The sequence below is a fragment of the Lygodium microphyllum genome, chromosome 13, assembly GCF_053477565.2.
Source record: "Lygodium microphyllum isolate KBCC chromosome 13, Lygodium_microphyllum_v1.1.10, whole genome shotgun sequence".
Taxonomy (NCBI): domain Eukaryota; kingdom Viridiplantae; phylum Streptophyta; class Polypodiopsida; order Schizaeales; family Lygodiaceae; genus Lygodium; species Lygodium microphyllum.
Genome location: NC_141147.1, coordinates 145,078,117 through 145,150,205, shown reverse-complemented (window position 1 = coordinate 145,150,205; position 72,089 = coordinate 145,078,117). Strand labels below are relative to the sequence as shown.

Sequence of the window (72,089 nt, the reverse complement as noted above, 5' to 3'; positions counted from 1 at the left end):
TGCAAAAATGGTGGGCCAAACAATAATGGAGCAAAAAGAAAAAGTGTGCAAGGTAGGAGGTTAGACAAGATGATCTAATTTATCTAATTTGAGTTGAATTTCAGAGAGAATAGGGTAGATTTACATAAACAAGAGTAAAAATCACACAAGAGAATACCCGAAAATACAAAAAATTAATAATGGACAAACCTTGCATTGGAATGACAAGTAGTAAAAATGAAAAATGTAAAGGGAAAGTGTAGCTTAGGGCTACCACATTAGAAGACTATTTCAAAGTGAAAAAGATACATCCCCATAGAAATATGTCAGATTTATAGAGAATTCGTAAAAAACTAATGACTCATGAATGGTGGCATGGAACTAAGGGTCATAAAAAGGAAAAGTGGACAAGTTTAAGTAAAAAACAAAGATTCAAGATTAGATTTCAATTTCAGTGAACGTAGGGTAGATTCACATGGAAAAACTACAAAACAAAGAATCAAGAGAAATGGACAAGGAATGGCCCCAGGGACAGGGTGAAAATGGGAAGATTGGATGGGGAAGGGATCCATCAAGAAAAAATCGGGACATGGTATACTTGAATGATCAAATAGGGATGTTTACATAAGGGTATGCAAAACAGACACACAAGGATGTGTCCCTATACTTAAGACCTTAATAAATCAGGTTGATCAATTAATAGGGGCCTTACACTTGACTGCAACCCATATCCCTGTGTCCTGACACTTAAAACATGACCAACTCTTGTAAACAAAGGGCAGGGTTAGAAAAAAATTGTTTGATTTGCAGATAGTTGAGGTGAACCGTCACTAACATGTGAAGGGTCATAATCATCGGGGCAGGAGGTACCAAGGCTCACTATATCACACTCATCTAGCATGTTGACCATGCAGTAGTACCCAAGAGGTAACATTGTGGATAAGTAGCTGGTTAAGTTGTTGATAGCAAAGTATACAGTAGTCAATCTCAATAGTCACTCATTTTGAAATGATAGATCGGGCACTCACCCCATGACTCACGTTATTCAAGGGATAATAATTGAAACCTATATCTCACACCTAGTTTAGAAATTGACAAGAGAAATGGTTTAGAGGGAGTATGCCAGCGTGTATAATTGATGGTGCATCGGTACATCTCAACCAATCTAGCACAGGTGCAAGAAGGAAGGCCAAGGAGCCTTATCGTGCAATGCACCATCAACATACTAAGGTGTATAGTGATGTTGGTGGAGGCTCGTCCCTTGTGTGCATAGGGAAACAAAAACATACGTGACTCTAATTGTCGTAATATCCTTTAAACCTCATCTCTCAAAATTTAATTGAAGAGAACACCAGTCACACTCCATCTCCTCTTTGTCTCACACCCATTGATTGAATCCTTACTTCCACTTGTGCGAAGGTTGTATGCCTTGTGCGCAATTGATGATGCAATAAAATATTTTGCCTTGTGTTGACATCTGATATGAGAAGGAAGGCTAGAGATACTTATAGTGCCATGCATAGGAACAATTGGTGCTTTGTGCATTGAGAGGCCGATCTTGTGCATGCAACGCTTCATTCAAACATCTCACCTCTCATTCGAATATAAAGGATAAGGACTCGTCACTCACCCTACCCTTTATCTTATGCTTTGTTGATAAATACAAAAGGTAGCCCTTACTAATATCCCCATCCTGTTAGGATGAAAGCTCATATCACTCAAAGGATTGCCGATAAAGTTCGGCTTCGTCTGGTTAATGATGTTAACTTGTATTGGTTAATGAAGAGGCATACCTAGAGAGGTAGCCAACAGGTCTAGTACTTGGATTGCATATTGGAAATGTCGTCCATTATAAGACTCATAAGCATTGAGGAAGTTGCAGGATACATCACACCAAGGAAGGAGCTTTGGAGCTACATCCTTGGAAGAGTTCTACTAGTGATTTATCTATCCAGGATTATAGATGTTGCCACCTTTTCCATAGCCAATTTTCCATCCAAGGGTGTTTGCTACCTTTGCTTGGAACAAGGCCTATTATGATAGGGATTTTCTTTATTTTCTCCCATAACACTAGTTTTTTTTCTATTATTATTATTTTTTCTTCTTCCTTCTCGTGAGGGTGTTTCCATATTTTCTTGAAGAATAGATTAGCATGGTGGTAGTGACCAAAGTCCTTTTCTCCTATAACCGATATAGATTTATGTAATTTTTTCTTTCCTTTTTTTTCTCAAAAGAAGAATGGTAGGAGTACCATGTATCAAAACCATCCTCACTACCTCTGCTGCATTGGACAAAAAGAGAGCAAACGAGGGGTGGGAGGAATCCCCTCAACTGTTTGAGGTTGGTTAGCATTGTCAAAGGTGCAATCTTTTAAATCTTGGTAGGGTCTATTGCTATCCCTTGTGCAAAGACAATATGGCCTACAAGAACTCTAGAAGAGACATCAAAGACGCATTTGTAGGGGTTGAGAGAAATCACATTTGCTCGACATGTGTAAGCACTGCTCCAGGTGTTCCAAATACTCATGGATTAGTCTATAGACATAGAAGGAATCTAGGTATACCTCAATGAAATCTTGTGGATGGTTTTGGAATACTGCCATCATCACTCGTTAGAAGGTAGTAGGACCATTACTACAGAGCCCAAACAAATGGCATCACTTTGTAAGCATAGGTTCCCATTCTGTTATGAAGGCTGTTTTGGATTGATATTCTTTTGTAATTTGGACTTGTTCATATCCGCTAAATCCATCCAAGAGAGAGTAAATCTCATGGCAAGCCATTGTGTCCGACAATTAGTCTATAAAAGGAATAGGGAGGTGGTCCTTCTTAGTCTTGAAATTTAACTTTTGAAAGTCCACACATATTCACATCTTTCCATTCTTCTTGGTTGGGTACTACCATGATGGGAAAAACCCATTCACTATTGGCCACCACTAGATACATAAAATCTGCTTCAAGGAGCTTTAGCAATTCGGCTTTCACTAGGGTAGAGTAAGTTGGATTCATGCTCCTTTATGTACGCCTATTGGCTTGTATATATGATGCTGGCACACCGTGGGGTCAATTCACTTAAGATCTTTGTAGGACCAAGCAAACACATCCAAGTTCTCCTTTAGAAGGTCATGCAAAACCATAAACTCTTCTTATCTTCCTGAAGACTAATATCCAACTTCAGGTGACGTTCAATACCATCAGCATACACATATTCGAAACTTTCCATTCTTGGATTCATGCGCCTTTGTCTTTGCCTCTCATGGGCTTGTTATCAGGTTCTTGGTCTATATGATGTTGGCACATCGTGGGATCAATCCCCTTTAGATTTTATAGGACCAAGAAAACACATCCAAGTTCTCCTTCAAAAGGTCATGCAGAACTGACAACTCTTCTTCTGGAAGACTGATACCCACCTTCAGGTGACCTTTAGTACCATCAACATCCACAAATGTTAATTACTTTTTATCTTCCACTTCATGGATGAAGACCCCACATGGACTGCTTCTTAGTATAGATATGATTCCTGTTGAGATATCGAGCTCCACTCGTGATACGCTAGGGTGACCGTTGTGTATTTATGTCACCGACTTGTCACTTGCAGATGCGGTTGGTACACCGCCCATGAATAATAGCTACATGATAGCTATCCTTATCTACTCTAGTTTGTGGCTCAGTTAGTATGCCACCTTAGTTAGTTGAGTTTGGTTTGAGACCCATATATAGGGTTCTTCTATTTCTTTGTACTTGAGTTCTTTTGGCTTACACAACTAAGAAGAGGAAAACTGTTTTCAGCCTGCACCCTTGTGTGTATTCCCCCATTGTGCAAGCAAGAAAGCTTCAAGTGAGACTCCTTCCTTCTCTCCCACAATCTTGACATGGTATCAGAGCCTTGTTCGTGGTAAGGAGCTCAAGAAAGCAAGCCAAGCTCGCGGTGTTCTGGTAAGAGGAGTAGTGTTGCTTTCATTTTCTGTTTTGGGAGCAGATCTTTGTAGGTAGCATAGCCGGAAAGTGCAGGAGTGCATTGTCTCAGGTTGAGATGCCATTTTGGGGCCTGTTTTGGAGGCGGAAGTTTTCTGCACGCACTTAGGAAAAGGCCCAGTTTTATGCTGTGCAACCACTGTTCTGCAAGTCGGTAAAAAGTTACTGTAGAAATCGCATTGTATGCCTGTGCGCAGAGACATTGGGAGTTACAGAATCATCCATGTTGCCTGTTGATGCAAAATCGTCACTAGGAAGTGACTGTGTGGTCAAATACCACTTTCGTCAGTTTTGCAGATTTGCCCTTGTGAGGCTAAAGCTGTGTTCTTTGCAAGTGACAGAATTTTTTGCAGTGTTCTGTAATGGCGTCTGATTCTCTTTCACAGATTGTCACTGAAAAGCTTGACAAGAACAACTTCCAAGCATGGAAGTTTAGAATGACAAATTTTCTTATGGGAAAAGGATATTGGGAATTTGTTGCAGGAAATGAAGAAGAACCAGTTCTTCCTGATGTTCCCAATCAACAGCAATTGCAGGAATTCAAAACATGGCATGAGAGAGCCAGGAAAGTTATGTATTGGCTGTCTATCAGTATTTCAGACTCTATGATTGTGCATATTCAGGATGCAAGTACGCCAAAGGAGGCATGGGATACTTTGTTAAAAATGTATAGCACAAATACGCAAGCCAGGAAAATGCAGCTCAAGCAAGAGTTGCATAATGTGCAAAGAGAAAGTATGAGCATCAACGACTACCACATGAAGGTGAAGAAGATTGCAGATGCACTTGCTTCCATTGGGTCGCCAGTGGAAGATGATGATTTAGTTTCCGTGACCTTGAATGGTCTAGGAAAGGATTATGCACAGTTTCGAACATCCATTTCCGTCCGTGAAAGATTTCCTGATTTTGAGGAGTTGATTGCTCTTCTAATTTCTGAGGGGCAGAGAAATGGTGGTGCATCTTCTTCAGGAGGAACTTCAAAAGAAGCTGTCTTCTACTCAAATGCTGGAAGAGGTAGAGGCAGAGGTAGAGGAGGCCGATTTGGAGGCCGTGGCAGAAATCAGAATATGCAGCAAACTCAGGAAAACCAGTCCTATGGAGGAGGACGTGGTAACTCTAGAGGTAGGGGGAGCCAAAGAGGTCGTGGTGGATGGCAAAGAGGCCAAAATGCAAACAGTAATGTTGAATGCTACTACTGTGGTAAAATGGGTCATATGGCTAAAGACTGCTATAAAAAGCAGAATGACATCATGAATGGAAAACTGCAACAAGGGAATTATGCATCTTCTAGTAGACAGGGTGATGACAGAAATGAGCACTTGTTTATGGTGCAGCACATGAACAATTCTGTGACAAGTGCAGAAGAAAGCAATGATGTATGGTATGTTGACTTAGGTGCATCAAACCACATGACAGGTCATGCAGAATGGATGGAGGATGCAAGAAAAATGGGAAAACCAGGATTTGTGGAGACTAGTGATGATACTGCACATCCTATTGTGCAGATTGGAAAAATTTCCTTGTCTATGCAGGATGGGAAAAAGAAATACCTGTCCGATGTATTTCATGTCCCGAATATCACCAAGAATCTGGTTTCTATTGGTCAAATGGTTGAGCAGGGCTTGCAGGTCAGATTTAATCCTCATGGATGCTTTGTTGAGGATATGAAAAATAAAGGTCGCTTGATAGCAAAAGGAAAGAAGAAGGGCAGCATGTTTACATTGGATGCAGACATGTCTGAATTAAGTGCAAAAATGTTTGCACATGGAACCGGTGTAGTTGCAGATATTGATATCTGGCATAAACGCATTGGTCATGTTAATGTACAGCGACTTAAATCAATGCAGGCCCAAAATATTGTTGCAGGTTTGCCAAAATTCAAGGTTGCAGAAATGCATAAGGTATGTGAAGCCTATCAGTTTGGAAAACAGGCAAGGAAACCATTTCCTAGACATGTTCAAGAGAGTAAGAAGCCATTGGAATTAATCCACTCTGATGTGTGGACAACTAAAGCTGCATCTCTTGGAGGTTGTCATTATTTTGTCAGTTTTATTGATGACTATAGCAGAAAAGTTTGGGTGTATTTTATGAAAAAAAAAAGTGAAGTTTTTGGGCATTTCAAAACTCTTAAAGCGATGGTTGAAATAGAAACAGGCCTGCAGATAAAATGCCTAAGGTCAGATGGAGGGGGAGAGTACCTCTGAAATGAGTTTGCAAGGTTCCTACAGGAGCATGGCATAAAGCAACAATATTCATGCAGTCATACCCCACAACAAAATGGAATTGCAGAAAGAAAAAACAGGCATATTGGAGAGGTATCTCGTGCCATGCTCAATGAAAAAGACTTGCCAGATTTTTATTGGGCTGAAGCAGTTGCTACAGCAGTCTACATAATGAACAGGACTCCCACTGCAGCAATACATGGAATGACTCCAGAGGAGAGGTATACTGGTAGGAAACCAGATATTTCTCATTTGAAAATTTTTGGTTGCATTGCCTATGTACATGTGTCAGATGAGTTGAGATCCAAGTTGGATCCAAAAGCTGAGAAGTGCATCTTTATTGGTTACTCTCTGCAGCAAAAAGGGTATAGATGCTATAACCCTTCTACTCGTAAGTTTACAGTGAGCAGAGATATTGTTTTTGATGAGATGAGTAGCTGGTATAAACCAGTAAATGTGATTGATGATGTAGATGCACAAAATGGTAATGCTGCACAGAATTCACAGTAGCAGTCACAAAATATTAGTGGACCTGGAGCGTCCTCTAGTAGTGGTTCACATTCTTCGCCATGGACAGGTAGATTGAGATCAGGAGAATCTTCTCAAAGTAATGCAGATAGTGGTATGCAGGTATCACGAAAAGGAAAAGAGAAGGTTGATCAGCCCATGTTTGATGTGAATGCAGGTCACTCTTATGTGGATGGTGAATCCAGTGGCTCAGAACAGAGCATTGATGATGAGTTGGGTATTCCTTCTATTGTTACACCTGGAGTAAGGAAGACCAGGGATGTTTTGAGAGCACCTGGGAGTGAACCTACTTTGCGCAGGTCTACGAGAGCTAGGTATCCTGTGGATAGGCTGAAATATGATGGATTTACATCCATTCACTATGCATATATGGTCAAAGTGATACAGGAACCAGAACCCACTTCTTTTGAGCAAGCCATGGGAAAAGAAAAATGGGAGAAAGCCATGGATGAAGAAATGGATGCCTTGGAAGCAAATGCTACATGGGAATTGGTACCTTTGCCTAAAGGTAAAAATACAATTGGCTGTAAGTGGGTTTATAAGGTGAAGAACAATGTAGATGCTTCTGTGAACAGATACAAGGCAAGATTAGTAGTCAAGGGGTATGCACAAACATATGGAATTGACTATGAAGAAACATTCAGTCCGGTTGCAAGGATGGCAACCGTAAGATCAGTCATTGCTATGGCTGCATCAAAGGGATGGTCTTTACATCAGATGGATGTAAATAATGCCTTCTTGCATGGTGATTTGCAAGAAGAGGTCTATATGGAGCAGCCACCAGGTTATGTGCATGCTGTTCATCCTGAGTTTGTTTACAGGTTGAAGAAAGCCTTGTATGGCTTGAAGCAAGTGTCAAGATTGTGGGAGAGAAGGAAGGAGTCTCGCTTGAAGCTTTCTTGCTTGCACAATGGGGGAAGACACACAAGGGTGGAGGCTGAAAACAGTTTTCCTCTTCTTAGTTGTGTAAGCCAAAAGAACTCAAGTACAAAGAAATAGAAGAACCCTATATATGGGTCTCAAACCAAACTCAACTAACTAAGGTGGCATACTAACTGAGCCACGAACTAGAGTAGATAAGGATAGCTATCATGTAGCTATTATTCATGGGCGGTGTACCAACCGCGTCTGCAACTGACAAGTCGGTGACATAAATATACAACGGTCACCCTGGCGTATCACGAGTGGAGCTCGATATCTCAACACTCCCCCTCGAGCTCAATCCCAATTCCTGCACACCAAGCAGGTCTCTGAACTTGCGCAGCTTCTCTGCGCCCAATGCCTTCGTGAATATATCAGCTACCTGATCCTCTGTGCTGACATAAACTAGATCAATAAGACCTAGTAAAACCCTCTCTCGCACATAGTGATAATGCACCTCAATGTGCTTTGTTCTAGCATGATAGACTGGGTTATTTGCCAAGTGTATACTACTCATGTTGTCACAATAAATGACAACTGGCCCATCTGTAGACTGATGCATATCATAAAGTAGCTTATGCAACCAAGCTACCTCACATGCAGCCATTGCTGCACCCCTGTACTCAGCCTCTGTGCTCGACAAGGCAACTGTAGGCTGTTTCTTGCTGCTCCAAGTGACTGCAGCACTCCCAAAAGAGAATACATATCCACTGGTAGATCGTCTATCAGAAATACTACCAGCCCAATCAGCATCAGTGTATCCATGCAACTGTATCTGAACCCCAGTCTCATAAAATAGTCCATACTGCAATGTGGACTTCACATACCTAAGTATGCGTCTAGCCGCATCCAAATGTGGTTTCCTTGGAGCCTGCATAAACTGACTTACCAATCCAACAGCATAGCTCAAATCTGGCCTGGTAATAGTCATATAAATCAAACTTCCTACTATGCGTCTGTACATAGTAGGGTCTTCTAGAAGCTCACCTGCATCTGTGCTCAGCTTCACATTTTGCTCCAAAGGAACTGAAATAGGCTTACAGCCTGTCATCCCATATTTGGACAGCATGTCCAATCCATACTGCCTCTGCAAGAGCTGTATCCCACTTGGTGATCTAATCACCTCAATGCCCAAGAAATAACGCAGCTCTCCCAAATCCTTCATCTCAAACTTCTGCTTCAATAGCATTTTCACATGAAGGATATCTTCATCACTGTCACCTGTCATAATCAAATCATCAACATAAATGACAAGCAGCATAATACCTTTTTCTGTTTTTCTCACATAAAGTGAGAAATCTGCCTTGGAAATCTGAAAGCCAATAGTGACAAGATACTGTCCTATCTTGTCAGACCATGCTCTAGGTGCTTGCTTCAAGCCATACAAGGCTTTCTTCAACCTGCAAACAAACTCAGGATGAACAGCATGCACATAACCTGGTGGCTGCTCCATATAGACCTCTTCTTGCAAATCACCATGCAAGAAGGCATTCTTTACATCCATCTGATGTAAAGACCATCCCTTTGATGCAGCCATAGCAATGACTACTCTTACGGTTGCCATCCTTGCAACCGGACTGAATGTTTCTTCATAGTCAATGCCATATGTTTGTGCATACCCCTTGACTACTAATCTTGCCTTGTGTCTGTTCACAGAACCATCAGCATTGTGCTTCACCTTATAAACCCACTTACAGCCAATTGCATTCTTACCTTTAGGCAAAGGTACTAACTCCCATGTAGCATTTGCTTCCAAGGCATCCATTTCTTCATCCATGGCTTTCTCCCATTTTTCTTTTCCCATGGCTTGCTCAAAAGATGTGGGTTCTGGTTCCTGTATCACTTTGACCATATATGCATAGTGAATGGCTGTAAATCCATCATATTTCAGCCTATCCACAGGATACCTAGCTCTTGTAGACCTGCGCAAAGTAGGTTCACTCCCAGGTGCTCTCAAAACATCCCTGGTCTTCCTTACTCCAGGTGTAATAATAGAAGGAATACCCAACTCATCATCAATGCTCTGTTCTGAGCCACTGGATTCACCATCCACATAAGAGTGACCTGCATTCACATCAAACATGGGCTGATCAACCTTCTCTTTTCCTTTTCGTGATACCTGCATACCACTATCTGCATTGCTTTGAGAAGATTCTCCTGATCTCAATCTGCCTGTCCATGGCGAAGAATGTGAACCACTACTAGAGGACGCTCCAGGTCCACTAATATTTTGTGACTGCTGCTGTGAATTCTGTGTAGCATTACCATTTTGTGCATCTTCATCATCAATCACATTTACTGGTTTATACCAGCTACTCATCTCATCAAAAACAACATCTCTGCTCACTGTAAACTTACGAGTAGAAGGGTTATAGCATCTATACCCTTTTTGCTGCAGAGAGTAACCAATAAAGATGCACTTCTCAGCTTTTGGATCCAACTTGGATCTCAGCTCATCTGGCACATGTACATAGGCAATGCAACCAAAAATTTTCAAATGAGAAATATCTGGTTTCCTACCAGTATACCTCTCCTCTGGAGTCATTCCATGTATTGCTGCAGTGGGAGTCCTGTTCATTATGTAGACTGCTGTAGCAACTGCTTCAGCCCAATAAAAATCTGGCAAGTCTTTTTCATTGAGCATGGCACGAGATACCTCTCCAATATGCATGTTTTTCCTTTCTGCAATTCCATTTTGTTGTGGGGTATAACTGCATGAATATTGCTGCTTTATGCCATGCTCCTGCAAGAACTTTGCAAACTCATTTGAGAGGTACTCTCCCCCTCCATCTGACCTTAGGCATTTTATCTGCAAGCCTGTTTCTTTTTCAACCATAGCTTTAAGAGTTTTGAAATGCCCAAAAACTTCACTTTTCTTTTTCATAAAATACACCCAAACTTTTCTGCTATAGTCATCAATAAAACTGACAAAATAATGACAGCCTCCAAGAGATGCAGCTTTAGTTGTCCACACATCAGAGTGAATTAATTCCAATGGCTTCTCACTCTCTTGAACATGTCTAGGAAATGGTTTCCTTGCCTGTTTTCCAAACTGACAGGCTTCACATACCTTATGCATTTCTGCAACCTTGAATTTGGGCAATCCTGCAACAATATTTTGGGCCTGCATTGATTTAAGTCGCTGTACATTAACATGACCAATGCGTTTATGCCAGATATCAATATCTGCAACTACACCGATCCCATGTGCAAACATTGCTGCACTCAATTCAGACATGTCTGCATCCAATGTAAACATTCTGCCCTTCTTCTTTCCTTTTGCTATCAAGCGACCTTTATTTTTCATATCCTCAACAAAGCATCCATGAGGATTAAATCTGACCTGCAAGCCCTGTTCAACCATTTGACCAACTGAAACCAGATTCTTGGTGATATTCGGGACATGAAATACATCGGACAGGTATTTCTTTTTCCCACCCTGCATAGACAAGGGAATTTTTCCAATCTGCACAATAGGATGTGCAGTATCATCACCAGTCTCCACAAATCCTGGTTTTTCCATTTTCCTTGCATCCTCCATCCATTCTGCATGACCTGTCATGTGGTTTGATGCACCTGAGTCAACATACCATACATCATTGCTTTCTTCTGCACTTGTCATAGAATTGTTCATGTGCTGCACCATGAACAAATGCTCATTTCTGTCATCACCCTGTCTACTAGAAGATGCATAATTCCCTTGTTGCAGTTTTCCATTCATGATGTCATTCTGCTTTTTATAGCAGTCTTTAGCCATATGACCCATTTTACCACAGTAGTAGCATTCAACATTACTGTTTGCATTTTGGCCTCTTTGCCATCCACCACGACCTCTTTGGCTCCCCCTGCCTCTAGAGTTACCACGTCCTCCTCCATAGGACTGGTTTTCTTGAGTTTGCTGCATATTCTGATTTCTGCCACGGCCTCCAAATCGGCCTCCTCTACCTCTGCCTCTACCTCTTCCAGCATTTGAGTAGAAGACAGCTTCTTTTGAAGTTCCTCCTGAAGAAGATGCACCACCATTTCTCTGTTCCTCAGAAATTAGAAGAGCAATCAACTCCTCAAAATCAGGAAATCTTTCACGAACTGAAATGGATGTCCGAAACTGTGCATAATCCTTTCCTAGACCATTCAAGGTCACGGAAACTAAATCATCATCTTCCACTGGCGACCCAATGGAAGCAAGTGCATCTGCAATCTTCTTCACCTTCATGTGGTAGTCGTTGATGCTCATACTTTCTCTTTGCACATTATGCAACTCTTGCTTGAGCTGCATTTTCCTGGCTTGCGTATTTGTGCTATACATTTTTGACAAAGTATCCCATGCCTCCTTTGGCGTACTTGCATCCTGAATATGCACAATCATAGAGTCTGAAATACTGATAGACAGCCAATACATAACTTTTCTGGCTCTCTCATGCCATGTTTTAAATGCCTGCATTTGTTGTTGATTGGGAACATCAGGAAGAACTGGTTCTTCTTCATTTCCTGCAACAAATTCCCAATATCCTTTTCCCATAAGGAAATTCGTCATTCTAAACTTCCATGCCTGGAAGTTGTTCTTGTCAAGCTTTTCAGTGACAATCTGTGAAAGAGGATCAGACGCCATTACAGAATACTGCAAGAAATTCTGTCACTGCAAAAAAACACAGCTTCACCCTCACAAGGGCAAATCTGCAAAACTGGCAAAAGTGGTATTTGACCACACAGTCACTTCCTAGTGACGATTTTGCATAAACAGGAACCAAGGATGATTCTGAAACTCCCAATGTCTCTGCGCACAAGCATACGATGCAATTTCTACAGTAACTTTTCACCGACCTGTAGAACAGTGGTCGCACAGCATAAAACTGAGCCTTTTCTTGAGTGCGTGCAGAAAACTTCCGTCTGCAAAACAGGCCCCGAAATGGCCTCAAATCAAAAAAACAAGGTCGCCGAGGGCTAAAGGCCTCTCCCGTAGCATATACTGCCCTCTTGCTTCACCGCGAAGGGCGTCTCAACCTGAGACAATGCACTCCTGCAATTTCCGGCTGTGCTACCTGCAGAGATCTGCTCCCAAAACAGGAAATGAAAGCAACACTGCTCCTCTTACCAGACCACCGCGAGCTTGGCTTGCTTTCTTGAGCTCCTTACCACGAACAAGGCTCTGATACCATGTCAAGATTGTGGGAGAGAAGGAAGGAGTCTCGCTTGAAGCTTTCTTGCTTGCACAATGGGGGAAGACACACAAGGGTGGAGGCTGAAAACAGTTTTCCTCTTCTTAGTTGTGTAAGCCAAAAGAACTCAAGTACAAAGAAATAGAAGAACCCTATATATGGGTCTCAAACCAAACTCAACTAACTAAGGTGGCATACTAACTGAGCCACGAACTAGAGTAGATAAGGATAGCTATCATGTAGCTATTATTCATGGGCGGTGTACCAACCGCGTCTGCAACTGACAAGTCGGTGACATAAATATACAACGGTCACCCTGGCGTATCACGAGTGGAGCTCGATATCTCAACAGCAAGCACCTAGAGCATGGTCTGACAAGATAGGACAGTATCTTGTCACTATTGGCTTTCAAATTTCCAAGGCAGATTTCTCACTTTATGTGAGAAAAACAGAGAAAGGTATTATGCTACTTGTTATTTATGTTGATGATTTGATTATGACAGGTGACAGTGATGAAGATATCCTTCATGTGAAAATGCTATTGAAGCAGAAGTTTGAGATGCAGGATTTGGGAGAGCTGCGTTATTTCTTGGGCATTGAGGTGATTAGATCACCAAGTGGGATACAGCTCTTGCAGAGGCAGTATGGATTGGACATGCTGTCCAAATATGGGATGACAGGCTGTAAGCCTATTTCAGTTCCTTTGGAGCAGAATGTGAAGTTGAGCACAGATGCAGGTGGGCTTCTAGAAGACCCTACTATGTACAGACACATAGTAGAAAGTTTGATTTATATGACTATTACCAGGCCAGATTTGAGCTACGCTGTTGGATTGGTAAGTCAGTTTATGCAGGCTCCAAGGAAACCACATTTGGATGCGGCTAGATGCATACTCAGGTATGTGAAGTCCACATTGCAGTATGGACTATTTTATGAGACTGGGGTTCAGATACAGTTGCATGGATACACTGATGCTGATTGGGCTGGTAGTATTTTTGATAGACGATCTACCAGTGGATATGTGTTCTCTTTTGGGAGTGCTGCAGTCACTTGGAGCAGCAAGAAACAACCTACAGTTGCCTTGTCGAGCACAGAGGCTGAGTACAGGGGTGCAGCAATGGCTGCATGTGAGGTAGCTTGGTTGCATAAGCTACTTTATGATATGCATCAGTCTACAGATGGACCAGTTGTCATTTATTGTGACAACATGAGTAGTATACACTTGGCAAATAACCCAGTCTATCATGCTAGAACAAAGCATATTGAGGTGCATTATCACTATGTGCGAGAGAGGGTTTTACTAGGTCTTATTGATCTAGTTTATGTCAGCACAGAGGATCAGGTAGCTGACATATTCACGAAGGCATTGGGCGTAGAGAATCTGCGCAAGTTCAGAGACCTGCTTGGTGTGTAGGAATTGGGATTGAGCTCGAGGGGGAGTGTTGAGATATCGAGCTCCACTCGTGATACGCCAGGGTGACCGTTGTGTATTTATGTCACCGACTTGTCAGTTGCAGATGCGGTTGGTACACCGCCCATGAATAATAGCTACATGATAGCTATCCTTATCTACTCTAGTTCGTGGCTCAGTTAGTATGCCACCTTAGTTAGTTGAGTTTGGTTTGAGACCCATATATAGGGTTCTTCTATTTCTTTGTACTTGAGTTCTTTTGGCTTACACAACTAAGAAGAGAAAAATTGTTTTCAGCCTCCACCCTTGTGTGTATTCCCCCATTGTGCAAGCAAGAAAGCTTCAAGTGAGACTCCTTCCTTCTCTCCCACAATCTTGACAATTCCTTCAAGGGATTGGTCTCCCCTTCAGATGCTCCACTAGAACTGACTTCCTCTTTCAATGAGAAATGAGCTTGCTCCTTGGGATGTTGAAAGGGTATCATGGCTATTTCAGGTTTGGTGGGAGGGTTATTTATCTCTTGACTTGAGGACTCATCTTTTGAGGAGGATGCCTCTAGAAATGCTACATAACAAGACCCTTCAGAGTTCTATTTGGGCTATAGGACTGGTGGTTGTTGGCAATGTGCATCATCATCATCATTTCTTAGGAAGGGTGGATTAGGGCAACACGAGTCACTATGGAAGGAAGGCTTATTCTATTGAATCCATTTCTTATGGATATTTTTCATATGATATGATTCATTTACTAATCCAAAGGGTATCAGAGTCATTCTGTCTAACAACATTGGGTCTTCTACTTTTGTAGCCTCTGGAACATCTTTCTCATTTGTGCTATGATTTGCATAGATTCTTCTATCTTACCTTCATAATCTTCTTCGGCTCTATCATCTTCAGACTCTATCTCTGCCTCTATAGGGGTTATGTAAGAGAAGAACATATTTTGTCTTGTATCCTCTATCTCTACTTATGCGTCTGTCTCTGCTTCTGTCTGCCTTTTGTCTCTCTGCTTCTGTCTGCCTTTTGTCTCTTTGCTTCTGTCTTTGCTATAGCCATGAAACAAGGAGAACACTACATTCATGCTTCTATCTCATTGTTAGAGGTGATTTTAGTGGTCAATTTGGGTTAAAGCGAGAGGTATTCATCCATTGACAAAGACTTTTCTTCTTTCAAGATTTGTCTTATAGTACCTACTCTCAAGGACTATTCCTCTATTTTCTTGGGAAAGATCTGTTTGAGAGTTTCTTCGTCTCTTCTGATGTGCCCTGTTATCTCATTGGAAGAGTCTCTTAAGACTTCAATGGAAGTGGATCCATTATCTTTTTGCAATCCATACAACTTTAGCGTTACTTTTTTAGGCCCTTTGCTTAGGGTTAAGGTTCCTTTGAACCAATCCGTTCATGCTTTTACTTCAAAAAGCCATGGCCTTCCAAGCAATAGAGGCTATGAGGTCCCATAGGAATTTGGTTTTATCACTAGATAGGTTAGTCCATAGTCTCTTCCAACGAGGGTTGTCTTCACATATGGAAGAATCCGCAAAGGCTTAATTGTGCTTTGGTTTGCTAGTTGGATAAGACACTATGGAGGTTGGATATGTTGTAGGCCTACATCCTTCATTGTCAAATATGTCATTATGTTCACTAATGACCCTCCATCAATCAATGTGTTTGCTATAAAGCATCCTTCAATCCACATGCCAATCTCTAGGGTACCAATATCTAAGAATGTGTTAGAGGTCTTTGGGGTCTTATTGGACATGGTTGCTATCGAGGTAGTAATCATTAGGCCTCTTCTTCTTGTCAATATGCTTTTGAATTTCTTTTGATAGCTAGGAGACAATATCAGTAATTGTCAAAATGTTTGGTTTGGTTTAAAGGTGTCTAGGTCTTTGACCAAGTCATATTCTTTAACAAGATCCATAGGCTTCTCTAATTGGCTAGGGGAATGGGGCGACACCCACTTTTATTTTCCCTCTTTCCTCTAGAAGTGGAATCATCTTTACCTCTTCTACTTATGGAGGTACTTCAGTATCCTCTGCCTCTTGGACCTCTAGTCCTGTCTTTGCAATTATCTATGTATCCTTCTGTACTATTGGACGGCTATATACTATACCATTATGTTATATATTGTTCTGTTTCTCCTTGGAAAGGATGAACTTCACCGTTTAGGTGGAGGAAATTTTCTCTTTTGGAATTGTGGGTTCTCTTTTCTTTGTACATGTTATTGCGAAAACTTTCAATACCTTCTTCTTCTCAAATTTACTAGCTTATGAGGTAAGTTTAGGGTGCCATTAGGGGCTAGAGCTTATATCAAAGGTGTGGGAGTCTTATTAGCTTGAAGAGAACCATATTGTCAAAATATATGAGGTTTTATAGTTTGGATAAATTTTTTTTGGATGTTTAGAGCTTTTTGTTGTTTTTGATATTATTTCATATGTATTGGCGCAACATGCAATCTAAGGATTGTATATGTTAGGTTTCATTTCTCATCACGTATAATTGTGTTGGGCACAATATGAGATGCAAGCTTCTATTTTCAAGAGAAAGTGAGAGAAGCAAGGGGAGAGACTAGGGAAATATGTGAAGATATTGTCAATTTCATGCAAGGAGTGACAACTCTTTTGGCCCAAGTACTACAAGATTCCATAGATATTGATATTCCCGATCTTAATATATTGAAGATGCAATATCTTCTATATGGATGTCCTCATCCTCTTATCTGCTTTGGAATATCCTACCAATTTGACAAATTTACCGCCTACACATTGACCTCATAATGGGTCACTTTATATTAATAGACCATACTTTTGGATGCAATGTGTAATCAAGTCTTCAACTTTCTTTCACTTTAGCATTCTTGCTCTCCATTTTCTCATAATTTAGAAGGTAAAAGAAAGTGCATCACAACATCACGACAAGAGGAAGAGTATCTTTCAGGAACAAGAAAGTAATAGACGAGGATAGGTTTGTCCCATCTAGGAAAAACACTTCAAGCTTGATGGACATACATGAGTATAAACCATGGGGATCTCCCAAAGACCTCTAGTATGCAATCCTATAATATTCTAGATAGCAAGTTTGGGGTGGATTGTTTAGTGGTTGGCAATAGCAGATGAGATGTAGGAGGTTACCTAAGTTGATCAACCCCATTACAAAATCTCCTATGTAGAGAATATTCCTATAGAAGATAATTGCCCTATCTAGATATCACCACAAAAATTTCCCTATGTCTGTCATACCTCAGGAACAATTAAAAGTCCATTGTGTATGAATTGGTTCATTGACTGAATTGCACAAATAGATGGTTGAGTTATGTAAGAGTGGAGGGCGATTAGGTTGTAGAGGAAGGTAGCCAAGCTAACTACACCTATGCAACATTACCTTTGTGTGAGCATGTGCTTGAGCACAATCATAGATACAAAGGCATGGTATTTCAATGAGCTTGTGGCAAGACCAAAACTAGGACCATTTATAGGGAATTGTTTATGCTCCTATATTCCCTCTCCCCACCACAATCTCACCCCTTGTTGTAGAGCTTCAAAATTTTGTGGAACATGTTGACCACTAGACAATTATGAGTAACTGGTAAATTATGTTGCATGAATGAACGAATAGCTCATTACAATGTTTAACAATGCCCCATGTGAATTGCCTCTTATTTCACTCAACAATCACGAATAATCGGTGAATTATGTTGTCCGAATGGATGGACATCTTGTTACAATTTTTGAAAATGCCTTGTCTAAAGTACCTTATGCAAGTGAACATATGGACATATTGTTACAATTTTCAAAAACGCCTTGTTTAAAGTACCTTATGTGAAGAGAAGAATTTAGCCACCTTTACTTCCTTTATGCCACTTGGTTCCTCATGAGGTAGGTAGATTTTCCTTTGAATCCACCTCATGGTTTATTATCACATTTGATGTGGCAAGATATATTGAGACCATGAGACATTTCTTGGTCTTAGTGGGTGGCACCTGTGTCATAGCTCAGAATCGAGAAGAGTGGGATCAAACATGGAGACAAAGACACCAAGAGTTTGAGAAGTCATTGGGCAAGGAGTGATAAGATTTGAAAGGCAATAAATCTTTTGTATGGGGTAGTAACCATCTTATTTTATAGTTTCTTTCTTTCACATAAGTGTTTTCTTGTTTCACATGTATACATAACATTCATGCTTTCCAATGATATCTAGTATATGGTGATTCTCTTGAGTACCATGTCTCCATACATCATGGGTTCATGAAGATAAACAAATCAAATAAGGCAGAGCTCCTTCTAGCCTTGGACATGAGTAATGTGTTAGTTCTCTTTGTATCCCTTAATTTGTTGTGTAAGATCTTTCTTATTTGGTTTCTTGGACAATGCTCTCACTTTAATGTATAATTATAAGAGCCCATGTTATCCCAAACATTCATGATGAATTTTATATGTTTTGGAAGTTTGAAATTGCAAACAAAGAGCATCTTGGCTAGGCCCACACTTGAGCACTGAGAGTGGGCCAAGGTGGAGATATCCCTCCAAGACAAGATTCTACAGCATGCCATACATGCTAATATATGAGCTTGTTGGGAAGGTATCAACTTCAACTCGGTATTTTGTATGTCTTTAGTGTTGACTTGAAATTTTGTATTCCTTATCTTATTATAAGTTTATGGTTATCTTAATTTCTATATAGGATCCTCTTGAAAAGGTTGTCTTATTTTTTTGAAAAAATAATCTAGTAAGAACGATACCTTCCCAATTTTCTTTAGTTTCATTCATGTGTTTTGATGATCTTTATAGGTATGGGTTTTTTATTTATATCTCAAAATAAATTGAGCCTAGAGGTAATCTTTCATAACATTATGAAATGAATTAAACATAAAAAATCCATCACTTGCACTAGTAAATTCTTGGTTGAGAAGTATGTGATGATTAAGTGTTCGAATATCTTTTGGTGGGCAAAAACACATAGACTTAATACTCAAACTTACTTTAGAATTCCATGATAATAGGAACTCATCCAGATGGATGTAAAGACTACATTCTTACATGGTGATCTACATGAGGGCATATATATGCAGCACCCTAAGGGTTTTGTGGTAAAGGGAAAAGAGAAGATGGTATGTAAACTCAAAAGGAGTTTTAATGGGCTGAAACAGGCACCTCAAGAATGGTATCACAAGTTTGATACATTCATGCAGTCTCAAGGCTTTCATAGGAATCAAATGGATCACTACTTATATACCAAAAAAGGCAGTAGTAGATGGCAGCTCGTTTATCTTGGTCTTGTATGTGGATGACATGTCGATTGCAGGTAGGGATGTTCATGCCTTGGACTCTCTGAAGCAAAGTCTACATGATGGTAGCTTTGACATGAAGAATCTTGGTGATGTAAATCATATTCTTGGGATGCAAATACTCAGAGATAGACCAAAGGGGCTTCTTTATATGTCCCAATATGAGTATGCATCCAAGGTTTTGCAGTGTATCAATATGGAGGGGGAAAAGTGATTGGGGTTCTATTGCCTCCATATGTGAAACTCAATGTAGAGGACATCTCTATATCTAATGATGAGAAGGCTTCACAAAAAAATTGCTAATCTTTTTCTTAAGTATATCTTTCTACATCATGGTTTGCCAAAAATTATTGTATCTGGCCATGATCCCCCTTTTTGCAATAACTTTTGGATAACTCTATTCTCTAATCTTGGTGCTAAAATTGATTTTACTTCAACCTTTCACCTTGAGACTAATGGAAAAACTGAAGCTACTAATAGCACTATTCTTGATTTCACTCGTGCCCCTATACTATCTCTTCACCTACCACATGGGATTAACATTTACATGTTTTACAAGTTGTCTACAATAATACACCTCACTCTACCACCAAATAAAGCACCTTTTGAAATTATCTATGGTCACAAAATGCCAACACCAACATTTTATTTAAGTCAAAAAGTGCCTTCTGTTAATGATTGGATCCATACTCATTTTACTATTTTTGAACAAGTTAAACAATTGAATGCTAAGGCCTTGGTATTCCTATATTAAATAAACTAATAAGAAATTCCAAGCTATGAAGTTTAAAGAATGTCATTATATTTGGTTTTGCAAATTGACAAATGTAGATTGCATAGTGTTGTGAAGAATCCTAATATTAAAGTTGCAGCTAGATTTTATGGACCATTCAAAAGTCTTTATTATATTAATAGTAATGGTTTTAAATGAGAATTGCCCTCTTATTGGAAAGTTCATAATACCTTTCATATTAGTCTTCTTCGTCGTCCCTTCCAAGGTTCATTACCTATCCATCCCGTGTATGATTCTTCACCATGACTTGAAGATGATCATGAACTTTTTAGTTCTAGAATTTATTATAGATACTAATTATATGACCGCTTATGTACTGGCAATACTTATCCTCGCTATCTTGTCAAATTTCACAACCATATTATTGAGGAAGCTCAATGGATAACTGCATGTGATTTGCGTGGTTCTCCACATTTATTGATTGCACATCTAGCCAATGGCAAGTGAGGACAATTCCTATCCCACTCGAGGGCGATATGTTTCTAGGAAGCACCTACACAAGTGTATGATGCCTTCAATGGTTCTCTCTTGTGTGCACGTTGACAGGATGAGTGCCTTGAATGGTTCTCTGTTAGTGTGGGATACATTCCTAAGAGTGAATTAGTTTTCACATCTTGAGCAGAAGGTTGATGGGGACGCATATCCTTTTCGGGTGTGAGACTTGTAGATGTGAACACGGATGAAGTCGTACATGGGTGATTGCCCAATATTCATATCTCAAGTGATAACGTCTACGTCACTATAATATTTAATGAAATTCCAATTATTAGTTTATTTATTAAGGCTAGCTATATTTATGTAATTAATTATTTTTCTAACATGACTTTTGAATTTTTGACAATTGACGTGCAAAGAAATATGAATTGGAATATACATAAAGGCACAATTTATTCTAAACACTTCTTTATTAAATTATTTAAAATAGATGCACCACTGCTTAATCTAAGGTATGCATACATCCTATTTGTAAATATTTATTGATACTTGAGATTTTTGAAAAATATATTGAAGATATTCTAGAAATATTTTATAGCTCTCAATAGTTGTGATTGTGCAACTGATTGTAATCATCTATTCAGTTAACTCAAAGTTTTTTGCAGCAAAAAGAGTGATTTTAAAGGGTCTACCTTTGGGTAAAGAAAGATTCATTTTAATATTATTATGGCATGGAGGAGAAACCCACTCCATGTACAGGGGAAATTGCATCCAATACTGTGTTGCTCAATTTTTCTTTACTCTTCTTTAAGTGTATTTTGATTTTTATGAGTCGTGCATTCAATTTTTAGAAGAAAAGAGAGTAAGGGAGAACTTCTTTTGTTTGCTATACACAAATCTCATATTTGAACTACGCAACAAAAAATGTTTTACATTGATAGATGTTCATACTATAGTTGGGGTGATGTCTAGTCTAACCATGTGAAATTCCCATATGGAAAATCTATTCCCAATAATAGAAACCTTGGCAATATGTGCAAATTTACAATACGTGATAGAGGTGAAAACCTAGAAGTCGATGCAAGATTTCTATATAAAAAAAGCTCACTAGCTCACTTACAAAAATCTCTTTGTTAGAAATCATACTTTGTCATTAGTTACCCTATCAAATATCATATATCATAGGGATGAGGGAGGCTTCCCTTGGCTCCAATGAAGAGCATTATACCTTTAAGATTCCACCAAAATGTAAGCATCAAGGTTTCATTTCCATGGAACCTTCCATCAGTGTGATCGTGTTATTGAAAATCATCATAGAAGAACTTTCTATGGAACAATGCAAATGTCCCAAGAGCCAATTTTAACTCATGAATCAATCTCACAAAAAGGTTTATAGCAACTTCTTCATAAGATGGTCATAAAAAATCTTACTCTGAAAAGGTCAAGAACCTACAAGATATGATAGGGTGGGTCCTCCAAGCCCTTACTAGGATATTTACTTGTTAGAATCTTTCTCAAATGAGCCCTATCACCATAAGGATTGTGAATATCATTCCAAAGTTTTTTTGAATAGTTAGAGTAAGCACATAACTTAAGCCACTCATAGATAGAAGTAAACATTTCTTCTTATATTTTATAAGAAGTAAAACCTTGCTCGTATGCACTACAATAAAATTAGAGTAGAAACACAGACGCATAGTATACATTAGTGGGAATGTTAATAAGTGCCGCTAACTCACTTTTTAAGAACAAGATAAAGTTGGGATGTCAAGCACCCATATTAATATCAACTTAGATGTATTTTAGTTTTAACTTCTCATGGACTATTTTAGGTTTGTATAAACACAAATGAGTTAAGTTCAAGGTGCCATTAGGTGCTAGAGCTTATATCAAAGGTATGGGAGCCTTATTAGGTTGAAGAGAACCATATTGTCAAAAGATATGAGGTTCTATAGTTTGGATATATATTTTTTAGATGTTTAGAGCTTTTTGTTGGTTTTTATATTATTTCATATGTATTGGTGCAACATATAATGTAAGGATTATCGGTGTTAGGTTTCATTCCTCATCAAGTATGATTGTGTTGATAATGAATGTAGAATGTTAACTCACACGCACAATATGAGATGCAAACTTCTATTTTCAAGAGAAAGTGAGAGAAGCAAGGGGATGGAATAGGGCAATATGTGAAGATGCTATGAATTTGATGCAAGGAGTGACAACTTTGCTGGGTCAAGGGTATTGCAAGATTCCAAAGATATTGATATTTTTTATCTTAATATGTTGAAGATGCCACATCTCTTTATGGATATCATCCCCTTATCCACTTTGGAATTGCCTACCAATTTGACAAATTTTCCACCTACACATCAACCTCATAATGAGGAACTTTGTATTTAGACCATACTTTTGGATACAATGTGTAATCAAGTCTTCCACTTTCTTGCACTCTAGCATTCTTGCTCTCCATTTTCTCATATTTTAGAAGGTAAAAAAAGTACATCACGACAAGAGGGAGAGTATCTTTTAGAAATAAGAAAGTAAAAGACTAGGATAAGTTTGTCCCATCTAGGAAAAACACTTCAAGCTTGATGTACATACATGAGTATAGAGCATGGGGATCTCCCAAAGACCTCTACTATGCAGTCTGATAATATTCTAGATAGCAAGTTTGGGGTGGATGGTTTAGTGGACCTTGGACCTATTTTGATGGATACTTCTAGTGATGCTCTTCGTATCATGGACTTATCCTTCAAATTGTTTAGCTACCCTTGCATATGTTACTCAACATTGTCCTCAGTAAATGAATTTTTTGCATTAAAGAGAACACAAAATCTCCTTCACACTCGAGGCAAAATACAAGAGCTAGAGATCTGAATGTTAGAGGTTTCTTTAGTAACATTGCAGCCAATGTAGACCCAACATTGAGAGATACTTATAGCTACGGTCTTTAAATAGTGGGGTATATGAGGCAGTCAACTAATGCTTAATATCCCTCTCCTCACAGAACTTCTCAAAGGTATTAGATAAATACTCACCCCCATTGTTATTTCATAGGCATTTCAACCTTTACCCAAACTAACTTTCAACAAAAGCAAGCCAGCACTAAAATGTAGCCAATTTTTTTTATTTTTGCTTTATGGGATATGGCTAGACCTTATGTGAATAATTGTGAATGAAAGTAACAAAATATCTCACACCAGTTAACGACTAATGACTTATGGTCAATGGGTGGAAGATATTGCAAACGAGTAAGCATTTCCATTCCCTTCAATGACATATGCCCAAGACGGTGATGTTAAGATGATACTTGTGTTATCGCAACCACTACTAAAATATTGTTGATAGACCTAGATACGAGTAAGGAATACAGAGTACCAAACTTAGAACCTCATGCCAAGATAAGATTTCCATATGTAAACTTCCATAAGGAATCACCAAAAGACAATATATAACCTATATCATACAACTTTCTAACTGAAAGTAGGCTTTTGATCAAAGCTAGTACATGGCATACATCATAAAAAGTAAACATATTGCAAACCTCTATGGTGTGTAATACAAATACTTCCATATTCATCCATCTTACCTTTTCAGTTGCAATAGTAGTAAAATTAAAGAGAGAAATCCCTAAGTGCAATCCTGTGGAAGTGAGGAAGAAAGAGCAATGTAAGAGACATGGGATGCGGCAACTACAACAGTCCCAATGTGTGTATGGCTTTCCCTTACTCAAATGTCACTAAAATAATAAAGAATAAAGTGATAGTAATGGATATGTGTCATTTGCAATGTACTAGTACTGTCATTGTAATGAATGCATGGCAGTTGGGCAGAGGTGCCTTTATCCCAAACAAAACTTTCGATGTGAATAAATGCAATAGGAAAGGTTCATGAGAACCATTAGTAGATATTTGACAAAATTGACCTATGAGAGTAGTAGTAGAGAAAGATTGTAGATTTATTCTAGCATATAACAGGATTCTTCTAAAAGACAAATCTCTAATAAGGTCCAATCCACAAAACTAAAATTGTTGCAATAGTAAGGTTGAATTAGTAGTAATCATATATTTTTATTGAAATAGATAATTTATATCAATTATTTTTAAATATTTCCATGTCATACTTTCAAAAAACAAGAGTTAAAGTGAATAATAACTATAAGAGGAGGAAAATATCACAAGTTTTTTTATAGATATGATTTAGATGAATGTGATGCGAATGATAAAGAAGAGAACAGAAAGATAAATAGATGAATTTTTTTTTTGGTAGTAGTAGGTGAGATGTAGGAGATTACTTAAGGTAACCCACCCCATTAGGAAAAATCTCCTATTTAGAGAATATTCCTATAGAATAAAATTTCCCTATCTCGATATCACCATGGAAATTTCCCTATGTCTTTCATACCTCAGGAACAATTAAAAGTTCATTTCATATGCACAAGGGTGGCCAAGCTTGCAATGTTGATTGGTTCATTGATTGAATTGCACAAATGGATGGTTGAGTTATGTAGAGAGAGGAGGGTGATCAGGTTGTAGAGGAAGGTAGCCGAGCTAACTAGACCTATGCAACATCACCTTTATGTGAGCATGTGGTTGAGAATAATCATAAATGGAAAGGCATGGTATTTCAATGAGCTTCTGGAAAGACCAAAACTGGGACCATCGATAAGAGGAACTATTTATGCTCTTATACTTCCTCTCCGCACCACAATCTCACCCCTTGTTGTAGAGCTAATGATGAGACTAAAACTCTAGGTTAACGAAGAAATTTTTTGCTTCAGACGTTTTTGAAACGTGTTGACCACTAGAAAATTATGAGTAATCGGCAAATAATTATGCATGAATGAACGGATAGCTCATTATAGTGTTTGAGAAGGCCCCGGGTGTGAATTACTTCTTATTCCACTTAACAATTACAAGTAACTAGTGAATCATGTTATCTAAAAAAATAGACATCTTGTTACAATTTTTTAAAATGTGTTGTCTAAAGCACCTTTTGTCAAGTGAACATATGGACTGCTTGTCACAATTTTCAAAAATGCCTTCTTTAAAGTGCCTTGTGTCAAGAGAAGAATTGAGCCACCTTTAGTTCCTTTATGCTACTTGGTTCCTCATGAGGTAGGTAGATTTGCCTCTGAATCCACCTCATGGTTGATTCTCACATTTGATGTGGTGGCATATATTGAGACCATGAGACATTTCTTAGTCTCAGTGGGTGTCACTTGTGTCATACGTCAAAATCTAGAAGAATGGAATTAAATATGGAGACAAACACACCAAGAGTTCGAGAAGTGATTGGGCAAGGAGTGATAACATTTGAAAGATAAGAATTTCTTTGTATGGGATAGTAACCATGTTATTTTACAGTTTCTTTCTTTCACATAAGTGTTTTCTTGTTTGACATGTATACATAACATTCATGCTTTCCAATGATGTCTAGTATATGCTGATTCTCTTGAGTACCATGTCTCCATATTGTTGAGAAACATGGATCTTGAACACAGTTTAGCTATGGAGGCTTGAACTCATAATCAAGAGACATGGAGACTGATGACTAGACAAGACTTTCCCTTAAGTGAATTAGGTTCCAAGATAGATTATCTTGGACTTATAAACACAATCTTGAGTGGATAGGAACACAGACTCTAAGTACATAGTATAATAGCCTTTTTTGAAAACTGAACCAAGCACATGTCTTTATAGCTTTCTAGCGTCTCCACTCTCCTCATTATGCTTATGGGATACAAGTCTCCTTATCATGTAGCATATATTTTATGACCTATTTTCCAACAACCCCCCTCAAATGATGAATTCCCACACTTGCTAGCTTTTTTTCCCCCTACATGATGACATGACTCGGAAGACTGGCTCATGGGAAGCCTAGTCAAGTCAAGCTTGAAATTTTACATTTTTGGCAAGGGTTTTTTTTCAATAAAAATCCACTAAGGGAAAGAAAACATCCATTATGGGAAAAATACAATGAAGATTTCTTTAGAATAATCTATAAGAGTTTTTGATGGTGGCGAAATCATTTTCTTCTTCTTCTCCTTCATTCATAAACTAACCTTGATGGTGATCATCTTGCCCTTGTTGTGCTCTCTTCTTGTGGAAACATTCACTGGCTACATTGCTAGACTTGCCACAATAATGACAAATAATTTAGTCCTTGTTGTTGTTGGTGGTGAATCCTTGACCACATCATTTTCCTACATAAGTACCCTTGGTGTACAAGAGGTTATTCCTTGAGCTGGTTTCTTTTACACAAGATTATTTAGTGTGAGAGGCTGGGAACATTATTTAGTGTGTACACAAGATTCTCATATGGTTCATGATTAACACTGGCAAGTAGCACTGCTATTGCCTCATCCTCATCATTGTTATTTTTAAGAGTTGTTAACTAAGTTTTAAGGCTCTTAAACTTATTGATGTGTATAGTCATAGATGAACTGTCTTTTACATCCAACTTATTAAACTGCACGAGTAATTTTACATTTCAGTTCTTTGCTTGTATACCAAAGATCTTGTCGAGCTCTTCCCACGCCTTCTTTGCATCTCTGATGCTAGAGATGTGGTGTAATACATCATCTGATAGGCCCCATGCAATAATACCTAGAGCTTTGTTGTTCATATTCTTCCATGCCTTTGTTTTAGTCTGGTATTCTCTGTAGCATCTTCCTCTTTAGCATCTTTCTTGTCATTTCCATCATCTTCCTCAAAGAGATCCAAGAGCTCTTCCCTCATGAGACGATACATGGTTTTGTCCTTCCAGGAATGAAAGCCTTCACCATTAAACTTTGCTATCTAGTCCAGTTGAGTCATCTTAGAAGGAGGTCTTAACAGGAGAACACTCGGGAAATGTCTATCCTTTTACAAAGAAATTCATACTTACAAATGGATTTGATCAATAGGGCATTAAATCATTACAAGTGTTGAAAATGAGCTTTTGAGAAGCTGAGGTAAAATTGATGAATAGCTTGTTCATGAGTGAGCTAAATACACAAGTGCCAAGAGACACTGATTGAGTATCAAGAGATACTATTGATGTTGAACCTCCTTGTTAAGATGTTTCTCAATGATCTCTGGCCCTTCCCCTTACTAATTTGGAGTGCTCTAGACTGAGCTGAGACTTAGATCAGAGTGGCAGGAACTTGAATTATTTGGAGGAAGTGAGAGACTGAAGTGTAAGATGAGCTTGAACTACATAGGCTATGACTACCTTGTATTAGGGTTTTTGTACCCAACTATTGTTTTTTCTGTTAGCACCACCTACACGCAATCAATTGATAAAAGATTTGATGGAGGGAACGCTCATATACTAGAATTTAAAAGCCCTAAGATGGTAGAAATGATTTCGACAAGATCTGAGATGACGACGCTTACGATCATGACAAGTGCAACCTAAGAGAGCGGGGTACAATATCCTCAATGTTGACTAGCAGAGCGATCAATGTTAGGGACTTTTATGATAGGAGACTATGCCTCGAGATCCTTGAGATATGCCTAGAAGAGACCCTCAAGAGATGATGCTTACTTTGAGAGTTTCAAGAGCTCGAAGATGGTAGGATCTGGCTAGATTGGTAGACCAATAGGTAGAAAGTGTAGATGAAGTGAGAGATAAGCTCATATACTTGTCGTGAGTTGGAGCTGAGTTGTGAGAAGTTGGAGGAGCACAGAGAAAAGCTAAACTGAGCTCACCATGGCTCTGATACCATGTTGAGAAACGTGGATCTTGAACACAGTCTAGCTATGAAGTCTTGAACTCATAAGTAAGAGACATGAAGACTGATGACTAGACACAGACTTTCACTCAAGTGAAATAGGTTCCAATATAGATTTCCTTGGACTCATAAAAAAATTTTTGAGTGGAGAGGGACTTAGACTCTAAGTGCAAAATACAATAGTATTTTTTGAAAATTGAACCAAGTACATGTCTTTATAGCTTTCCAGCTTCTCCACTCTCCTCACTGTGCTTATGGGATACAAGTCTCCTTATCATGCATCATACATCGTTTGACCTATTTTCCAACACATACACTGTGCGATCATCAAGATAAAGAAATCAAAGGAGGCATAGCTCCTTCTAGCCTTGCACATGAGTAATGTGTTAGTTCTCTTTGTATCCCTTAATTTGTTGTGTAACATCATTCTTATTTGGTTTTTTGGACAATACTCTCACTTTAATGTATAATTACAAGAGCCCATGTTATCCCAAACATTCATGAATTTGAAGTTTGTATGTTTCAAAAGTTTGAAATTGCAAACAAAGAGCATCTTGGCTAGGCCCACACTTAAGATGTGAGAGTGGACCAAGGTGGAGATGTCCCTCGAGACAAGATTCTACAACATACCATACATGCTAATATATGAGCTTGTCTTGAAGGTATTGACTTTAACCCACTACTTCGCATGTCTTTAGTGTTGAGTTGAAATTTTTTATTCCTTATCTTATTATAAGTTTATGGTTATCTTAATTTCTATATGGGATTCTCTTGAAAAGCTTGTCTTATTTTTTTGAAAAATAATCTAGTAAGAACGATACCCTCTCAATTTTCTTTCACTACAAGGATATAAGGCTATAGCAACAATCATTTGCGGCGAGCAATAGCGGTGTCGCTATAAGCGTCGCATTTGTGACACAAATAGCGACGGTACCCAAACAAAAATATGTGGGCTGAAACCCGAGCATGTCATTTTGTGTGCATTCACGAAAGAGAGAGCGAAAGGGAGAATGAGAGGGAGAGTGAACATCTTGCATTTGAGAGGGAGAGGAAGAGAGAGAGGGAAAAAGAAGGCTTCTCACCGCTACCACCGCCGTTTGCAAAGAAGAGGAGGAGGTGTACGGAGGGCGAAAAGGAGCCGCCGTTGCAAAGAGGAGCCTCCAAACCCTTCTTCTAGCCTTTACAGTGAGTTCATTGTCCATTCTCACTTTGCTTTTGTGTTTTCTCTCTCTCTTTTACTTTTTTTTGGTATAATTTGTGTGTAATGAGAGAGGGAGAGGAAATGAGAGAGAAAGAGAGGGAGAGGGAGAGGGAGAGAGAGGGAGAGGGAGGAAATGGGAGGCAAAGGGAGAGGAAGAGGGAGGGAGTGGGAGGGAGAGAGAAAGAGAGGGAGAGAAAAAGAGAAAAGGAAATGAGAGAGGGAGAGGAGAGAGAAAAACCATTAAATATAATAGGGAAAGAGAGAATGAGAGGGAGAGGATGAGGGAGGGAGAAGAAATGAGGGAGGTACACTACAACATATACATGCTATAACGACGTTTTCTTTATATATAAAAAATATCCCCGTCGTCGGTATTAGCATCGGTATTAGCGTCGCTACAAAACTATTGCTATTTGCCTCACTATTTATCGACGCTAATACTGACAAAATTAGCGACGAAAATAGTGACAATTACAGAGGAATTTTCGACGCTAATACTAACAATTGCAGAATTACTTTATGACACTGATACTGACGGGCAGAGAATAATTTTTTTTTGTGGCAGAGTTGCAGATGCAGCCCTGCCACAGTTAGAGCCACATAGGGCTAAGAGACAATTCGTGCTCTGTCAAAGAAGTTAGACAATCGATCCCAAATAATGACAAGACTTTGCAAACAAGTACTTTCATGACATTAATTAACACAAATGTGCACTGCATTGATAAAGAAAATAACAGAACTTAAATTGAGAAGTACTACTGCGATAAAGCAAATATGGAGTCATGCTACAACATAGAAGTCCGAATCATATACACTTTGCTAGTACACATGGAGGATAGAGGCCATAAGGCCTTACATAATACAAGATGGGGAGTAATCCTATGTAGCCTAATCTGCTCTCTATGACTCATCCACATTAGAAAACTCCTCTCGTTGTAGTGGCATATCGAAGGGAGTCTGCAATAGCAAATACATATATAATTGTGAGTACCAAATACAAACTGACATATAATGATAGATTTCTCAAATTAGGAATGATATTTATTACTATTTACCGGTCCTCCGCGAGCATAGAGCTTCTCGATCAGGGCACTCAAGCCATGTTTCTCCCCATATGTCACCTCTAGTGCGGTCAGGTCGCGATTCGTAAAACCTTGTTGTGGCACACAAACATTGAAAAACAACGTACTTGAGATTCATGTTTGAAATACATATATCAACATGGATGTCATTAAATTAGAGTACTCTACCCTATTAATACTTGCGAAATCTGCTAGAAATGTTGCGTGGCCGCTGCTTCCAAGGTGATGCACTGATCTTGCATCCAAGCGTGCCCTTGCTGCGTCCTTCTGCTACTTCCACTTGTCTGGAGTGGATGTCGCCTCATCCTGGAGATTACTCCAGTCCTTTGATCCAGCCACTCCGACTTCGATTTGCCCTGCTTGACTGCTTCGCGTGCATCAGACCACCTATGCGACTGATAGTCACGTATAGGCGTCATCATCCACCCTCTCGAAAATCTATCATTGCTAGAGGACTGAGGGAACTCTCGATACAATGTATCGATTATGTACTCCTTGTTGGCATCTGGGATCTCCTTCCACTTGTCTCTAACGTTGTGCCAAAATACTTGTTGGCACAACGCATGCATCCTAGAGATGACAGCTTTTCCATCATCATTCATGTATAAATAGCCAAAGGCCTTATCTATGAGATATGAGTAACCTACAAGATTTTTCAAACGGGTACTTTCATAACATTAATACAAATGTGTCAAACACAACTTGAATTGATAAGTGCTACTGCAAAAAAGGATGTGAAAATACATGCCTGGAGGAGTGGGTTTCGTATACTTCTTGTCGGCCTTGGGAGTGATCGCTGGGGTGCATGAAGGAGTGGGAGCAGTAGACGTTTGCCCGCCACTGCCAGTGAAAGATGGTGTCAACTCCTTGGTGGAAGTGCGAGTGGGAGAGACTACATTTGTATCCCCACAACAAGAGCTATCTCCTCCTCGACTACGTGACTCTGAAGCAAAGCGAGACCTGCTACTGTGTCTACTGGAGAATCGAAGCATCGGACCGTCTAGAGTTTGCCGATCGTGCTGAGGTGGAATGGGAAAGCTGTGCATCGAATCTATCTCTGACCCATGCTAGCTGCTCCAGTGAGAAATGTGCTAGCATCACATTAATGTCATCATCTGTAAAATCCCGACTCATCCTGCCGTCCATGCCCAAATCCTAAACCTGCACATACAAGGAAAAATAAGTCAAGTAGATAATGAATTGCAAGATATAATAAAACTAAGACTTCATTTTAAAATAATTAAAAAATTAGATAATACAAAACACCATACTCAAAAAACATACAAACTGTCCTAACCAATTTGCAAAAAGTGGTAGTGCTGTAGTGGGAGGAATGTTTTGATCGAGTCACTTTTGTTTAGGGTTCCACAATCTCATCTTGACATAGCTCAATATACACCAGGAGATCTATACAAAATTCCTCACAAAATGAGGACTTTACTTCATTTTCAAAAAACCCATCCTCTATCTCCATAGGTGAGATGTCTTGGTCCTCCAGGCGGTTCATCCTAGTATCTTGCATGCCTTCTGTCATTGCCGCTATTAAAGGTGTTTCTTCTACGATCTGTACGGGGGTTCTGGAAAACACGGGGATACTCTTAAATGTCATGGGAACAACATACCACCATTGAGATTATTGTGGATTAGGAAAAAAGACAACCTAATCCATATTACGATTAGTATAAAAGTCCACTTTGAGATTGCTAAAGCACGTGAAGTATTAGGGACTCTTACCTGCTCACAGTGATTTGGCAAAACAAATGTATCACTTAAATCGGTCCACTTCTTCGTTGAGTCAATCTCAACAAAGCCACTTGGCCCTCGCCGAACAGTTGCACCTACTCCTTCGAGAGTAACCTTGAACCATTGCACATCAAATATGGTCATGGAGAAACTTCGATAGTCCACTGCAAGGATACTCTGTAAACATCCGAAATACTCCATCTCTGCAACTACACAGTTTGGATCTGTGGCCCGTCGTCGGCTTTCGTGCTCAAACATTGCCATCACTCCACAGTCCATTATTGAGCGTAACTTGTCGATGTGCTCTAATCTGAAATGTCGTCCACATGACCATGCTGCACTATGGACCTGATACTGGGAGAAGAACAAGTATATTACTTGCGATTTGCAGTATAGATTGTAATTTCTTGGGATTGCATCCATACCTTGGGATTGCATCCACGTGAGAAGTCCAACTCTTCTTCAGTAACTGTTTCTCCATCTTGAGATGCTTTTGTTAGGGCCTCATGTAGCCATCTAGTGGACATGAGTAGAGGCATCTCCTCTAAGCCCTTCGGATATCGAATGGGCCGTTGCCGCGTACTCCGTCAAAAGTCAGATCTTGTAGACTCTCACTCAGCTTGAGCATCCTCATACCGTTGCAGCCACTTCTCCATCGTAGGGCTATGCAACATACAAAATCGGTTCACCTTGGACTCCATGGATGCATCCATCTTCTTCGCTATTCCGTTTCCCATTAGGACATCTCCATTCAGACAATCATCCTCCTTAAGTGATCATATGAAGCCTTTGTCTCGGTCCACAGTGGACAACCACTCAGAAATGTACACCAAGGCCTCCGACACTAACCAACCTTCAGCCATGCTATCCTCAGGACGAGCACATTGTCGCACAAATCCCTTTAAGGTCTTCATGAACTGTTCAAGGAAAAACATCCATCGACTATGGACTGGACCTGCAATCTACAATTCATCTACAATATGCACTAGAAGATGGGTTTGTATCGTGAGCATGCTAGTGGGAAGATACTTCTCCAAAAGACAAGCAGTCTCTACTGCCATGCATTTCGCGGATTCAATCAATGATGTGTGAATCTCTTTTTGGGAGACAAACTGAACCAACTCAGACAATTTGTAAATGGCTATCCGTACCTCTGATGTCACAGACCCCGCAATTGCGATCAGCAATACGAACTGTGAAAACCATGTAATTAATATTGTGTATAAACAAATGGATATTCTAAAATCTAATATGCAGAATCATGCCATACGAAGCCTCATACCGTACATACCTGACACATCTTATGCCAATCATGGGATTTGAGTCCTGTGAGTTGGTCATTCTTTGTGAATGCTGTCTTGAGAGAATGCATTAGGGCAATCGGTGTGCGAAAGGACTTGATGTTTTCCTTTACTTGTCGCACTTCATTGCCAGACAAAACACAAGGAGTGCGCGGCAATTGCACTCGACCGTCGACGCCACTTACAGGCCAATATGGTTCTATCTTTCCCACTACTTTCAAATCCATCCTCGCTCCTAGTGTGTCTCGCTGCCCACTGAGGTTGTCCCATAGCAAGCTACCCACATTCTTAAAAATGTGCATGGGATCTAAAAGGTGGTTAATTTTCAATTTTTTCCAATAAGTCAGCTCATAGAAATTTGAGAAGCGTCGCATTCCACTGGGAAGCGAGTCTTGGTCCACCATCCTGTGATCAAACCAGCTCAGTGTGTTCATTCTTGCAGGAGGGTGACCAAGAAATCCTTCTCTCATGACATGACCCTCTGGCAAAAAAACCCGATGTCCCTCAAACACCATCTTCTTCATAGATTTTGACATACGAGAATCCAACCTTGGTCCACACAGAGGACATGCATGGTAACCTGACGTGACTAGCCCTACAGAACACACATGTACAATGAGGCATGTCATAACACCAACATCACTCAAAGAAAACTAGCAAAATAAGAAAACATGCTTTACCTAAGCATTCTCCATAACTTGGAAAGTCATGCATGGTCCACATAAGAATTGCTCTTATAGTTGTGGATCGCCTACCAATATGTTTGCTCATGTCCTCCACTACAATTCCCTCCCACAACTCCTTTAGCTCATCAATCAGTGGAGAGCGGTAGACATCTATATTCTTGACTTTGTATCATCCAGGCACAAGCAAGCTGAGCAAAAGGTGTCCTTTCTTGGTGGAAAGCCATGGCAGTATATTGTAGTTAACAAGGACCATGGGCCATACACTATAGGAGGTGGAACGTAAACCAAAAGGATTTACCCCATCCATGGCAAGACCGAATCATAGATTCCTCGCCTCCTTTGCAATGTCAGGGAAAGTTTTTGTAATGTGATGCCATGCTTTTGAGTCAGCTGGTGTACGCACGCTGTACACCATTAGTGGATCGATTTTTCGCATGCCATGTAGTCAAATTTGCAAAACTCTTGGTCCGAAAAATGTGACGAACACGCGGTATTAGCGAAAAGTGCCTCGAAACCTTATGCGAAATAGTCTGTCCTTGCAAGTCATTTCGATACCTGTTCGCACCGTACTTGGGACATGTGGCCAACAATTCAAACTCTCTGCGGAAGAGAACACAATCATTGGGGCAAGCATGAATGCAATTATAATCCATGCCTAGCTTTCGCAGCACTTGTCTTGCATCATCACGAGACTGAGGCATTGTGTTTTGGGTGGGCAAAATGTAAGATTTCAACGTTCTACAAATTGCAATGAATTACGTTATTAGAGTACTACATAGCACATTTTAATGGTTTTCAATAAAGAATCTTACACATCATAATATACCTGAATAGCTCTGTCACACTCCCATTGCTCCATCCATTCTTTGTTTGTATGCTCAACAATGCAAGAAGTGTCTTCAAAACGGATACCCGACTCCCATCATACAATGGAATGACAGCCTCCGCCATTAAAGAATCTTGGGATTCTGAGTCCGTCGGAAGCAATGATTCGATCATGTCCTCTAACTCGGGCTCCAAAAAAGTAGGAGGATCGTCCATGTCTCCAGCATTCTCACCCATAGAAGGGGGTTGAGAGTTATTACCTTCTATGAGATAGTTAGTTATCTCACTACAAAAAGGCCTCATAGACGCACATTTAGACGCAATTTTTGAATACAGAGAAAAACTTACGGGCGTGTCTATTCACCCATCTATTTGCGCATCTATCATTCCGTGTCTATAATCGCATGTATCAACGAATTTACACGCACAAATAGATGCACGATAGATGCACATATACACGCGCATATAGACACACTGGTAGACGCGCTTTTACAAGCACTGATAGATGCGAACGAAAAACAAAAAATGTCATTTTCTTTAAAAAGATATTTAATTTTTTTTTAAATTTGAATTATCAAGCGTGTGTATAAGCGTGTGTAGTCTACATTATAGACGCGCGAATAAACGCGAATTACCTACAATTTAGATGCGCTGATAGACGCGCAAAACAAAACCACATGCTCTCTGGGTTTTTTGTTCCCCTCGCATACATCATATTGTGTATTTGGGAAAAAGAAAATGTATCTTACGGGCATGAGAATTGAAAGTAAAAGTCCATGTATTCATTATATATCAAAGCATTTACAAGGGAAGTTTTGAGTGCTTGCGACCTAAAGCGTGGCCGCAAGAAGTAGGCTCAAAGAGATATCATACATATACAAGAAAAGAAGGCCTCATGAGGAGGTATGGTGCTCCTCTACGAATCTGAAGAGGAAACACCCTCGCTAGTACCACCATGGCTACTAGTGTCGCTATCCCCCTCCTCGCTATGCTCCACATCCGGATTCGCCTACACACACAAAAGATCAGGGTTGTTTACATAGATAAGGTGGAGAAAAAGTTATAATTAGTTATACTTTTAATAGGAAAGTAAGAAAAACATACCTCCTCTGGCTGTCGAATCCTCATGGCCCGGTTGTATTGGTCCTCAGTGATGAGACCCTCCTCATAAAAGTGAAGCCATGTCGCTGCGCGGTTATGGCCTCGATGGTAACCTACCTCTCTAGGGGTAGGTGTCCTACCAACGATGGTAGTCTGTAAAACATTTAGAGATATACAAACAATTAGACGTCACAATATATTAGACTAAAATATATAAAGAATTTAAAGAAATATAAATTTAAAAAAAATAGAAATCAAAATATACTTACAAACTCTGCCTCCCATGACACTCTGCCGCCTGATCCGTAATGCGACGATCCCATTGTTTCCATTTGGATCCGTCGCACCTATGCGTGCTGGCGACTCTTCACTTTCTCAGCTGCTTTCTTCTTGGCTTTCTTCCACTCTACGCGGTGGCACATAGGTGGTTGGTTGTAGGCTGCACGCCCCTCCTCCAGCCTCCGCAGTGAGTCCCTGGCCCATGTCATGAGGTGGGATCTTTTGTTGTGAAGCATATCCCTCACTTTTGTACATCCCCAATCATCTGAGAATCGCTGACCCTCAGGATTTGGGTACCTCCTATGGACTGCCCTCAATACCTCCTGCCACAAGCCGCTTTTTTTATTTTTGAAGGCAATGAAACAATCTTTATACGTTGCATGCACGATGCTCCTCATGTACGCCATTACATCCCTTCCCTCATCATCATGAAAGATGCCACCAGTATCTGTAACTCTATAGTAATGGCGTACAACCTCCTCTACATGATCTACTAGTGAGGGTGATCGCTCCCCACCTCCTAGGCAACCCCCACACAACCCTCGTCCTCCCCCTCGACTCTCCCTCCTCCCTCTCTGTCGATTGCCCTCAGCCTCGCTGGACACACGAGCTTCTGCAGATGCACGTGCTTCAGCCGATGGACGTGGAGTACCTACAAATGGAGTACCTGCATATGGAGTACCTGTATGTGGAGTACCTGCATGTGGAGTCTGGGAAGTAGTGCCAGGCAAAGACGCCACAGGCGTCCCAGACATGACACTGAACACCTCGTCCACTGTGGGAGAGCGGCCAAGGTGTCTAGTCATCTTTTTCATGAAGTCTTCCCTACTAGGGAAACCTCCAAAAAATGCATTGACCCCCTTGCCAAAGGAGGCCAATGTATCATTCATGCGATCCACATCTAGGTCATTGCTAGATGAACTAGGATACGACATCTGTAAAAAAAACACAAGAAAAATACAAATTTATTTGCATACAAAAAATCATATATTACCTACATTTTCAAAGAGCTTTCTTTAGACATTGAGCATAACACTCAAGTGCTAATGCTTCTCTTAAACAAGAAAACTGATAAACACAAACATTGGATACTACACATACATATCATTGCACCCTTAATCTTCTCTATGGATTTTTCAACTACCTAGAAAAATGATTTACACACTATGCTTCCCAATAGTTTGTTTTGTTTCAAAAAGTCGGTTGAGATGAGATGGCTTAAGACAAAAGAGATGTAGAATAAGGCTAGTGCTCATATATGGCACATCCATGTTACAACTATACTTTAAAATTAATAGCTATCGTAGCAAAAGGATAGATCCCCACTAAGGACAACTCTTTAGAAGGGTAAACATAGAAAAATTGTCCACTTTTAACATAATGGCACACTTATACTCATAGCCCTCATGAAGAAACATAGAGGTCATACTCTTTGTCATGAAGCACTAAGCTCTTCATTCAAGGATCACAAACAAAGAGCGTTAACATACCACTCCTTTTGCAACTCCACAACAAGTGAAAATATTGAGTCACACTATTACATAATGATGTTTTATGTCGATTACATTGCATTGCTACTCACATCACTATGATACATCACTTGTACATGGCTTGCAACAATGGGGTTTGTGCAACTTAAGTGATTAGAAGTGCATTATTTAGGAGATGTTGTTTAACATTGACCAATGCATCAATGAAATGACAATGTTACTTAAGCAATATTTGTAGCAAATGAAAATGTGAGAGTAACCCACCATTTTTTTTGTTCCTCCTAGCCAATGTGCCATGCTTTCTCTTTCTTTCTCTCTCTCTCTCTCTCAATCATACAAACTCTCTCTTTCTTTCTCTTTCTAAAAAATATACGCCCAGCGCGTCTATCTGCGCATCTAAGATGCAGCACAGACGCACTGTCGGATGCGCATCCAAGGTCAATGCACATGTATAATCACATGTAGACTGCAGGTCAACATTCTATCCAGCGCACGTATCATCGCGTATACACTGCAGAGCACACACGCCAGCACACGTGCTCTAAGACGCACCCTCAGACGCTCTGAGAGGAAACAATTTTCTGTGCAATGCGTGTATCATCACGTGTACACTGCAGAGCACATGCGCCAGCACACGCGCTGTAAGACGCACCCTCAGACGCTCTGAGAGGAAACAATTTTCGCGTCTATGTCTACGTCTACACTGAGATGTAGACGCACTATCAGACGTGCTTGGTCGGTCGATCTTAGGCCGACGACCGCCATTGACGATTTACATAATGCAATACATAATGGAATCACAAATCCTAAATACACAGACAGAGTAGAGAGAGGAAGAGAGAAACAGAGAGAGAGAGAGAGAGAGAGAGAGAGAGAGAGAGAGAGAGAGAGAGAGAGAGACTCACCTTGGGTGTTTGGTGTGGCGGGTGGTGGCGCTTCTCCTTCTCCTTCTTCCTCTCCTTGGTAAGTTACCCTCCCTTCATGCTTGTTTACTTGCTTGCTACTTCTTCTTGTTCTCCTCTTTCTTGTTCTCTCTTTCTTCCTCTCCTTGGCTTTCCTTTTTCCCTTCTTGTGTGTTTGAAATGAAAGAAGAGATGAGTCATAAGGAGGTGACGCATGAAGAGACTAGGTGAGGCATGAAGAGACTGCATATCGGCTAAACTCAAGCTTCAGAACCGCAAAAAACGCAGAAAAGGAAAGGCGCAGTTTGAAAAGAAATGATTTAAGTATGGTTTGAATTTTGACATGTGCGTCTATTTTCGCGTGTATATGTGCGTCTTGTTGAGAGAAAGAGAGAGTACGAGAGAGATACACAAGACATGCTCCCAAAGAACGATTCATATTGATGTAGAGTTAGTATATATAGGTGAGACCCAAGTCAAGTGAGAGATGATATATATAGTTGTAACATCCCCACTCAAACAAAGGTCTCTAGCTGCGAGTGAAAAAACCCTTGGGGAGAACAAGGGAAAAACCCGAGCCCCTACACATACCTACGATACAAAAATGATTTACTATAAAGTTTTCTTGAATACAATGATACATGCCTCAATCAGTGAGACAAGAACTTGAAACAATACCAAGTTCATGTCTTAATGAGCTAAAGCGAGCTTCACTAAGAGCTTTTGTGAAGATGTCTACAACCATTTGATCACTGGGACAATGCTCCACCATAATGGAACCTTTCTTGACTTCATGTCCAACATAATGATAATGAATAGCAATATGCTTTGATTTACTATGTTGTATATAGTCTTTGGTAAGACTAATAGCACTTTGGTTATCGCATCGAAGAGGTGTACTAGATGATGAAGGATGTCCCAAATCTGCAAGTAGTTGTCGAAGCCAAACTAGCTCACGAGCTGCTAATGATGCAGCAACATATTCGGCTTCAGTTGTAGAAACCGCAACACATCGTTGTTTCTTGCTGGACCAAGAAACCAAACATCCATTTACAAAGAAACAATTCCCACTTGTAGATCGCATGGATAAGTGTGAACTTGCCCAATCAGCATTTGTATATCCAATAAGGTCAAGAGAAGTTGAAGAAGATAAAGAAGAATCCTCTCGATGACGATAAATAAGACCAAATTCCTTAGTACCCTTGAGGTACTTAAGAATACGTTTTGTAGAACTCCAATGAATAGTGGAAGGAGAAGAAAGATACTGTCCCAAAAAATTAGCTGCAAATAAAATATCTGGTCTTGTGTTTAAACCAATAAATTGAAGACAACCAACAAGATTAGCAAAAGGTTGATGAATGGCTGATTCTTCATTGCATGTTGTAGATGTACCCTTGGTAGAGCTTGAAAGAATGGGAGTGTTAGCAGAGTGCGCATTTGTCAACCCAAACTTCTTAACAATATCATTAATAAACTTTGTTTGGAGAAGAAGAAGAATGCCTTGTTGTCGGTGTCGTTGAACTTGAATACCCAAACAAGAATGTATCTCACCAAGATCCACCATTTCAAATACACTCGATAAAAGCTTCTTCATAGCATCCAAGAAAGCAATATTATTTGACACAATAATAGTATCATCAACATATAGAGCAAGAATAATAAAATATATGTCCTCCCTTTTGATGTAAAGATTTGAATCAGCAAAACATGCAACAAAACCTTTAGATGTGAGAAACTGATCAATCTTAATATACCAAGCACAAGAGGCTTGCTTCAATCCATATAATGCACGATGAAGCTGACATACAAGATGCTCCTTTCCTGCAATCATAAAACCTTTAGGTTGCTCCATATAGATTTCTTCTTCAAGATCTCCATTGAGAAAAGCTGTTTTAACATCCATTTGGTGAATTTCTAGATCAAATAGTGTTGCAAAAGCCAAAATCATACGAACAGTTGTGGAGCGCACAACGGGAGAAAATGTTTCTTAATAATCTACTCCTGCAATCTGTGAGTAACCTTTTGCAATAAGTCATGTTTTGAACTTATCAAACGATCCATCAGCTTTGGTCTTGGTTTTATAAACCCATTTACATTTGATAGGAACAGGATTTGGGGGGAGTTCAGTAAGAATCCATGTACCTTTGGAGATTAAAGAATCGTACTCAGCTTGCATAGCTTCTTGCCATTGATCCCTTTGAGACGAATTGATAGCTTCCATATACGATATTGGATCCTCCTGAAAAGACATAGCATCATCAAAGACATCATATTCAATAGAATAGAATCACAGAATTATTATTCATCACATCAATAGGTTGAATTGGGTAAGACAGGTCACCCAAAACAATATCAAATAATTCGTCACCTTCAAGAATTAGCATCATCTTTGCTTTCCACCCAGGAAAGCCTTGTCCTTGGAAGAAGGGAACCGAACGTTGGCTAGACGGATATCTGTTAACAATTACGCAATTGGCCATGCCTGTATGTCGAGAGAAAACAAATAAGATGAGATCGCAGAATCTACAAACCATGATCAAGATGAGCGTAGTTGAGACGCATGACAATCAAAATAGGGATATGCACGTAAGAACGACGAAAAGTATTGAGTGACTAAAAAGAAAGCCTGAAATAGAGAGGCGTAACGTGCAAGACGAGATGATGCATATAAGAAAAGTGCTATTTCGATCGAGCAAAGAACGTGAACGATAATAAAACATGGCTAAAAATAGCAAGATGTGTGCTTGTCGTAATCAACATCATTAACGAAGACGAGCGATTAAAAAACTGTAATTGGGGATTAACAAACTGTAATTAGAAATATAGTTTTAAATAAAAAATCGCAGATTCGAGTAGAATTGCTGTCTTGAATCCTGAACTGTCATAACTTTTGATCCAGAACTCCGATTGACAAGCGGTTTTGACAAGATTCGAGAGCACGACGAGAGCTACTTCTAATTTGAACAAGTTCATGTATCAAATCATCACTTGTGCAAAGAATTCAATCAAGTATAAACAATGAAACAACTTATCTTCCTTGTCGTTGCTACACATCCATAGCTCTGATACCATGTTGAGAGAAAGAGAGAGTACGAGAGAGATACACAAGACATGCTCCCAAAGAATGATTCATATTGATGTAGAGTTAGTATATATAGGTGAGACCCAAGTCAAGTGAGAGATGATATATATAGTTGTAACACATCTATTGTTCAGATAGACGCGAATATAGACGCATAGCTAGACGCGGGTATAGACGCGCATTTGGGATTTATCATAATTTTTTGTTTTTATGATAAGTTTTGATAGTGAGTTCTTGTTAAGTTTTGATAAGTTAAGATAAGTTAAGATAATTTTCAAGATGATGATTTTTGTGTATTTAAAATTAAGATATTATGTAAACATATGAATGAAAAATATTTTGATGTTGTCATGAATTAGGTTTAATCATGTCGACGTCATCATCACCTAGTGCAGTGCAAGCTGGTGAGTCAATGAGCACATCCTCAAGTGAGGATGAAACATTGCGTCTTCATAATCGAGATGCATGGCTACGACGAAAGATTAAATGCATGTGTGATCGTTGTTGAGGGTGTATTTTTTTAGCATGTCAAATTGCAATGTCACACCTCAACTTGTATGGAGAATGGGACCAAGAAAAATCACCGTTATTCATAGTTTTTTTTTACCACTAAGATTGAATGTCTATGTTACGGGAATTATATATCAACGTACATGAAACTCCCTTTTGTGGTTGAGCAGGATGCAGTGCCACATCCTCAGATGCTCCGTCCCGGGCGTCGAGAGGCTGCAAAATGTCGACGTGAGGAGGCAGAGTCTTCAAGAAGAGTAGAGACCGACGAACTCGTCTTATTGGACATAGGAGATCTGCAGACTGTAATGTATCGACATGGCCCTGACCCTGTAAAGGACGTTAAGGAGCTAACTTCTAAGATAATCCCAAACTCTTATACTTAAATCAATTTCATGTCATATAGTACGTAATGAGAGAGAACTTACCAGAATCTCGTAATTCAAGACTACTTAGTCGATTATCTCAACTCGAAACTCTCCATACCATTGCATGTGCTCTATGGACAAACAACGTTTTCGACGAATGGCCAATTTGCATTGCGTGCATGGACAGGGACACGTTGATTGAGCCAAGCCTCACGATCACCACCATGTTGGTCATGAGTGCTAGACATCTTGACTGCAATGTAATGGAATGATAATTTAATAACGATTCTATATTGTATATTGGGACCACTCCACTATATATATTTCAAGTCTTTTTTTTAAATTTTCATACCTATCTCTTTGAGTTCGGCTCTAAACTTATATATCTTTGAGGTTGGCTCTAAACTATGCTCACGCACATACATTTTCGTACCTACATTGCAAAGAATAAAAACCAACACAAGAAAAAATTTGAAAACATTCACTTCCATTTCTCTCTCTTTCAACACTTCCTAACCTATATTGCAAAGCAACACAAAGATCGAAGAGAAACCAATACTTTCTAACCTACATTACAAAGCAAAACAAAGATTGTAAAGAAACCAAAATAAGGCATACCGTCATGCTCTCTTCTTCTTCCACGACCTCTTCGTGCGGGTGACGCTCCTCTCCTCGCGTGCGGCTCGCGGCTTGCGTCTTTGCTCACCTCCATCTCTTGCTCACCTCCCTTTCTCTTTCTCTCCGCCTTCGCGCCCTCATTTGAAAGAAACGTTTAGGTTTTTGCAAAATGTTACCGCAGTAAGTCGTCACTATTAGTGTCGCTAAAAATGTCACTATTTGCGTTGGTAAATAGCGACGCAAATAGTGACATTTTTAGCGATGCAGATAGCGACGCTAATACCGAGGCTGAAAAAAAAAGTCGCTACTTAGTGTCGCTATATATGTGTACCCTTGTAGTGGTAGAGGAAACGAGAGAGGGAAAGTAGAGAGAAAAGAAATGAGAGAGGGGGAGGAGAGAAAAAAGAGAGAAAAAACATTAAACATAATAGGGAAAGAGAGAAAGAGAGGGAGAGGGAATGAGAGAGAAAGAGGAAGAGAGAAAAGGAAATGAGAGAGGGAGAGGAGAGAGAAAAAACATTAAACATAATAGCGAAAGAGAGAAAGAGAGGGAAGGGGTGAGGGAGGGAGGGAGAGGAGAGAGAAAAAAATGAGAGAATGAGAGGAGAGAGAAAAAGAGAGAAAAAACATTAAACGTAATAGGGAAAGAGAGAAAGAGAGGGTGAGGGAGGAAGAAGAAATGAGAGAGGGGGAGGAAGACAGCAAAAGGAAATGAGAGAAAAAAAATGAGAGAAGAAGAGGAGAGAGAAAAAGAGAGAAAAGACGTTAAATATAATAGGGAAAGAGAGAAAGAGAAGACAAGGGTGAGGGTGAGGGAGAGAGAGGAAAAGAGAGAGTGAGAGGAAGAGCGAAAAGGAAATGAGAGAGGGAGAGGAGAGAGAAAAAACATTAAGCCTAATAGGGAAAGAGAGAAAGAGAGGGAGAGGGTGAGGGAGGGAGAGGAAGAGAGATAAGGAAATTAATTGTTGTTGTTTGTTGTTGTAGTAGTAGTAGTTTTTTTTCTTTTCTTGTTTATTATTGTTTAGTTTTCTTGTTTTTTGTTGTAGTAGTAGTAGTAGTAGTAGTAGTTTTTTATTCTTTTATTGTTTATTGTAGTAGTAGTAGTAGTTATTGTTGTTTTTTTTTTCTTCTTTTCTTGTTTATTATAGTGGTCGTAGTCATGGTAGTGGTAGTGGTAGATGTGGTGGTCGTAGTCATGGTCATAGTCGTGGTAGTGGTAGTGGTAGTAGTAGTGGTACTGGTAGTCGTGGTCATGGTCGTGGTCCTAGTCGTGGTCGTCATAGTCGTAGTCGTAGTTGTAATCGTGGTCGTGGTCATGGGGTTCGTCGTAGTTGTAGTCGTGATCGTTAAAGAAAATGAGAGAGGGGGAGAAAGAGAAAAAAGAAGAAGGAATAAGAGAGATGGAATAAACATACAACATAATGAAGAAAGAGAAAAAGAGAGAGAGATGAAAGAAGAGGACATAATGGATGGATAAAAAAAAGGAGAGAGTGGTGGTGAGGTCTGGTGCAACACCACGAGACGGGAAACACTTTGATATATATATGTTAATCTCTGGGTGGGTGGGTGGAGACTTTACATATGTTAATTTTTGTTGAGTTACAAAAGAAGAAATCCCTTCTCAAACAATTTAAGAAAGAAAAAAAGAATGATAACAAAAACAAATTGTTTGTTGTAACGTAGACAAAACGGAAAACGATGAAGGTCTTGTTGTTCAAGATCGCGAGGCCTATCTTAATCAGCATGTCCCATATCCTTACTCTCAATGCAAGCTAGCAAGTAGATGAAAACGTCTATTGTCTATAGAACGTGTACGACACTTCGACGGGTTTCAATCTGAGATCACTGATCAGGCGATCTTGGATTTTTAGCAAACGGTAAGAAAAGTTAATATCAATCATGCATTGTACTCGCAAGCTAATTGAATACCATATACAAGAAGATTGGGTGGGCTGGAAAATTAGAAGAGTTCGTGGATGTGCGATGGATGGAGTGCCTGAGACAATCCACCACTTGGAAGGTACTACCCAATCTATACCGTCAATACCAGAGGAGACAGGCAGCCTTCTCGACCTATCTACAATCTTGGAACCTAAGATGGAGGCAATGATCAGCGCATTGATTCCCATGGATATCGAGACTTCTGATCCACTTAGAGAGAAAGCATCCATACCATTATATGATGGGTGCCGAGTATCTTGCCTGAAGAGACTGCTTGCACTCCTAAGTGTGCTAGCAAAATACATGTGGAGTAATGCGAGTGTGACTGAGTTGTTCAAGTAACTTAAATATACGCTTCGTTGATTTCTTTTCAGTACTATCATTAAAAACATTTGTGCTTTTTCAAGGTGTTTTATGATTTTTTTAAGGTTACTGAAATATCATATATTACCACCTAGAAATACCATGCCTGAGTATCATGATGATACACGACATGTTTTACGAAAGCTTGGCATAGACTACAATAGCATCCATGCATGTATCAACGATTGTATACTGTTTCAAGGAGAATATGAGACTATGGAGACATGCCCAAAGTGTGGTGCTCACAGGTATCGACAAGACTTGCAATGGCAAACCATCCCTCAAAAAGTTATTAGACACATTCTGCTTATCCCCCGCCTAAACCACATATTTCGTACGTCCAACATGGCGAGCTTGACAATGTGGCATGCGTAGAATCGGTCCACAGATGGAGTTCAACGAATATTAGCGGATTCATGTGCATCGAGCCACATTGACTCTACCTTCCCAGGCTTTGCTACCCAAGAGCCAAGAAATCTTCGGCTCAGTCTTGCAATGGATGATGTGAACCCATTCGGTCTACGCTCAACTTCTTATAGTGTGTAGCCTATAGTCCTTGTTAACTACAATATCCCTCCATGACTTTTTACGAAGAAAGGACATCTCATCTTTAGCTTCTTGTTCGCGGCCGCTACAAAGTCAAAAATATAGATGTGTATCTTCGTCCATTAGTCGATGAGCTTAAGATTTTGTGGAAGAAGGGGGTCACCGTGCAAGATATGAGCAAGCACAATGGTCGATAGTCCACCAATATTCGAGCCATTCTCATGTGGACGATGCATGACTTTCTGGGATTTGGAGAGTGCTTAGGTAAATAGGCTTTTGCTCTCGTTGGTAATATCTATATTTTATCTTGTTCAAGTTTGTATTCACTGGATAGAGGTGTTGGAATAGGTCTGGTTACCTCAAGTTATCATGCATGTCCATTGTGCGGGCCATAGTTAGACTCTGTAAGGTCATGAACCATAAAGAAGATGGTATATCAAGGACACGCGGTTTTCTTGGACAACCTCCAACACGTATGAATGCCGCAAGAAGCTGGTATGAGCTGAAAATGGTCCACACCGAGTCACATCCAAACGGAATGCAATGGTTCTCAGTTTTCTACGAGTTGCCATATTGGACCCACTTACAGATTAACCACTTGTTGGATCCCATGCATATTTTCAAGAATGTGGGCAGCTTGCTATGGGATCACATCATAGGAAAGAGAGACACTATAGGGACACAAATGGATTTGAAGGAGGTAGGCAAGATGGAGACGCTTTGGCTGCAGTTGAGTGCTGATGGTCATGTGTAGCTACCTCGTGCTCCTTAGGTTTTGTCCACTAAAGAAGAGTGCATTGTGAAGCAAATACTCAAGTCTATCCACACTCCAACGGGTATGATGCGTTCTCTCAGGTTTGCATTTTCTAAAGCCGACCAATTATCAGGGCTAAAATCCCATGACTGGCATAAGATATGTCAAGTTTGTACTATGAATAGATTGTAATTGGCATGTATATTTTACTATTTGGAGTGTAGCCATTGTTCATAATGCTTTCTCATTTGTGGCAGTTTGTACTACCAATCGCGATCGCAGGATGCCTTACTCCCAAAATACGCAGGGCCATTTACAGGTTGTTGAATTTAGTGTAATGGATCTCACAAAAGGAGATTAAGATGTCCTCTATTGAATCCGCAAGGCGGGGAGCAGTGGAGAGGGTATATCTCTTTGAGAAATACCTGCCTACCAGCATGCTCGCGATACAAATCCACCTTCTTATGTATCTTGTAGATGAAGTGGAGATTACTGGACCTGTCCATATGTATGCTATGGATGTTCTTCTTGGAGCGCTTCATGAAAACCCTGAAAGGCTTTGTTCGACAATGAGCTCGGCTAGAAGGTAGCATGGCTGAAGGTTGGTTGGTGTCTGAGGCGCTAGTGCATATTTCACAACGGCTACTAACGGTGGATCCAAACAACAAAATGCTATGGTCACTAAAGGACGAGACCGGAGATGTGGTGGTTGGAAATGGGGTAGAAAAAAGAATGGATAATGCAATGGAGGAGAAGGTGAATCGCTTGTGTATGTTGCACCATGCCTCTATGGAGACGTGGCTCTCCAAGTACCAGATCGCTAGGCAAGATTGAGAGAAAGCGCGATCTCAATTTCAACATAGTACGCACCATCGACCGATTCGATATCTCGAGGGCATGGAGGAGATGCCGCGGTTTATGTCAATGCGATGGTCGCATGGAGCTTTGACCATAGTGTCTCGCGAAGGAGCGTATGTCTCAATTGAGGAGTGGGAATTCTCGAGGGGATGTAGTCCAAAGGTGATGACGTGTTTAGGATTTGTCATATCTATATTCTATATACGACAACTAATTTGAGCGTTTCAATGTACATCACAAAATATATACTAATTTGACTAATCTCTTATAAGGGTACATAAGATATGCATTTTAAGTGAGATCATTTTTTAAGGATTTATATTACCATGCTTTGTATGATTTAAATTGATTATGCTAACATCATTTTTTATCTGTGTAGGTGACCTTTTTGGATACTTAGATCATCAGGATGAGTCAAGGGATGAGCGATGAGGAGTTGCAAGATATCTTCACGTGCATGTCTCTAGATTAGATTGCAAGATTCAAAGACATGGCGGACCAGGAGCTGTCTCGACATCATCTCGGCCGCTCTATTAGATCTACTTCAATGCGATCAGATGCTTCAGCTTCAAGCAGATGAGGTCAACACTCTAGACTTAGGCCAGAGGGAGGGAGTGCTTCAGGGTTAGGGGGATGCTGTAGAGATACGTAGGCAGTGAGTCCACGGTCGATACGGGATACATGTGCTACTCCTCGCTCTCGTGGCAATTCCAAGGAGCCTAGCTCAAGTAGTTGTTGTGGAGGCATGGGCGCGGTGTCTCCGTCTCATCGTTCTGCTGGAGTTGAGTCACCTCTAGGATTTGTCACACCTGTGGGGACGTCTACTCCAATTACTTCGGCTTTTGCTCAGTCATCTGCAGGTCGCACCCCTGTGGGTGCTACACCATTAGATACTACCCTGGTCGGTACGTCAGATGTACAAGGGTCTCCTAGATATGCCCAGAAACATGGACGTAGGTGGGACAAGACCCATCTTAGGCATACCCCAGAGAGGGATATGCCTATCTTGTTAATGATAAGTCAGGAGTCATCATCATGAATGATGAGGGAAGGAGGGTGATTGCTCACATGAGAGAGTTGTGCCAATAAGTTTTTCTGTACAACGTCTTAGATTATTGAAAAAACATACCGGAGGGGAGCAAGGACTACATAGTAGCATCCTTGCATGAGGCGTTTCCGATTCTAGTCATAGCAGATAGATTTTCTACAGGCTAGATGATGGACTGTATGCATGCATATATATAACACAGATGATCGGACGTACGCAAGGCACTCAAGAGTGGGGCTGCAAAGCCTAAGTGGCTAGATGCGGACAACTGGCGTCGACTAAGGGAGGAGGCTACAGATTCTCCAGGACGTTGGAGTTAGGAGTGCAAGGCAGCAAAGGCACGACTAGAGGTCAGAGTGGTCCATCATCTTGGGAGTGGCGGCCACATGACATATCTGGAGGACTTTGTAAGTTTTTCTTTTGTTTTGCTTGCTTATTTTTTTGCAATATCCTTTGTATTGACAATCATGTTTCTTATAGTTAGTATTTTGTTTTCTTTGCATCACTCCATTACAAATTGCGATCTGACCGGCCTTGAGACTCGATATGCAAAGAGGCATGGTCTTACTGCATTGATCGACCGATTGTATAGATGCGGCCGCCGTGTAAGTCACTCATCTTTCTTGTCCATAGTTACAATGTTTAATTAGAATGCATTATTATATGGTGGATTAATGTGTTGTTGTTTCCTTTTTTGCAAAGTTTGTTCGATGCTCCATTGCGGCGGGACAAGCTTTCGGATGGCGAGGATATATAGCTCGCCCTTGGATCCATGGAGCTCACATACCCTTCTTTTTATGTCACCTGATTTGTGTAGACATTTTCTATGTAGTAATGATATCTTGCCATGATTGTACGAGTCACTTTCATTATGCAATCATGTATTTATTTCATGTATCAGTGTTATGATTTAAGTACACTTTTTTTAAATTTACATAAGCATTGTACATAGTGCAAAAACTATTTTGTATGGCCCAAATAAAGCACATAGTGCTATATGTGGCAGGGTAGCTTGCTGCCTTGCCACAATTTTTTTTTCATGTTACCGTCACTATTAGCATCGCAAAATTACCTACACGCGTCGTTATTGACATCGTTATTAGCATCTCAAAGCGTTGTTATCAACGTCGTTATTTGTGTCGGTATCACTGATAACAATGCTAATACCAACTGTTCTATGGCATCACCAATAACGACGCTTTTTGCGACGATAAGGGAAATTTTTCTAATTTTCATTTTCATCACTTTTAACGTCGGTATAAGGCCTATATCTTGTAGTGTTTAGTTTCATTCATGTGTTTTCATGATCTTTATAGGTATGGGTCTTTTTCTTTATACCTCAAAATAAATTGAGCCTAGGGATTATCTTTCATAATAATATGAAATGAATTAAATATAGAAAATCCATCACTTGCACTAGTAAATGCTTGGTTGAGAAGTATTTGATGGTTAAGAGTTCCAATCTCTTTTGGTGGGACAAAACACATAGACTTAACATTCAAACTTACTTTAGAATACCGTGATAATATCATATTTGATGGGCAAATATAAAGCATGTGGTCTTGGTCAGATCCTTAATTGGCTAGTACTTATGGTGAATGAGTAGATGGTGGGGAAAGGTGAAGTGCCACAATGCTAAACTTCAACTTGACAAGGAAACGACAAAAGCCAATAGCAATAGATGATATTAGGTGTCCATAGGGTGTAAGGCCCATATTAGATGAACATTTAGTGCTCTCATGTGTAAGACTCTTCGACACATTTCATTTATGGATGTTATCATCCTCTTATCCACTTTTTTATCACCTACCAACAAGTAGGCACTTTTCTCTCCTACCATTCACTTACCACATTCACCTCATAATGAGACATTTTGTATAGAAAGCATACTATAAGGATAATAATCAGGTGTTTAATTTTTCAAAGTTTATAATTTTTTACAATGTAGTAAAGCATGATTTCCCCCTTTGATTGGTTGTTGGTATTTATCAAATATTGATTGAATTTTTTTTAAATATAAAAATACAAAAACACTTTAGAATCACCTAAATTTTGACTTTAGAGATTTTTTAAAATACACACTTAAGATTCACTAAAATGTGATATTTTTAAATTAAATTCACACTATGGAAAGTATGTGTAATTTTTCAAAGAAGTTTTACTGTATTTAAAAATTGAGAAACTATTGATATTTATTAAAAGTATAAGTTTTTGTTAAGGAAAAGTTATGCAACTCTCTTAGAAAACTTTGACACTTTATGGGGATGTGAAGATTTTCATTTCTAAAATTTTTTATATTTTTAAAAAAATTTTATGGATTAAAAAACAATTATAAATAAAATTTTAAGTGGTATAACAATTAAAAACCTTAATGTTTCACATGTCTATGAAATGGAAATATATTTATTCTCATGATGTGTGATACATAGGGGTATTTAGGCTAGTCCTTTCTTGCACTATGGCATTCTTGCTCTCTATTTTCTCACATGGTATCAAAGCATGCTAAGATCCTATACTAGCTTACATGCTTTGCTTCTAGCTATCTCCTTTTATTCAAGACAATGTAATAGTGATACAAACACTATCTACCATCATGTCTCATCAATGACTTGTAGTTGCCACTCAATCCTGCTTGCTCTCTTCTTGCTCCTACAAGATGGAGAAGCTAATGGGATCTAACCAAGAGAGTTGGAGTTTTTGGTTGTAGCTCTACCTCACATAGGTAAACCTATGATCCATTATTGATGGTGTGGGGAAGAACCCACCACAAGAGATCATCCTCCTAGGATTCCCTATGTGAAAGAAAAAAGATACAACCACCTTTTAAAAAAACATTAGTTACAATGGTTTCAACGTAAAAATGGTAGGTAAGTTGGATACTACCAGTCTTATTTGGAATAAATTTAAGAATACTTATAAAAAAAAAGATGACATCCACCAAGTTATCACTTTGTGAAAACTTGTCAATTACATAATGTAAGAAGGGCACTATAGAATATAGCTCATTGAAAGTGGAGAAAGCTCCTCGATGAAGCTCTTTTCAAAGGCTTGGAGATCTCAGAGAAGCTCTAAATCACCCTCCTTCTCTCCTATTTGCCACCTTGGTATGGGTTCATAAGCATCTACTCTAGCTTTTCTCAATTTTCCCATAAACTGGGGGACTAAAATCCAAAGAGAGAAGTTTGTTTATGAGCAACTCCTCCAAATTAGTGGCTCTAGCTACTTCTTTAAAACATTACCCATAGAAGAAGAATGGCAATCATCATCAATTACAATATGCTTCCACTGTATCTTCTTCTTACAAAGCCAACCCTCATCCACCTCAAGCCATTCTCCCATATCCAACATTAACAAATAATAATAATTTTATCTCACCCTCTTCTATTCCATTATCCTGTTCTCTCTCTCTCTTTCCCTCACCCTCTCCATCTTTCACTACTTTGAAAACCCCCCTCTCTCTCTCTCTCCATACAAAAGGGTGCCATATAAAGGAGTTACTTACATATTGAATAGAAAGGGGTTATATTTTATTGAGGAAAAGTTTAGAGATAAGGATATATATAAATAGACCTTGAAGGCATGTGATATAGAGGGCACACATATAGCAAATCCCCCGAGTTTATGATATTTCTCCTCCTTTGGCCTCCTCTCTCTCTCTCTCTCTCAAAGTTAGCTATGAAATGCCATGCAATGGACTTCTTTTTACATTTTTTTACTACAGTAGTGCATCGCTATTTGCATCTCAATAATTGTTGGTATACGACTTGCAATAAGCATCAGTAAGTGAGTTAGAATAAGTATCCAAATAGGCATCCGATATAATACAGACACTTTTAGTGATGCCAAAAGAGAAAGTTACTAGTGTTCATTGCTATGCTCTTTTACCCTTCTAATGAGAGAGCAAGTGAAAAACAATCACATTTATAGTAGTTATATATAAAATCTATAAAGTGTACCCATTTGACTTAAAAAATTTCCCAACTGAGAGCTAAAGAACAACCCCTAGCACTAAGAGAGGATCCATCTGAAACAACATAGAGGAGGATACAAGACTGTACATACAAGAGATAAAGGCCCCTATCACTATGATACATGGCGATGCTATTACATCCTTCACTACTAAAAGTATCACAATAACAATCAATTGAAAAGATCTCAAAACATCAAATTCAAATTGACAAATCATGAGACCTCTAGGAAACTAAAACCTATCCCTCTTCTAGATAGAATTAACCATTAAGAGAACTAGGTGACCATCCCTTATAGTATAGGCGACATATGAAATATCTACAAGGTTAGTTGTTGACATACATGATACCTACACCTCAACATGGAAATTGTATACCACCACTAGCAACACCAAGATGCAATCATGAAGGTCGAAGAATCCAAATAAATAAGAGCATCTCAAAATATAATGGACAAAAGGATCCTTGAGACGCATTGTAGGCATGAGAAAGAGTGAAGCCATACCATAAAGATGATATGGAAAGAAGTAGGGAAAGAAGAAGTAGAGATACTTGAGAGTTCCCTTGTAGCTAAGAGCCAACCATTTCAACCACAGAGTGTTCAAACAGGCCTAAGCTCTCATTCCCTCAGTCTTTCCACAATATCTCATAGTCATGAAAACTTTAACCACACTCAAGCTAGAAGTGCATATATATATATATATATATAGATAGATAGAATGAGTGAAAAGTAACCACCACATGAATTACACTTGGATTGAAGGGGCAACACCCATGCTATATGGCAAATAGGGATAGTTAAGATGGTTTCGACGAGAAAAGCATAAAGTGACCTTGAGACATGTCTTGGAGGCCCAAAGGGTTAGTTAGATGGGTCAATATATACAAGTTCCACCAATATGATGTGCATATTAACTAAGTACATAACCTTTATGTGTCCACCACCACAAATTTCACTTGGGATGATGCACCTCACAAAAATATAAGTGTATCACATGTAATCAATAAAAGGGTTCTTTGATTTGAGAAAACTTTGATAAATTTACATAAAAGAGGGTTATTTAATGCAGTTACGCATGAGAGCCTATAATTTTCTTAACAAAAATGGGATCATTTTACTACCTTATAAAATGTAAGTAAAAGGGATTTTATCATATCCTTTGAATACACCTTATAATATGGCCAATTACTTTCCACCCCTTGAAAAGTGCTAAAAGCACCTCCATAAGCCATAGTACACATGACATTAAGCAATTCCTCAATAGAGGCTCCATGATTGTAGGATCCCCAAGAGAGAGAGAGAGAGAGAGAGAGAGAAGTGTACATGTGCACACACACACAAAGGGGGATTGACACAAAGAGAGCTAGTGAAAAATAACGACCTCATGAGTTGCATATCGATTCAAGGGGCAACACCCTAGCTACATAGCGCATAGTGAAAGATAAGATTGGTTCTATGAAAAAATCATAAAGCAACAACGAGAAATGTCTAAGAGGGCCAAAAGTCACCTAGGATGGCCAACATATACAAGTTTAAGCACGTGACCAACATGCCAACAAAGTATACCTCCATGTGTCCCCAACACTAGAAGCGTTAGAACTACCCATGATACACACAATATAATGTTAATAGAACAAAGGGAATACAACTAACTCGTGCTTGTTGTGTGGTCGTAGCCAACAAGTACATGTAGGTTGTATGCCGATTTCTCAAGAATAGACGTGCCTACCAAGGGGTTGGGAAAACATGATGTGCACGCATGGGGCATGTACGAATAATAATTGATGGCATGGGTAGCCTATACAAAGAAGAAATCTGGTTCATTCTAGACATGCTGGAGCCTGTGCATGATGTGAATCGACAAGTATCCATTTTGGTGAAGGTAGTGCGCACAGTAGTGGACAAGCCATGTCGAATTACTTTAGGGTTGGTAATCAATAAGTAAAATGCACCAAAGAATTATCGAGAGGGACCAAGCTTTTAAAACGCGGCAATTATGCGCATAAACATGCGGGGTTAGTAAATTATGTGCACAAATTAGAAAACACATCAACATATGGCTTTCATAGAGCTAGTGGGCACTACTTCCACTGACTTGGCCAAGACGTGACAGCAGACTACAGCACGCCTGCTTGGCGCACACACGACTGCTATATAAGAGCCGACCCACACAACGGTATATTCAGTACGCCAAATAACATCACGAAGCAGCTGGCGAGCAGCAGTCTTGGTAATCATGGGGAAGATATTAAGATCATCGACGACGTCCTTCTCAAGGAAGATAGTAACGCTCTTACAGCTACTAATGGTGATTAATCATGTACTTGTGCATGCAACGGTAGCCACTAGGTCGGCGGACGTCGCGGAGAGTCATCAGACTAATTAGGTATGACAAGCGTACGTCGTCGTTACGTACACACTTACTGGATTAATCAACCCCTTGTTGCGATACTATCATCAGAATTCATGAGGTGGAGTGGCAAAAAATTTATTTAGCTGCTTATTATTGCAGTGATCAGATCATCCTCATCAGAACTCAGACCCAGACAAGTACGGTTTCTGATTAAGTTCCTTTTTCATTAATGGTTTGATCTGAATTGTGCAGGCCCAGACAAGCATAAGGAACTTTCAATCGATCCCCATATAGGAAAAAATGAGAAATCCCCATGGAATTCCCTAGTTGAAAATACATATAAGTGGGGAAAGTAAAAACTAGGGAAAATGGAACATTTCCTAGTGAGAATAAGTAGGGAATCACATAAGATCTTTCCTATGTACATAGGAAATATTTCCTACATAGAAAAATACAAAATTTTCTATGTAGGGAATAATTCCTATATAGGAAATATTTCATATATAGGAAAAATTTTCTAGAGGTGATTCCCTAGGCACTCTCACTAGGAAATCTCTCATTTTTTCTACTTTTTACATTCCCTACTTACATGTACTTTCAACTAGGGAATTCCATGGGAATTCTCTTTTTTCCTTATCACTTTATCTACTTTGCCCTTCCTCTTAGACATGCTAATATCAAACAAGAAATTGCATAATAAATTTTTAACTAGAAAATTATATAGAGAATATCATCATTTCTAAGTAAGGATCAATAACATACATCTAATGATCAAAATAGATTAAACAAATTAAGACATCAACATCTACTTCTAGCAACTAAAAGAAAAATGAAAATCATTTTAAAGGAGCATAGAACTAAAAACTAATTAAGCAACATGTGTGTCTTGATTGTTTTATCCCTTAAATCTCCAATATGTTGCAAAGTAATAAATGTTTCAGTAATCCCTCAAATCTCCAATATGTTGAAAAGCAATAAATTCTTAACTCAAAGTAGAAGTTATGCTAAAACTTCCACATCATCTAGACTAAGCACATTGCTATTTTTGTTTAATACAACTTTGCCATTTCCTAGTAGCCAATAAAGAATCTCCTTAATCATATCATCACTTGTTGGCTTCTTTGTATCCTTAATCAAGACTCGAAAGCTAGCTTCAGTCTTTTTGAGATTCATGTATGTACTCTTTAAAGAAAAGTACATATTATGAATTGTAAGCACACTAAGATACTTCAAAAGTATGGTTTCCATGTTCTCTTTTGTCATATTAACTTGCATTGAATAACAAAAAGTGAATAAGTAACTTATTATACTATGTATAGATAATTAAATGACACGAATTATAATATGAAAAGCCATAAATTTAACTACATGATTATATATATATATATATATATATAAACTATAAAGCTATCCTTTAAGCATCATTTGAAATGTTAATATCAAAGCTACAAATTGAACTACATTACTACAATTATATATATCTAATTAAAATATAAATTAACAATAAAGTTACCCTTTGAGTATCATTTGAAATGTTAATCTCAATGCTTTGGTTTGGGAGATCTTTAAATTCCTAATTCAAACAAAATAAAAAATTTAGATTATGCTTTTCATGTATGACATAAACAAAAATATAAACATTTACATCTAGCACCTTTGATTCTTTTTCGTTGATATTGGTACCTCGTTTCATGCTCCTTTGTTGCACAAGAACCTTCATCTTCTCACTTGGCTAGTCAACACATAAAATGAATAGTTATGTAATAAATCATATCTTTAGTTATTCACTAAACTATGACGCTATTGTTCTCTCACAAACATATATCAAATAACTTCCTCTTTCTTTGACTTTTTCGAGATGTTTCATTAATGTCATCATCTGAATTAGCCTACATTCAAAACTAAAATTAGTAATCACATTAAAAACATTTATATAGAAAAAAAAATTACATACCTTATCATTGCTTGAACTATGGATACTTTGTTCCAGAGTTTCTTGACGTTTAGTTGAGTACATTATTTTGTCTAAACCATGTAACAATAACTTTGAAAAGTTGGCACAATTTTCCATATCAAGTGTCTCATCTTCATTTTCAAGATCCTACATTTTAAGCATGTAAAGGATAAGATACTGTTAAGAACATGAATCATATGGTTAATCTTAAATTTAATATAAAGCAAAGAACCTCATCGGATGTATAACATTGAAATTCTTTAAAACTCTTTTCTTCTTCCACGAACATATTCATCTTTGGGAAATGAAAGTTAATGTATAAGTATCTGTATAAGAGACTTTCTCAAAGAAAGTTATTAGATATGAGCTTAAAAGCATTACTGCAATGATAAATCTGTTTGCTACTTTCTTCAAGAGGCTATATCAACAAAATAAGATCATGTGTATACATCAAATATCTCCAAAATATATGGAATCAAATACAAAAATGATAAACATATAAAATTATAAGATACCTTTTCCAAACCTTGTTCATTCGAAATATCATCCATGCTAGGAATGTATACATCAAGTTGATTAGAATCAATAGTATCAACATATGGTTCACTCTGCCATCAATAGACACCCCTAAATGAGTATGGGAGAAAAAGAACTAATCCTACACTTATGATATCAAACTTATAAATCATATCATCTTACCATTGATGATGTTATGTCATTTGATACATGTTGAAGCTTATCTATATCATCCACTCCAAGAGATGCGGATAATTCTCTCTTTATGTCATAAGATTAATAGTTCAATAACTAAGAATCTACACCTCAAATATTAGGAAAGCCAATAAAAAAAAGTAACAATCAACTTACCTTCTTTAAAAGATATTTTTTCTTCAAATACTTTCTTTCATCTTGCTTTGTACCCTTCCACCAGTCATATATATCATTCTCTCTCCATATGTACTCACATCCAATAAACTTCAATGGTAAAATCTCATGGTGATTCTTTGATATGATTTTCATGATATACTCTTTATCCGCATTTTTATAACGTAGATCATCTGGGTTTAAGGATTCAAACCACCTATGTACTCAATGATAATTTTCGAGCATGACAGTGTGTTGACTTTTAAAGTATTCAACCAAGAGCTTTTTTCCATAAAGTCTACCCTCTTCTCTAAATTTCAACATGGGTGGCCGATAGATATCATCATATGATGGTATGCGTATCACTCCTATTGATACTAAAGTGATCAAATATCATTAATTAGTATAACCATTTCAAAAAATGACTTATTATCAACATAAGAAAGCTGGTAATACCTGATTCTTGGCTTGAAGAAGTGTTAAGGCAAGCAATCTCAATGTCTTCCTTTCTTGCATTGTCTCTTGTGTCATCTTTAGTAACTTGTTTACCTATATATACATAGAGTTAACCAAAGCTCACAATAATACAAGGTTATGAAAAAATTCAATAACACAAAAGAAAGTAATTAGATATTTTGTATCAATTTGGGTCACCAAATTTGTACAAGTTTTTTATCCTTAAAGTTGGTACCTGCATCTTGACTTGAAGAAACATTATTGCAAGTAACCTCCTGATCTCCCTTTCTTTCATTACCTCTTTTCCCACCTTTTGTTATTCTTTAATCTATATTTATATATATACACACAATTACTCAAAGTTTAAAAATATGAATAACTATGAACATTTTAAATTAGACAAAGAGACTAATTAAAGCTAGTTAATCTCAAAATGAATCACCTAATAAAGCAAGATGTAAAACATGTACAAATTTTAATTTTCAAAGTTTAGTAGAAATAAAGACATATACCTGTATCGTGATTTGAAGAGATATTAGGGCCAATGACCTCCTTAGCAATCTATTCCGACTCTGTATGTTGTTGATGACAACATGAAAGCTTTCCTCAAAGCTGAAATAAAATGGAAGACCCTCATCAACTGGAATAACGAACGAAAAGTCAAGACATTAAGAAACTCTCACAATGAGTACCCTGAATTACTACCATAGATAACAATCAGCTTGAAAAACTACTCTTGAACTCAAAACATGAACAAAATGAGGCAAACTGTAACTCCTTGGTGATAGGGTCTTTGGTGGCCACCAACATCCTCAGCCTCTAGAGTCTGATAGGTCAATGCATTTTCTACAATCCCACAATCAGCATAAGCTGCAATCAGTGTATTCCATGAGACTGTACTCTGCGGGTGCTAAGGAAACACATCATGTGCTTCTGCAAGTAAGCCGTACTTGGCATACATATCAACCATTGTGTTGGTGACAAGCTGGTCTGTTTCCAGTCCCTTTTTGAAAACATCAGTGCTTAGTCATTGGCCTACTTCAATGGATTACATATCAGCACAAGCCTTGAAGCTACAGGCAAATGTGATGACATCTCGAGGTGCTTCTGCAAGTAAGCCACACTTGGCGTACATATCAACCATTGTGTTGGTGACAAGCTGGTCTGTTTCCAGTCCCTTTTTGAAAACATCAGTGCTTAGTCGTTGGCCTACTTCAATGGATTGCATATCAACACAAGCCTTGAAGCTACAGGCAAATGTGATGACATCTGGAGGTGGATCTTCCAATTGCATCTATTCAAAACAACCCAGTGCTTCCTTACCAAGGCCATGTTCAGCATATCCTAAAATAAGAGAATTCCAAGAAACTGTATCCCGAAAAGGAAGCTTTCCAAACACACTAAATGCTTCTGCAAATGAGCCACCTTTAGCGTACATATCCACCAGACTGTTACCAATGTATTGGTCATTTTCTAGTCCATTTTTAACAATATCAACATGTATGCCTTTGTTTCGTTCCATGTCTTGTAGCTTAGTATGAGCTTTGAGCAGGGCAACAAACGTGTAATTGTTAGGTTGTATGCAAGCCTCTTGCATTTTCTGGTTCAGATGGAAAGCATACTCTATTTCCTCATAATTGATATAGCAGAAAATAAGGGAAGTCTAGGAGTACACATTGTGACAGGGCAAACTATTGAATATATGCTCCGTATCAAGCATGCCAAGTCTTGCATACACATCCACCAGGAGGTTGCCAATCAAAAGATCTGTATCAAATCCATGTCTGATGATCTCGGCATGGATTTTTCTCTTTCTGTCAGCATCTTCTTGTTTTACACAAGCTTTGAGCAGGGCCACAAATGTGTAGTTACTCGATCATACAGACTCATCTTGCATGCCATGATACAGAGAATAAGTGTCCTGCGCTTCTCCACATTCTGCAGCGGCAGAGATGAGGGATGTCCAGGAGTAGACATGGTGATGGGGCAATTTGCCAAAGATCTGCAGGGCATCGCACAGGGCACCACACTTGACAAGGAGCGGCACAAGGTAGTTGCCAATGAATCGATGAGTATCGAGGCCACGTGCAAGCATATAGGCGTGTTAAGTGTCGAGCCATACACAGGTTCTTTTGTTGCCTCCATTTCTGCAACAAGGAGAGACTCGAGGCGATGGAGCTAAAGATCATGAGCATGGCTGTGATACCGTAGACATACAACACATTACATCCCTCCTTAGAATGTTAATATGCTTTTGCATACATTCACAACTTTTGACTCTTTCAACAGTGTCTTCTCTCTCACAATTATGCTCTTCTGCCAAAATGTCAACAGCCTCATACCCTACAAAGCACTTGCTGAACCAGCGCATTTTGTAAAATCTATCTTTGATTTGCACCTTTTCCATCAGAGTTTCAGCCAATTCTGCCAATTCATCTGTATTTCCCATACTGGGATCATCATCCTTGGGAGTGACAAGAGGCAGCAGAGCCGTTGTTGGGCATTCATTTTCAAAGACGTGCTTCAACTTTTCATCCAACTCTCTAGAAGCTTCCATAGCCTTGAGCTCCTCAAGGCCACCAACGAAAACATCATTGAAGAAGACTTGTGGTAGGGAGGATGTCCATGTCCTTTCCTCGAGATCGAGTTTTCTGTTGGGGTAAATATCAACATTGATCTCCACAAAAATGGCATGAGCCCCTAGATTCGCGATCCCGTCATCCTCTCTTTCTACACCACAGATTCACTTCCGTTGTTGTCGCTGCCACTGCCACCGCTTTGGATTCGTATGCATCCTCATCAAGCACCAATTTTTCACTGTGGATTCGGCTGCACTGCCACTATCCAATCAGAACGAACGAGAGATTTTTATCACGACCTGTGATTTTTTTCAGAGTCGCACTAGGGTTTGACAGCACAATCTGATTCCTCCGAATGGCTAAGATTCTGGTTCACCTCCCGCTCATATGAGTCCTCATCTTTCTCCTCCCTACCATGAAAGCTCTGGAGTGCTCTGCCCTGCACAGCAGGGGTGGAGCACAGCTTTTTCCCAGCAATTTGTGACAACTCATGGTCCAATTGAAAGAAGGCACAGAGCGTGCTTGCCATCCTTAAGCACTTCATCAAGCTTGTCGACATCGTTTAATTCGCTTTCACACACATCTAGTGGCGTTCTGTCATTCACCTCTCAGCATGTTGAATAGTGCGCGAGGTAGACGAGGAACAGGTGAAAACAAGGATTGAGACAAGCTCTTATTTCACCTAAGGAGTCTTAGGACTTGCCTACCTAGAGGATAGAAATCACAATCAGTTTGTGGATTCTTGTGAGTTGTCTCATGTAATAAACCTAGAGAAGTCCTCTAGTGTTCAACAAAAACTTATGTCCATGAACATCATTGCTCAATTTTCCCTCAAGAAACCTCAAACTTAGTTGAGCATGAGAATCTCGATTCTACTTCATAGGCAGGTCACCCCTAATAGCAACATAATGCTTGCCTGAGAAATATTACTTTGTAATCAATCATAGGTGAGAGTAGGGAAAATATTGCACTTGGTTCAAAGAGAGTCAGTAGTGGAAGAGAATAAAATGTTGATCCCCTTGTCGATAAGGCATCATCTCACATTAGGCCCCCAAAAATGAAGTTGAGCCTCATATATATCCTACTGAATTTGGAGGATCTAATTAGCAAAGGTACCATACTATTACAACATAAAAAAGCAGCTTCCTTTTATTATCATGTTACATAGGGTCCATTAACACAACATCTAGCACATGACAAACACTTTGGAAAACAACATTCTATTGCACAAAAGATAATATATAAAAAAACCATTCCATGGAGTAGTATAAAATCCATCTCCCTACAGAGAAAACAATTGTCTAGCCTAGGATATAAGCTTCCAACCCCATAAGATTGGGTTGTATGTGATTACACTACTTCTGTCAACAACATACAGTAGGGAACTTATTAACTTAGAGCCATGATAAGCTTCCCTCAGCATTAAAGGTATGGTTTTTTTACCCAACATGGAAGGTTTAAGATGTATAGGAGAGAATAGCCCAACATGCTTTCCTCCCCTCCTTGCTCTTTATAGTACTCTATTTTAATATTGGCCTTGTTGAGCATGTTCTTAGCACAAAAAGCATGCCTTTCTTTTAGCTCTCTTATCTTTACTATACATTAAGGAGAGGTCGAGGGTTGCTGCCACGTGGCAGTCCCCAGCCTCCCCACAAAGATGGCGGGGGCGGGTGCCACGACAACACCTGCCCGCCTTGAGCTGCTCACCTCGACGTCACTGCAGTCTGTGGCTCCTCGACCTTCTCGGCCTGCGGCTCCTCAACCTGCTCGCCTGCGGCCTCGATCCTCAACCTGCCCCCGTTGCCCTCCTCCTCGAGCCTCGACCCTCCTCCTCTATATAAGGAGGTCCGTCAGAGCATGCCTGACGGAGGTCCATACTACCCCCCCCCTCTCTCTCTCTCTCTCTCTCTCTCCCTCCCCAACTGCGATGTGGGCGCAGACGGCATGGTGATGGTGGTGGGGACCGTCCTGGCGGGCGCCACCACAAATTAGACAGGCTACTTTGAAGGGGAGGCGTCCGTGCCTCTGGAGGCGGTCACCGCCTGTGCTGGCACATTTGGGGCGGACGCCTACCCGGGGTACCCCGGCCAACTCCTAGTGGACAAGAAGGCGAAGGCCAGCTTCAATGCCTATGGCGTCGACGACATAGAAGACGTCCAACGTGCTGCAGCAGTGGCAACGTTGCCACATGCCGCGGTAGCGGGGCTAGCCGCCGAGGTCCCACATGTGCATGGTGAGGCGACCACGGGTGAGGTTGCGGACGTTAAGGCCGACAGTGGGGATGCGGTCCTCCATGAAGGGCCTGTGGTCCCTGGAGATGGCGGCCACCAGCAACGTCTTGCTCGCCCCCTCCAACCCCATGCACGCCACCTCCATCTCCTTCCTGCCCTAGCCGAAGAACAGCAGTACCCTCCTCAGCCAAGCAAGAACCGCCTGCCAGAGCCGCCCAGCCATCCTAATATATATTGCAGCTGCGTTATTTGACGACGTGCACAGAATTGATATTGATGAGGAGGACGAAGAAGAAGATCTTTTGCTCGCATCAACAACCTAACTGACTCCACGTCTTGAGAATTTCGGCTGCCCGATACCAATTTGGTCGTCCCCGCCCCGGCACGAAGCGCCGGGGCGAGTCTAGGCGCGGAGCGCCTAGTTTTTTCTCAAAAGATAAGTTTAAAATTTTTCCAATCTTAATTTGTTCTTCTTTTCCTCTTGTGTTTTCCTTTTATTATGATGCACTTTCAATGTTCCATTGAGAATTTGCAAGAGTTTCTACATTGTTTGAATTATTTCACCTACCTTTGAGATTGGTGAGAATTTGATATGCTCACATCGATACTTTTCTATGGAATTTCTCAACTTCAAACCCTAATAAAATGAGAATATCCAATGAGGATTTCTTTGTTTTGGAGCACTAGTTCTTTGTAAAGGTAATATACTTCCACCCTTGTAAGGCTATTTAGGTGTAGCCTTCTTGTTATTCAAGTCACCTCATAGTGAACCTTAAAGTAGCTTCCCATCTATCATGTTGCAAGCTTCCACATAGAGCTAGCTACAATAGTTGGCAATCACTAGAATCCTTGGTACTTATATTTTTGTGTTAAGACATGAAGTTTATAAGTTTAATGCTAGTTTGAAAGGTGATAATATTTCATCATACAACTAGCAATGTAGTTTGCTTTATTTTCTATAGCCACATGTTTTGGGCAATGCAATTTGGCTTTTTCTCAATATGGCTATTCACTTTGCCTTGGTGGTTCTGTTTTTCCATGTGCACTTCCATGACCAATATGGTCATGCACTTGGTAATGTGCTTTCCTTTTTAATATGGCAATCTAATTTTCATGATGGGGTATATATGATTGTGTGGTTTTCTTGCCATGCACTTTGAATGTTTGCTCTTGTTGCTCATTTGGACAGTAGGGAATATGATGTTAGTGTGTGGAGTTTCTATTTAATCCATTGGTGCAATATGCTTTTTTCTCCCTAATATAATCATGAGCTTTGCAATAAGATGGATGTCATGGCCATGATATATGCTTGGTCAATGTGGCCACGTACTTTGCTCAACATTGTAAGTGTTATTGTTGCTAAATGCAATGACTCTGTTGTTGGGGCTACACAGTTTGTGTTATTCATGTGTACTAAACATCTTTCTTTTAATTTTCTTTTTTGTTATTGTGATTACCTTTCAACAATTGTGGTCTTGCTTTTGTGTCAATGTGAAAAGCTTAGCTGTGAGTAAGTATTATACAAATGTAAATGTCTAATCAATGAATAATTATTTACTAATTAAACCTAGAAAAATCATGAGTTCCAAGTTAACTTGATAGAATATCTATAATTCCCTAGCTAGAGGGTAGTACTTGCTAGTTATGACTAGTAAAAAGTAAAATTTTTCTAATTAGGTTGATATTATTACTAGTTATACAATAACTTGCTAGATAATGTTGCTAGACACGGCTTCAATTTTCTAGATACTATCTAGGAAAATGATGTTACTAGTTAGAAGAGACTAGTGATGGCAAAATTATCTAGTTATAACTAGAAAATTCTACATTCTTCCTAGTTTGGTTAGTAATCTTCCTAGTTATAATGTGAACTTTCTATATAGTAAGTGGTTTAGAGTTTCTTGTGACCTTTCTCCTTACCTTCTTGAAACCATCATTATCAACTTGAATTGAGAAATAGAGAATTGTGATAAACATCATCTTTATCTTATCCTCATTGTACCTTTAATTCCCTATTACATAAAAGTAGGGAATCACATCCTTATAATTCCTTATGTAGGGATTTTCAAAGGAATATGGGGAATGCTCTATATTCCCTATTATAAGATGTAGGGAACTCGTAGGGACTTTCAAAGGAATGTAGGGAATGCTCTATATTCCCTATTATAAGATGTAGGGAATGCAATTTCCTAGTTATAGACGAGGAATACGTACTTGTCTACATAATACAAGTACACATAAGAAATATTGGAGAATTTCCTATATTTTACCAAATTGCCTATGTGGGGAACGATTGAAAGTTACTTGTGAAGTACGTTCGTTTTCTTGAGCGCAAGGGCCCATGGGGCGGAGACGGAGGCACTGAGTTCGACGACATAAGATCCATGCCCTCAGACGTAATCCGCGTGCTGGGGATACAGACGATCAGGCTATGGCACGGGGAGAAGTACATCCGTGGCATCCAAGTGCAGTATCAGGTCACGAATGGTTTCCGAGTCTACCCGTACTGGGGACAACTTCACGGCCAGTCCGAAGGCAACAAGCAGGCAGAGGTGCGTATTACTTATACGTCTTCATATTAAGCACTTAGGAGTCGCTTATTTCAATGCCTTATAGTGTGAATACATATAATATTGATCCTCGGTCTACTGATACATGATATGTTCTACATTTAGCTATAATAACTTGTACCTTCAATTCGGTGTTTTGCAACCAGATCACCTTGCAATATCCGAAAGAGCTGATCAACCAAGTGAGAGGATTCTACGGAAAGCCGGGCCATTACAACGCCCTCAGCTCCATAAAGTTCGTGACTAACCTTGGCACTTATGGTCCCTTCGGAGACCAAGATGGAATCTCGTTTACATCTGGTACTACTGAGCAGATGGAATCTTCGGTAAATCGGGAGCGGCCCTCGACAATATGGGCGTCTACATAAAAGACAATCTCCTCGATCGCGGCGAGGACTAATACCTCCCGAAGTGTACAACAACAACATGGAGTGATCGCCTAATCGTGCTCAAAATCTCTGCAATCGTCGATGATCGCATGCCGAACAATGGCATCGCCGCCTTTAGGATCTCATTTCAGGCATGCTCCATATTGTTATGAATGTAACGGTCAGCCCAGAAAACATGCAGTTGGCCATTTTCTAATTTCAAATTACTCGATCCTCTCTCTCTCTCTCTCTCTCTCTCTCTCTCTCACGTTGGCTGGTGTCTAGGAAAACCTTCTCAAAACGGTGTGAGAAGCAAAACACCCTTTTTAAAAGCTACACAGTAATAATTTTGCAAGAGCACCGACACAAAACTAGTTTAGCCTCTAAGAAACCCCCTTACATAGGACGATAAGGATTCTTGTAAGGTTCAATTAAATGTAAATATCACATAAGTTGCTTGTGATGCACCTTCTTGAGCTAGCATATTACTAACATCTTTATGGTAAAACACTCATGTGCTAGCTAGCCACACCTTACTTTCATTAGCTACAAGTATGCTCCAAAAGATTCTACCCCTTTATAATCCCACTACACTAATTCGAACATGATTTGCATATTGACAAACCTTGTCATTTCCTTGAACCATCCTTTTAGCATTGCGACTCGTGAATGAATGCCTTATGTGCCACTTATCCCTAACTAACACCACGCTTAATGTGTTCCATCACAATTATAAATAATACATTAGTTCTAGGTCCTTATTCACTGATAGCAATTGATCATCAATATCCTCTTCGATCGCTCCTTGAGCACAAGTGCATCAAGCACCAAGTTTTATCCATACATGTGATGTCTTGATGTATCTACCTACCAAAAGTGTTGCCACGAGACACCTACACAAGGGGATAAGCACCTTCAATGGTTCTCCCTTGTGTACATGTTAACAAGATGAGTGTCTTGAATGGTTCTCCATTAATAGGGCATGGCACGTTTCTAAGAGTGAATTAGTTTCCATATTGAACAGAAGGTTGATTGGGAATGCCTGTCCTTTTTGGGTGTGAGACTTGCAAGTGTGAACGCAAGTGAAGCCATATGTGAGTTATGACACAATATTCATATCTCAGTGATGATGTTTACGTGATTTGATTATTTAATAAAACTCCAATGATTAGTTGATTTATTATGGCGAGTTGTATTTATTCAGTTAATTACTTTTCTAATATGATTTTTTGAATTTTTGATAGTTGATGCGCAAAGCAAGATGAATCCAATATATGCAACAAGCACAATTTATTCGAAAGACTTCTTCATTAAATTATTTAAAATAGACACACTGTCATTTATTAAAAGGCATGCCTATATCCTCTTTGTAAACATTCATTGATACTTGAGATTTTTAGAAGATATACTCAAGTTGTTTTAGAAATATTTTATGGCTCTTAGTAGTTGTGAGTTGTGCAACGGATTGTAACCATATATTCAATTAACTCAAACTCTTTTGCGAAAATAGTGATTGTAAAGAGCCTATCTTTGGGCATAGCAAGATTTCTTTTAATATTATAAATACAACATGGAGGATAGGCCCACTCCATATATGGGGAGAAATTGCATCCAATAGTGCATCACTCAATTTTTTTAAACTCTTCTTTAAGTTTATTTCCAGTTTTATGAGTTGTGCTTTCAGTTTCAATAAGAAGAAAGAGTAAGGGAGAGCTTCTTTTGTTTGCTATGCGTAAGTCTTGCATCCGATCTGTGCAACAGTGGTATCAGAGCTCAGCTTATATCTTGGACTTCCAATCGCCTTTCATCTTGTGCGAAGGCGAGCTCTTTGGAGAAATCCGACTCTACAGTCCATCTTAGCTTAAACTGAGTACATAGCTAGATTTCTAGAACCGCAAAATCCCAAGCTCCTCTATCTTTGCTAAAAAAATTGCAATTCTATCCAATATTGAAAATTTCAACTCGCCTACCATGGTGCCATCATTCTATGTATTTAAGGCCAAAGAAAGGTCAATAAGAGCTTAATTGAGCTTTGCTATGAATCTTTTCTTAAGTTTTAAAAATCTTAAAGCTTATTTTTGGAATTCGTGGGACGCGTATCAGCTTTTTGGGCCACCGTGATTAGCCATGGCATGTTTCTGTTCTAAAACTCGTAGTTTCTTTTAAACTAGGGCTTAGAGTCTTGATTAATCTCTTGCTACTATATAAATTTAAGCTTATTCTACTCTAAGTCACCCACAAACTACTCAGATTAGTCCAGATCATGATTGACTTCTAGCCTTTAGGAGGTGATTCCTGCGCGGTCACTCCATGGCTGTGAAACTTCATTGAAATACCATACAAAATTTTGATATTTTTTGCTTATTCTATCTTATCATTTTGCCAAGAAGTCACTCTTTATTTTGGTACATATATTCCAAATTTTTATTATCACGGGCGAAGAATCTTTTAACTTCAAGGCACCTTTATTATTCGAATATCTTTATCAAGCCATCCGCAATCATAATGTCTCGTGAAGAGCCATCCCCTACTGCAAATTTTGATTCCACATTGCTACTTCCTGAACCAAGAAAGGAGCAATGTATGGATTTATTGGCCATGCAACTAGAAGAAAAGTGCCAATATCGAGTCTAATTTGAACAAGAGTTGCAATCTCTCAAGTGTCCATCCTCCCAATTTTTCTCTGTCATAATGACACTATGGTCCACACCACCAATTCTATCATTTTTTATTCCATATTGTTTCTTCTTGAACCAACCATGGAGCAATGCATGGATTTTTTGGCTATGCAACTAGAAGAAGAGCGACAATATCGAGCCTAACTGTAGCAAGAGTTTTGATCTCTCAAGTGTCTCAAGTCTCAAATTTCCTCTATCAATGACACCATGGTTTGCACCATCAATGCCATCCTTTAAGCACAATCCAACTGTAAAGAGAGGAAGATTATCAAACATACCTTTAAATTTGATACTTATGATGGTATTAAAGATGGTCGTAAGGTTCTCTCTTGGGTAAGTCAATTCGACTCATATTTTGATGATGAAAGTTATGCTGAAAATAATAAGACAATGCTTATTTATAATGGGATATCACATGCAAGAGCACTAATCATCCTCTTACGTGGGAAGCATTTCATAATAAGAAGATTTTGTAACATGTCCACTTGTATCTTCAGGACATGTCTTAGCAGTCCATCAGAAAGGATGTCTAGAAAGCTTCGCCCGGGACTCCCATGGAATGTTACGAGGTTTGCGATCTAGGGCTTTCCGCATCTGCCACGTAGCGGAAGTATTCTAGCCATTCCCACCTAGGATTGACGTGAATTAGGGTTTTCCTTATTGGTCATTTCCTAACGGCAACTAGCATCGGACCCAAGTGAACTACTTTACGTAGAAACGCCAGGTCCGAAGTGGATTCACGCTGCACTTGGTTCAAGGAGAATGGGAAACGAGAGGGATGCAAAGCTCCACCTCTCTACCATAAGGCATAATCCCATTCCGTTCCCCTAAAACAACGTAAATCGAGATCAATCATAACTCTAGGTCAACGCTTTTGTTGTTCGTGTTCTTTGACGATCTTCTTGCTATCCATTGTGATTTGAGAAAAGTTCCCGGCCAACCGGGACCACCCATCCGTAGGACGAACCTATGGCCACATCCTCCGCACTTTTCTTAGGTTGTTTGAGTTGTTTAATTACCTAGCACATTTACTTGGACATGTAACAATCAGCTTCTTTAATTAACTTGTTAGGCACTGGTTCTTTCAAGTAATCATATCACTTGATATAGAAAAACAATATCAAACAAGTTTCTTATTAACAGGTTATCATATTTATCTTTGAAATACTAAGAGTCCAACCCATAGGCTTATCCACAATCCGCTCGAAGGCTATCCAGCGATCCACAGGGATTACCAATCCAAGTTTCCGCCTGTAGACTAGTATGCGGACCTTAAGATCCAATCCCGAGTCACATTAGCCTCTTGTGTAAGGACGGAAAGGCGAGGGATTTACGGCCAGAGCCCCCCTGGCACCCAAGCGTCCTCCTGCTCCAAGTAGCGCTCAACGAAGAGACCTCTTGTAGCGGGTTCGGTCCACTTTCCCGGCGCGATTAACAACCCCCTTGGTTAGGGTCAGGCAGGCAGTTGCGTGTAACTGAAGCTACCTCTCCCTTCAGGCCTTCAACCTGAAGTATTAAATATCCATTTATCTTTTAATTCATTGATCAAACAAAACCAAACAGTGCTCTTAAGTCTGTAACAAGCACAAACATTTCCATTGGTCATTTTTTTATTGGCAAACTGCTAAGGAATGAATCCTTCCTCTCAAATGCGTTCAACACTCGATCTGGGATGACTTGCGACTTGGCAAGATCCCTTATATCGTGGGTTAGGGTGTACCCTACTAACCCGACTTGGTCAAAGCTTAAGTTCATAGATTATTTCAGTTTATCGACTAGTCTATTACTTCCAAACAATTATCTTTACTCAAGAAGATACTATATTCGGATGATTATTCATCCTCTTGCAAGATAACTTGCGTAAGAACTTGCCGACCTCATTGCGAGAATTGGTCATTCCCTTGTGATCCAATCACAAGACCATATGACTCCGCACTTGTTGCACAAGCGTCTCATCGAACTATGAGAGTATACTACTCATTGGATGGAATCACGAAACAATTTGTTCCCAATTACATTAGACTGACATTGTCAGTCCTAGGGTTCCAAGTTCCATCTCATAATATTCTTAGGGACAAACCCTAGATTACTTTCAAAATATGTTTCATTTTCCCTAAATTCGGTGAATGTGGGCAAGTATTTAGGATATAGGAGTTTTAGTTTTAGCAATACGTACGATTAGTTCGCGTATTAATATGCTATTGAATTTCTTGGAATTTAACTCATTCTAAATGAGTACTCCGCAGTTGAGGTGTTTAGGTTTTATGCCAATTTGTTTAACTCTTGAAGATAGTTATGTTATCACTTCATAAACACATGACTCGTTGTCTATGCGTAAATTGATATTTCAACCCTAACTTATCAATTTAAGGTAGGTTAATTCCAACTAATCTTCCTATAACTTGCGAAAAAAATTCATGCTAAACAAGCAACCTTTTACTTGATAATTATGCAGTTGACAACAATAATTACCTAGAGTTATGCATCATAAGAATCATTTCATGCCTTGTACTTTCCTAAATATTCCTAGCATTTTTTATGATGATTCATTGCGAAGAGGATATGGGTTAATAATGCGATATGCAATTTATACTTCCATGTTTAAACGAGGTATACTATTTTACTTTCATTCTATAACAATGGACATTAATCTAATTTTAATTCATTGCACTGCATAAGGCTATTTACTAGAAATGCATTTATGCTCCCTTTATTTTTCTTGTTCTATTGAAAATATTAATGACTAAATTCATTCGTTGTGAGCTAATTTTTCTAAAGCATTTAAGACAAAAAAAATACATCCTATTTCTAACAATTATCCTTTGCATGATTGAGTTATAACAATACCAAATAAAAATAAGGAAGGAAAACCTAGACTTGGGGTGAGATGTCCACGTGGATGCCAGGAGACGACCCTCCCACGGCTGCGCCTTGGACTTTCTTACGAGGCA

The 72,089-nt window shown here is 39.3% G+C and overlaps 2 protein-coding genes and 1 long non-coding RNA gene across 12 annotated transcripts; 1 reads left to right on the top strand and 2 right to left on the bottom strand.

The window, feature by feature from the left end:
* Positions 1-30,403: 30,403 nt before the first annotated feature.
* On the bottom strand, positions 30,404-31,334 carry LOC148027310 (uncharacterized). The gene is made up of 3 exons (XR_015692805.1): positions 30,881-31,334; positions 30,675-30,772; positions 30,404-30,576 (listed from the first exon to the last, which is right to left on the bottom strand). It is a non-coding gene; the product is annotated as an uncharacterized LOC148027310 (long non-coding RNA).
* Positions 31,335-31,457: 123 nt separating this feature from the next.
* Positions 31,458-62,009, bottom strand: LOC148027309 (uncharacterized). Of its 10 annotated transcripts, none has more exons than XM_087691885.1 (11): positions 59,225-62,009; positions 58,948-59,040; positions 58,713-58,805; positions 58,260-58,624; positions 58,092-58,169; positions 57,908-58,000; positions 57,625-57,687; positions 57,393-57,539; positions 57,093-57,170; positions 56,952-57,011; positions 31,458-31,862 (listed from the first exon to the last, which is right to left on the bottom strand). In XM_087691885.1, the coding sequence occupies exons 4-11, from the start codon at positions 58,410-58,412 to the stop codon at positions 31,857-31,859; spliced, it is 678 nt and encodes a 225-aa protein (XP_087548011.1). In that variant the 5' UTR covers positions 58,413-58,624; positions 58,713-58,805; positions 58,948-59,040; positions 59,225-62,009; the 3' UTR covers positions 31,458-31,856. The 10 variants fall into 10 exon arrangements, with proteins under 10 accessions (XP_087548011.1, XP_087548005.1, XP_087548004.1 ...); XM_087691879.1 differs by lacking the exon at positions 31,458-31,862 and having other exon boundaries at positions 56,327-57,011; positions 59,225-59,324; positions 59,405-62,009; XM_087691878.1 differs by lacking the exon at positions 31,458-31,862 and having other exon boundaries at positions 56,327-57,011.
* On the top strand, positions 60,250-66,475 carry LOC148027308 (uncharacterized). The gene is made up of 4 exons (XM_087690412.1): positions 60,250-60,528; positions 60,622-60,762; positions 65,823-66,074; positions 66,239-66,475. The coding sequence occupies exons 1-4, from the start codon at positions 60,250-60,252 to the stop codon at positions 66,458-66,460; spliced, it is 894 nt and encodes a 297-aa protein (XP_087546538.1). The 3' UTR covers positions 66,461-66,475.
* Positions 66,476-72,089: the final 5,614 nt, after the last annotated feature.

Coding starts and splice junctions, on each gene's coding strand:
- LOC148027309 (XM_087691878.1), bottom strand. CDS start 58,412: ATGAAAATCATATCAAAGAATCACCATGAGATTTTACCATTGAAGTTT. Junction 58,170..58,259: donor AAAAATATCTTTTAAAGAAG/GTAAGTTGATTG, acceptor TATGACATAAAG/AGAGAATTATCCGCATCTCT. Junction 57,171..57,392: donor ATAGTTCAAGCAATGATAAG/GTATGTAATTTT, acceptor TGTGTTGACTAG/CCAAGTGAGAAGATGAAGGT.
- LOC148027308 (XM_087690412.1), top strand. CDS start 60,250: ATGAGCTTTGAGCAGGGCAACAAACGTGTAATTGTTAGGTTGTATGCA. Junction 60,529..60,621: donor GCATGGATTTTTCTCTTTCT/GTCAGCATCTTC, acceptor GCCATGATACAG/AGAATAAGTGTCCTGCGCTT. Junction 66,075..66,238: donor AAGGCAACAAGCAGGCAGAG/GTGCGTATTACT, acceptor TTTTGCAACCAG/ATCACCTTGCAATATCCGAA.